The sequence below is a fragment of the Cajanus cajan genome, chromosome 1 (assembly GCF_000230855.2).
Source record: "Cajanus cajan strain Asha chromosome 1, NIPB_CcT2T_4, whole genome shotgun sequence".
NCBI classification, from domain to species: Eukaryota; Viridiplantae; Streptophyta; class Magnoliopsida; order Fabales; family Fabaceae; genus Cajanus; species Cajanus cajan.
Window position 1 is genome coordinate 14,315,784 of NC_138517.1, and position 65,724 is coordinate 14,381,507.

The window sequence follows — 65,724 nt, forward strand, 5'->3', positions numbered from 1 at the left end:
TTTGCTGCCTCAGTTGTAAACTCGCCCGTTTTTTTTATGCGACCATGCTTCCATAATTCATGGCGTGTGGGTGGAGAAGGAGGACCACTAACTGTAGTCTCATCTTGGCTAGCTTGACGCTTCATAGCCTTCTCTTTCATCAACTTTTTCTTAAGCCATGGATAACGTTAACCCCCACGAGACATCACAACAATGGTGTCATTGTTTGCTTGAATCTCTTGTGCCTTCTTTCTTTTCTCCTACAAAAGTACCATATAATGAGATTAAAGGTAAAAACATAATATTCTGAACAATACAAATAACAATGCATGTAATCCTAACTTACCAAAAACTCTTTAGTCATTCTAGACTCTACAAATGCGTTCCATGTCTCTTGATCTATGGTGGGGTTCTTATAACCAGGAAATTCACCTTTCTTTTTTCCAAAAATGTAATTGTTTGTGAGGCTGGTCTTATATGCCCTCCACCTCTCAGCCACAATAGAGAGGGTTTTTCTTCTCATGTCCTCTGTCCTAGGAATGTCCCAAGTTTCCTACATTTATGATAACAATGAGTTAGTACATGTTATATCCTAATGAAGTTTAATAATGAAAAATGTTGAGTAATGAAATTTTACCGTAATATCTGCCCAAATATGGTTCTTGACAACCTCCTCTACATGATCCCAACTAGGTAATAAAATAGAAACCTTGGTTCTAGCAAGAACCCCCATGGTACTCATAAATTGGGTAGCTGAGTCTCCTATAGGTCTCTTAGTTATCTCATCAATATCAACATGCAATCTCTCCTCGTGAAGGCGTTTGGATGTGACATTCTTCATTCTAGTGGGACCTCTAACTTTCTTCTTGGCTGTAGTCTGTGTAGAGTCTGAAGGAGAGTCTTGATGTTCATCCATATTTATCTGTTGACATAAACAAAATAAATTACAAGTCATTAGTATTATAATAAATAATACTTAAAGTTATAACAAAAATAAAAGTATAAATAGAAGTAACTAACAAAAAAAAACTATAATAACCTATTTTGGAAATATGATCAAGTTTGAATGTTCTCCCATATTCCTTCCTGATGATCATCACGAGTGGCATGTACATTATCAACATCATCTTCTTCATTAATAGTTGGCACCCGTTTGGACAAAGAAGGAGTATCCATAATATCAATTGAATCTCCAAATTCATCACCTATATTATTACTCTTACCTTGTAGAACAATTGACCACCTATTGTTAGATGGATCTGTGACATAAAATACTTGCTTTACTTGCATAGCCATGATAAAAGGCTCTTCCTTATGACCAACTTTATTGAGGTCAACCAAAGTAAATCCAAGTTCATCAATTTTGACACCATTGTTACTATCAACCCACTTGCATTTAAATACAGGTACTCGGAATGGACCATAATCAACCTCCCATATGTCTTCAATAACTCCAAAATAACACATGGATGCTGTGATGGGGTTCTTATCATTTCTGGTTGAAAAATGCATAGATTGAGCAACTAGCATAACACCACTATTTTGCATAGTACTTTTGTCATCTTGTGCCTTTGTATAAAATGAGTAATTGTTAATGTCATATCCACAGAAAGTAAACACATCAAAGTTAGGTCCTTGAGCTAGCCGTTGTAAAGTTTCAGAAACATTTAAATTTGTCCCAACATTCTTTTTGAACCACTCTATGAAAGTCTTATTATGCTCGTTCAACACCCATTTCTCAGGCATGCGAGGGTTGTTTCTCTTCACTAAGTCTTTGTGGGCATTTAAATAAGGAAGAACCTCATCAGTATTGTTTAATATATACAAATGCGCTTGAAGCACTTCTTCTCGCATCATGCTTTTTAGTTTTGTGCCTATTGTACCCTTCCCAGTACTTCTTCCCTCATGACGAGTCTTAGGAATGCCTATTGATTCAGCTTGATACATGTATTCACTACAAGAAAAATGCTAATTTCCGACGGAAATTTCCGACGGAAATATATATATTTATATTTTGAAAAGACCCATATAATAAGAAAATATTAAATAGTGTATTCAGAGTTTCTGACGGAATTTTCGACAGAAAAATCCGTCGGAAATTTCCGACGGAATAAATCCGTCAGAAATTTTTGACGGAATTATTCCGTCAGAAATTTCCGACAGAAAATCCGTCGGAAATTTCCGACGGATTTATATCTGTCGGAAATTTCTGACGGAATAATTCTGTCGGAAATTTTCCGTCGGAAATATAGATTTTCCGACGGATTTTAATCCGTCAGAAATTTTCCGTCGGAAAATGTTTTTTTTTCCGACGGATCCAAATCCGTCGGAAATTATCCGTCGAAAATTTGAGTTTTTCTTGTAGTGATTCAGTACAAAACTCAATTGCTTCCTCTGCAATGTACCTTTCTATGATGGATGCTTCTGGACGATATTGGCATGACGATATTTTGTACAAAACATCTATGACCTGATTTAGGCATGCATGTTTGAAGATATTGGCTGCACAAAATCTGTAAAAAATCTAGCCACTCACATTTTTTTCTTCTGATTTTCAATTTTATAATTTTATGCTCTTTTTTTTTTCTTTCATTTTTTGACATTTTATTTTATATTTTTTTACTTAATTTTTCACATATTTGCGAACGAAATATGTAACGACCCGCCATGGTCTCTACACTTAGTGGAATCGCACTACTACTAGTGAACTAAGGAAAATATTAAATTGGATAACTCATACATACAGGTATAGATAAGAATAAAAATAACCAAATTCTTTAAATACAAAATAAAATGCCATATATGTACAGTCATCCCAAAAATAATATTTCCTAGTGCTGGTCAAACAGACAAAAATCGCTACCCAAAATGGTAACCCTAACACGAGGATCAAACTCCCCGTCTCGCAGCGGTCACCTCGACTCCAAGCTAGCCCTGATCTGCTCCCATACCAAGTATGATCATCGCAGTTCCACCACATGGAAACATAAGGGTAAGCTAGAATTCACAAATGAATCATAATAATCTATACTACACAATCGTATTCATAGAGTCACACCATACACTCTATCCAATACTACTCATGCATAAAATATAATCCACCAGTCATGAAGTCAAACACCACACTTCATCATATTAATAATCATGCAATAAATGCATCTCATGACAGATATCAATGCATATCAATCATCTAATGCGTCGTCACGCATACACCTAGGAGATCTCCACAACAATAGAGCTGTATAAGTGACATTCCATCCTACCGAAACCACCCCAACCGTTTTCACGCCCAATGCGCCCGCTCGGTCACAGCTAAACAGGATATATAATCCTCCCTCGGGTTTACTCGGATGATGTCACTTACACAATTGGAAGTCCAGATCCACCGTCAGGTATAGCACAGCTGGGTACGGGCTTACCACGACCTTGGCATGCATTAACCAAGTCAATTGTGGAGTTCGCCCACCGACTATCCGCAAGGATCCACGCACCTTCCCGAGTACTTGGTTAAGGGAAAAACCCTCGACCTCATACCCCGCTCCAACACTAGCTAAGGACTTAGAGGAGACTCACCCAACCCAGTGGCCTATCTGAGCACCACTCTCCCAAATCCAGTGGCCTCCCAGAGCCCCACTCTCATATATCAGTGGCCTATCCAAGCACCACTCTCAAGAGACTCTATGTGAGCTCTTCCAGTTCGAAAACATTTTTCCTCTCCTCAAGTCCTAGGCTAGACTCATGCCATAAGGCATCACATGCAATAATGCATCATACATCATAATGGTCTGCCCACCATCATGATCAACAATCATACACATGTCATAAGACGTCACATGCAATAATGCATCATACATCATATATGGTCTATCCACCATTATGATCAACAGTCATACTCATATGAACATATACGCATGTCATATCATATTCAAACATTCATACGTATCATCACAAAGCATACATATGAATCACACCTCACCATACATCATATATCATACATACATGATCTAAAACTTCAACTTTAAACATGCATAAGCATCAATTCATTCATAAATATATTCAAGCACAGTGCTGTCAACTCGCGCCTGGCCTAACACCAACCCAAGAGCTCTAAGCTCTTCCACGCCTGACTCGCTCAACCTGCGCCCGGCCTAAAACTATTCAGAGAGTTCAAAACTCTCATCCAAACTAACAAATTCAGCCACATGCAAACAATCTAGCTTCCCTTACCTGAAGATTGGCTCAGATAGCCAAAGACTGAACAAAAGTAGAATTTCCCCTCGAGGCTCAACTCGGAACTTCAGTCCTCCCAAAACAAGCTTTCTGATCTGAATTTCAAGAAAAGTCAGAAGGAGTTAGTGATCTAGAGGAGAAAAGGAGTCAAACAGAGAAATTTGGGAGAGAAAGGAGCTCACTGACCCAGAGACCTTCTCTCTAAAACTTCTCTCTAAAAACTCCAAAACTCCTGAAGGCCCCCAACCCCCTATTTATAGACTTTCGGATTGGCCCAGAACGGCCCGTACCGAGTTCAGAACGGCCCGTTCCGAACTCCCAAAACACGCACAAAATTAACGCCCAGAACGGCCTGTTCTGAAATCAGAACGGCCCGTTCCGGGACTCATCCGGAACGGCCCGTTCTCCCTCCGGAACGGCCCGTTCTCCCTCCAGAACGGCCCGTTCTCCCTCCAGAACGGCCCGTTCTCAACTACAAAATATAGTTCAATTCAGTAGCTTGGAATGGCCCGTTCCAGTTTGGGAACGGCCCGTTCTGGGCTACTGAATCAGCCTTTTTTTTTTTTTTTTTTTTCACAATGTTACAATACTCCCCAACAAATACGAATTTTTGTCCCCGAAAATAGGTCTACCTGAAGAGAAGAATGGATACTGTTCCTTGAATTGACTCTCCACCTCCCAGGTAACCTCACCAGTAGCTGCATCCCAAACAATTCTCACCAAGCTGATGGATTTGCCACAAAACTTCTTCAACTTGTGATCAACCACAGCTATCGGTTTCTTCTCGTAAGTCAAGTTTTCTCTAACTTGCACCTCATCCATCTCTATCACGTGACTCGGGTCTCTGATGTACTTTCTCAACTGTGAAACGTGAAACACATCATGCAGGTGGGACAGACAAATCCGACCTTTGAATCTCAGAATCCCATCAGTACCAAGCTCAAAACCAGCTGCCCTCTCAATACCAAGTAATCCCAAAGTCCTTAACAACTCTGGGTCCTGTAACTGTTTAGTTCCCACCTGCTTCAAGAACTCATTAGTTATGGTGATCATACCACAGCTAATGTGATCCTGAACAACCTCCACCTCTAGTCTCAAATCTCGGAACTGCTCAATCAACTCCAACTCCTTAATCATCATAGCCGACATGTGAATGGATTTCCTACTCAATGCATCAGCTACCACATTTGCCTTTCCAGGATGATACATCAACTGGAAATCGAAGTCCTTTAGAAATTTCATCCACCTCCTCTGTCTCATATTCAACTCTTTCTGATCAAACAGATATTTCAAACTCTTGTGATCACTGTATACACTGAATCTCGCACCATACAGATAGTGCCTCCACGACTTCAAGGCAAATACCACAGCTGCAAGCTCCAAATCATGAGTAGGATAATTCCTCTCATGGGTCTTCAGTTGCCTCGAAGCATATGCCACTACTCTCCCTCCCTGCATCAACACACAACCTAACCCCTGGTGAGAAGCATCACAGAACACATCAAAATGCTCACCAGTGTTAGGTAACACCAAAACTGGAGAAGTGGTTAACCGTCTCTTTAGCTCCTGAAAACTCTGCTCACAAGCGTCCGTCCAAACAAAAGGTTGATCTTTTCGAGTCAGTTGAGTCAAAGGCATTACTATTCGAGAAAAACCCTCAATGAACCTCCGATAGTAACCCGCCAACCCAAGAAAACTCCTAATCTCTGTAGCAGTCATCGGACGCTCCCACTGAATCACAGCCTCCACCTTGGCTGGATCTACTGCAATCCCCTCTGTCGATATCACATGCCTCAAAAATCTCACCTCGGACAACCAAAACTCACACTTGGACAGTTTGGCATACAACTGTCTCTCTCTTAACACCTCCAAAACTGACCTCAAATGCTCAAGGTGATCCTCCAATGATCTAGAATACACCAAAATATCATCAATGAAGACCACCACAAATCTGTCCAAGAACGGTCTAAAGATCCTGTTCATGTAATCCATGAACACTGCTGGAGCATTAGTGACACCAAAAGGCATCACCACATACTCATAGTGACCATACCTAGTCCTAAAGGCAGTCTTCGGTATGTCACTCTCCTTCACCCTAATCTGGTGATATCCGGATCTCAAATCAATCTTTGAAAACACTGAAGCTCCCCTCAGCTGATCCATCAAATCATCAATCCTCGGAAGGGGATATTTATTCTTTATCGTTAATTTATTCAGCTGCCGATAATCAACACACAAACGGGCCCCACCATCTTTCTTCTTCACTAACAGTACCGGAGCACCCCAAGGAGAAACACTGGGCCTCACCATCTGTTTCTCCAACAAATCCTCAATCTGTGTCTTCAGCTCTACCAACTCAGCTGGAGCCATCCTATAAGGAGCCACTGATACCGATCCTGCACCTGGTACCAGATCAATGCTAAACTCAACATCACGCCTGGGTGGCAATCCTGGTACATCATCTGGAAACACCTCAAGAAATTCACTGACAATCTCGATCCCAGCGATAGCTCTCTCTGTCTCAATACTCAAAGATGCAAACAACATGAAGCACTCAGCTCCATCCCTCATCAACTGCTCAGCCTGACCCGCTGATACCAACACCTCATCCTCCAACTGAGGAAACATCAACTCTCTCCGAGCACAATCTATAAGGATGTGATGGGCAGATAACCAATCCATCCCTAAGATTATGTCGATATCCACCATGGGCAACACAATCAGGTTCACTCGGAACCTCCTACCAGACACCTCTATCGGGCATCTCACACACATCTCCGACGTCACCACAGAAACTGAAGCCGGAGTAGACACAAACAAATCAACATGCAAGGAAGATACTGACAAACCCAATCTCTTCACACAATCAACAGAAATAAAAGAATGCGTGGCTCCAGAATCAAATAAAAATAAAACATCCTCACCTGCTGCCTTCCCCTTTCCCTTCACTAAGTCTGATGAAGTAGAAGCCTCTGCACCTGACAATGCAAACACTCTCCCCGCAGCTGAAGGTCTGGGTGGCCTCGGGGCACTCCCAGATGAAGTCGGCGGTGTCTGACAATCTCTAGAGATGTGGCCTGGCCTACCACATCTGAAGCAAACATTCCCCGGAAGGGAACAATCTCTAACCATATGTGCTCCTCCACATCGGTAGCACCGCACTGACTGTGCTCCGCCCTGAGGAGTAGCAGGTCGAGGTCCCCTACTAACAGCTCCTCTCTGAGACTGTACAGTTCTGTCATAGGGTCCCCTCTGCTGGCCTCCCCTCCTGGACCCAGATGATCCCTCTTGAACTCTAGCAACCTTACCGCTACTACCACCACCCTCCAAACTCTCAACAGTCTTTGCCTTCTCAACCAAGGCAGGAAACTCCACTATGGACATGGGGACTATAACCCTCTTCAGCTCGTGCCTCAATCCCTCTGCAAACTTTCTACATCTCCAAGCCTCAGATATGGCCTGAGAGTAGAAACGAGCTAGATGCTCAAACCTCATAGCATACTCAGAAACAGACAAGCTCCCCTGATGTAATCTCATGAACTCTGCCTCCTTAGCGTATCTAACGCTATCCGGGAAATATTTCTCCAAAAAGACCCTCCTGAAGCAATCCCAGTCAACAGGCACACCCCTGCTCTCTAACATCTGCCTGGTGCCTCCCCACTAGTACTCAGCCTCGCCCCCCAGCATGTAAACTGCATAAGCCAACTTCCTCTCATCAGAAGATCCTAAAACACTAAAGATTTTCTCCATATCCCTCAACCACTGATCTGCCACATCAGGATCTGAATCCCCTCTGAACTGAGGAGGCTGACATCTCCTGAACTCTGCCTGAGAGACCACCGGTCTAGCTGCCTCAACCGCAGCTCTACCCACCTCCATCTAAGCAAAGTAAGCACTTTACTATTGCATCACTATGGCCATCATCTCCATAGTTCTAGCGATATGATCAAACTGAGACCTCACCATACTAAAAGAATTCAAACATCCTATTAGTAACATAATACCCCTCACAATTCACTAAAGGCTAACACATATCAGAGATATGACACAACAGAAACCTAGAAGAATCACTCCCCACAAAGTATCCCAAAAGACTCGACCGGCTCTGATACCATAAAAGTGTAACGACCCGCCATGGTCTCTACACTTAGTGGAATCGCACTACTACTAGTGAACTAAGGAAAATATTAAATTGGATAACTCATACATACAGGTATAGATAAGAATAAAAATAACCAAATTCTTTAAATACAAAATAAAATGCCATATATGTACAGTCATCCCAAAAATAATATTTCCTAGTGCCGGTCAAACAGACAAAAATCGCTACCCAAAATGGTAACCCTAACACGAGGATCAAACTCCCCGTCTCGCAGCGGTCACCTCGACTCCAAGCTAGCCCTGATCTGCTCCCATACCAAGTATGATCATCGCAGTTCCACCACATGGAAACATAAGGGTAAGCTAGAATTCACAAATGAATCATAATAATCTATACTACACAATCGTATTCATAGAGTCACACCATACACTCTATCCAATACTACTCATGCATAAAATATAATCCACCAGTCATGAAGTCAAACACCACACTTCATCATATTAATAATCATGCAATAAATGCATCTCATGACAGATATCAATGCATATCAATCATCTAATGCGTCGTCACGCATACACCTAGGAGATCTCCACAACAATAGAGCTGTATAAGTGACATTCCATCCTACCGAAACCACCCCAACCATTTTCACGCCCAATGCGCCCGCTCGGTCACAGCTAAACAGGATATATAATCCTCCCTCGGGTTTACTCGGATGATGTCACTTACACAATTGGAAGTCCAGATCCACCGTCAGGTATAGCACAGCTGGGTACGGGCTTACCACGACCTTGGCATGCATTAACCAAGTCAATTGTGGAGTTCGCCCACCGACTATCCGCAAGGATCCACGCACCTTCCCGAGTACTTGGTTAAGGGAAAAACCCTCGACCTCATACCCCGCTCCAACACTAGCTAAGGACTTAGAGGAGACTCACCCAACCCAGTGGCCTATCTGAGCACCACTCTCCCAAATCCAGTGGCCTCCCAGAGCCCCACTCTCATATATCAGTGGCCTATCCAAGCACCACTCTCAAGAGACTCTATGTGAGCTCTTCCAGTTTGGGAACGGCCCGTTCTGGGCTACTGAATCAGCCTTTTTTTTTTTTTTTTTCACAATGTTACAAAATACACTTAGCTTTCCTTTCAAATTCAAAAAATAAATGGCCTTGGCTTCTAAAATTTGTTAAGAAAACATTTTTAAATTAAAAACTTGAAACATATAAATTATTATTTGTACTATAAATAGAAAAATATCATACATAATAATTAGAGATGTCAATTTGGGTCAAATTAACCCGAAAATAAAGTTAGGATGGATCTTAAAAATGATGACCTAAATAAAATTAAACTATTTTGATCTCACCCGTTAAATTTGACCAAATGACCTTACGTCATGTTGGCCCTTAGGCTTACAAGGTAACCCATTAAATTAATAATTGAAAGAATTTAAATTAACATAAATCTATAATGTGTTATAAAATAATATAATTAAATATAATAATTCTACAATAGCAATAGTCTTTCATAATTTTTTTTTGTATTTGCTTGTGTTTATAAATTTAAAGTTAGGGTTAGCCATGTGAGAGTTTCGTCACTCCCATAATCTCGTTGCTCTCTTGATGGATTAACGTTATGACTTATCATCTTTATTTTGTTTGTCGAAGAGGATAAAGATGCAATAATGCTTGCCCTTGTACTTGTGAATAACAAATTTTAATTGAGAAAAAATTTAATTTTCTTTTTTTAAATAAAAATAGATTTTTAAATTTATGAAAGTAAGGGTAAATATTTGGTCTTCAAGCAATGGAGTAGTTACGGCTAACAAATAAAGTATAAAATAAATGAATAAAAAAAATAAATAAAAAAGATAAGAATGAAGGTGTATACCAGCCGAAAAGTTGAGATAGTGAATGATAAAAAATAGGAACTTATTAAATAATGGGAGGGAGTTACAAGTCACCTTCACTATAAAAAGGGAGGATTGGAGAGAAAAAGGGTACTATCTGATTCTCACCTTGGTTTTCTAGAAAGAAAAAAAAATTCCTATATTAAGTTGCATTGTATTCTCACTCTCATCTAGAGTTGACATTTCAGTTTCAACATCGTATGAGAGCCTCTCATCTCAACTTTATATTCAGATTGCTTTTCAATAATTCTACTTATCATTCCTAAGTTTTGCTTTTTTTAGATGTTAATTAATAAACATGTCGTTTATCTTTTTTCTGTTGTTATTTGATTTCGTTTCATATAATCTGAATATAGAAGTTTAAAAAGTATTAATATGCATTTTCACAAATATCAAGAATGAGATAGCAGCACCATAAATTGCATAAAGTAATCCTGGAGTAATATTTCCTTTTGTGAATTAATGGGAAACGATATTACAAGAGAACAATATAAATGGATTAGGTAGCTTCAAGGTTCTTTGTTTTTAAGTTGTTTCCTTTTATTTCTAGATTTCGGGTATGGAGAATAATTTGATAACGTATATTTACATTCTTAGTTTCCTTTTCATTTTTTCTTTTTCTCATCAAAATATTATAATTTTGAATATGGAATATAAAATCTGATTTTTTTTTTTTTACGAAAAGGTTTCCTTTAATATTTATGTTATATTATATTAATGAATAATATTTTAACTATTACGACAAATTTATTTTTGTGATAATTTTTTATCATTAACCATTATTTAAATCATAAGAGCCATAGAATAATCATTTATTATAATAAATTTTGTGCATGGAGTAAAATATAATTTAAAAAAAAAAGTTATTCTAATATTCAAACAATTAATAATGTCAGTTGAATAATATTTTTATCGTTGATATTATTTGGTTATGAGAGTGTAATGACTAGCCATAGCTTAAATCCTTATCTAGGAATAATATCAAAAATATGAAATCATTATCTTTTGGATAAGTAATACTAAAAGAATAAACACAACAACTAATAGCGTTACTTGAATGATATTTTCATCGTTAACATTGTCATGAGATTTTAATGATTAGTCATTTGCTAACTTAAATTATTATCCAAATTTTTCTTCTTTTAATAAAAAATAAAAGAGGCTATTTCACATGTAAATTATTTTATTTTATGCAATGGTTCGTGATGTTAATTGAGTAGCATTTTTACCTTTGATATCATGTGAACTACAAAATTTTATAGAATAGCCTTTTACTATCATAAAATTTTAAGCATAAAGTAAGATAAAAGTTGTCTTTTTTTAGGAATCAACCATGGTCATTATCGATAACATTAATTCTCTTTAATGTTATCAAATTTGAGAATTTAACGATTAGCCATTCGTTAGCTTAAATTCTTATCAAAATTGTTTCTTTTATAAAAAATACAAAAAGAGTTTTCTTCCATTCGTAAAAAATATAATAATAAAAATCTAGAGAAAAAAATTTATTTATAGGGGTAAAATAATATTTATAAAGTAATTTTTGCACACTTAATTAAGAGGTACTGTTTTTTTAACAAGCGTTGTAGGATGTTAATACCTTCCCTATGTGTATTTGACTTTCGAACCTAATTTTAACTTTAAAGATGATTTTCTAAAGGGTTTTCCAATTCTTTTTTCCTTAAAATAAGATATTGGTAGCGGCTCCTTTAAGATTATATCCACATCATTCCTGTCATGATATCAGTTACGGCAAGATTATATCCACGTCATTTATGTTGTGATATCGGTTACGACAGTGCTCATGGAGTGACGATAACAGCTCATTGTGACCACTCATGCCATAAAATTACAGGATACCACTTAATTTTGTAAAAAATCTTCTTTCTCTTTGTGATATAATTTTTTTCTGCTCAACTGTTCAAATATATTTACTATCTAATAATTTTTTATGACATTTTTCCCATCTCATTTCAGTTATCATTTGTTATTTTATTGTTTGTTGTTGGTGTTGCCCCTGGTTCCAACTCTAACCAAATACTAAGTGCATTATTTTATTTTTTATGACTTATGTTATGTGGACTCAGAATTATGATGGATTGAATTTTAACTTATTATTGCTTGTGAATTAAACTAAGAATTATGTTGACTTGTTGTTACTTTATAACTTATGGTGGGAACTATAAACTGAATGAGTAAACTTGTTTAACTTTGAATATTATAGTCATGAATATGTTGGTATGCAATCAAAGTCTCACATCGTTCAAATAAAAGAATGGATATGAGTTTATATACACATAATTGTCTCCATTTGTTGAGAGGCCTTTTGGTGGTAACCAAAAGTAAAATCATGAGGGTTACCAACAAGTGGTATCAAAGTCAATGGTTTGATCAGGTGACTGATTCGATGAGTATGGTGGAGTTGGTACGTGGATCCAAGTTTGGGATCTCTTGTGTCGAAAGTCTTCCCAACAGTAAGTCCATGTGGAAGAGGGTCTTCCTAGTAACATGAAGGAGTGTGACTAAGCTGTTGTGCTCAACAAAATATTGATGATATTTTTGATAGTATGAAGAATGATTTAGATACAATGGAAACTCCACATAATATAAAGAAAAGGGCCTATTGTTGTTACTTAACCTTCTAATCATGTTATAATTTTTGTTTTTCTTTTTCATTGTAAAAAATATATTTAATTTTTTTAAAATGTAATTTTTTTTTAATTAGGCCAATTTGGCTTGATCGCTTGACATGGGCCAAGTTGGGCCAAGAAATGATAATCTGAAAAAAAAAATATAGGTTAAGCTAGCCTAACCTAAAATATCATTTGGTTTGTGTAAGTCTGGTTGTGCTAGGCTAACTCAATTTGTTTGACCAGTGGTCATTATTTCACTAATTGTAATAACAATGCTCACCATTTTACCATAGGTCATCATAATTACAACTATAATTATTTTAATGATAATTATGATTTACGAAGTATTTTAATGTTGGTCAAAATAATATATATAAGTGAGGCACAATTATCACTTTACAAGTTAGTTTTGTTGGGTTGAATTAGACTCTAAATCACTTTCTTAAAATAAAATCAAAGCCCATCTTGGTGATTGTTAGTGGGCTTATCAAGCCACCCGCTATTAGGTCATTATCAAATTATTTGAATATCTCTAATCTTGTAAACTTCACAATCAAGATGTATAGTTCTCAGTGAGAGAGGACTGTGTTGGAGATTACACATCGACTAGTGAGATGGTCATATTAATACTTACAAATGAAAAACAATCATAACCTTATAAATCAATTTTATAAAATTGAGTTAAACTTTAATTCACTTTCTTAACATGATATAGCACATTAGAGCCTATAACCAAAAATTAATGTGCACTCATGATACATAATTTTTATGGTCAAACACGAAAATTATGACAAAAGCCTAGGTATTTTTTGGGGTTACATTTTCACATTTTCTTTTTGTTACAAAAGGGCTAAGCTTCACTATCAAATTCAAAAAATAATGGCCTAGGTTTCTAAAATTTGTTAATAAAACATTTTTAATTAAAAACTTAAATAAACATAAATTATTATTTGTACTATAAATAGCAAAATATAATACGTAATAATCGAAATAATATAAAGTGTATCAATTACAACAATAAAAAAGTGCTTGAAATGAAAATGATATTAACTTCACATTTAGTATTAAATTATCTATGCATATTAACCTTAAAATGACATTAACTGCACATTTATAAATTAAATATGATTTTACTAATTATAAAAAACTAAATAATAAAAAATAAATCTATCCTATACCTGATCAAATTATTTTAACTTGGTTATCCCGTCGAACTAAACACATTAACACCCCAACTAAACGATAGTGGGAAGATATAATGTCACTAATTTAGTAATTGTCATGTGCATCAATATCTCAACTTCATTGAGAAGAAAGGTTCAAGAGATATTCATCTTCATTGTGCCTTCATTTGATTTTTAAATCTTTTAGCATGCTTGGTTAATTAGTTCACTACAAATCGTGGAGTTACCAATTTTTCTAAAAATTAACCATAATAAGCTGAAGTATTTGCAAATTTGATCGAATAAACTGCCCTAACCAGCCACATTATCAATTTCTAATCCAACCTACTAGTCTTGAGTCATGTAGAAATTTTAATTCAATCCCCTTTCTTCATAATCTATAATCACTTTAATTTTTAATTTAGTTTTACAAAGGGTGTCATATAGTTTGGATAAAAACATACAATATAATGTTCAAGTGCAATTTTAGTTCAAATCACATTTTAGGTCAAATTAGTCAGTTCTTGAATCACCAGATGTCATGAACTTCGATCACTTAGGCCATTACCCTAACAATCCAACACTCCAAAGAATAAGAATGACCCAATTATCCAAACAAGAAGTTGGACTACTGATCCAACTTGGATCCAATTAAACAAGGTTTATCGGGTTTGAAAGAATATCGGGCTTCTGTGTGTCACTTGGATCCATATAACTCGTTGAACAATAAGTTAGGGTTTTGACAGGCCCAGATTTAGACTTTAGAAAGAGAAATGCTAGTGACATTATGTTGTTAATACTATCTCGTTGAAAAATATTAATTTTTAGTGGATCCTACCACTAAATTAGGAGTAAGACTCATAATTTGTGATTTTTAATAAACTAGTATTGTAATATACAAACATGTTTATTATACATAATTAAAATTATATATACAAATATTATATTTGAATATATAAATTATATTTAAAATTAATATATATATATATATATATATATATATATATTTTAAATATATAAATTATATTTCAAGCTATGATAAATAACTTATACTGTAATAATTTTTTTATTGATAAAATATTTGAAATTATTAATATTTAATTCACAACTATTATGATAAATAAAAATTGAATGAGAAAAAAAGTTACAAAAAATTTTACAAACACTTTCTCTGATGAAAAATCTCTTAAAAATAATTTCGCACAAGATAGATATATATTTAATATATAAGAGTGATTTTATATATTATTTTTGTTTGAGAAATTGATGATCTCATTAGATTCTGTATATGTTGAGGATTAGAAATATATATTTAATTTGTAAGAATGATGATCTGGGAGAGAGAACGAAATTGTAGAAAAGTGTCTGTGGGCTAGGTTTTGGAATAATTGGGAGTTTTACCGTTTATGTTAAAATTATATTAAATTTATAATTCTATTAATTATTTTATTAATTTATGAATGTTATTGTTATATTAATCGATAAAAATTGATGATCTAGATGTGAATTGCTTGAGGGGTGTGTAAACCCTTATTTTGTTCGACTTATCTATTGTGCATGTAATCTGGAATTGAGATATGAGATGAGATGTTGTGTGGATATGATTATGATTGTGATTGTGGTACCTCACACTAATGACCAGGGATGAGACAAACCTTGAGTAGTGATGCTTCAAGGACGAGCGTGCCCCTGGCATGGTGTGGGATGAGTGAGTCAATTAACACGCATCACTTATGTCACATATGGCAACCCTGGCATGGGGTTAATTGCAAGAGATTGTGTGGATTGTAATGTAATTGTGGTTCCTCACACTAATGACCAGGGATGAGACGAACCTTGAGTAAGTGATGCTACAAGGACGAGCGTACCCTTGGCATGGTGTGGGATGAGTGAGACAATTAACCTGTATCACTTATGTCAGATGTGGCGTGGCCTTGGTATAGTGTTAATTGTAAGATTTGTGTGGATTGGATAGGATTGATGTAATTGAGATGTGAAGATGATGAATGATTGTTAAATTATGATATATATAAATGCTTGTGAATATTTCATTCAGTAAGGAGTTATAATGGATCATGTTATGTTTTTCCTTGTGTGTTTTCCATATAGATGTTTTCTTTTCTCACCATATAATTTGTGAATGTTTTAGGTGAGGAAGATCTGGCTTCGAGTGACATCTAGAATGTCAACCATTGAGTTATGGGTGTGCTATGATATTGTGATATCGGGGCAGAGGATTCTAGGATAAATTTTTATATGTATTTAGAGTTATACCTTCTATTTTGAAAATAATTTGTAAACTCTCAAGTTTTACTTTCTAAATTTTATTTTTAATTATTTTGGTTATTTATGAAGGTTTTATGTGAACCCTTTTTACCATTGTTGAATATTTTATTCTTTAGTTAATTACAAGATTTATTTATATATGTTTGAGCTATACCGATATTTTTGGGCTTGTAGCTTTGGGATAAGTATAAATACTAATAAAAAAATAAAATATGAAAATAAAAATATATAATAAAATTAGACATATAAAAGAATACAATACTAACTTCTTCATGTAGTGGTTTTTAAAATGTTAAATTTTCTTTTTACCCCTTAAAATATTCATTAAATTTTCTTTTTACACTTAACATAGCCTTAATTTTTAGCCAAAACTAATAAATTTTTAAAAATACTCACGCTCAAAATAGAAGTTTATATTTAATATATAAGGATGATTTTAACTAATAATGAAGAGAGTATTAGAAATAGAATGATTAAGAGTGCAATAATATTTCCCTTGATTAAATGAATTGTAAGAATAGATAAAAGCAATATTAGGTCAATTAAGTTTTAAAAATAGGTTTGAATTTGGACTACATCATATTTTTGTGTTTGTAGCTTTGGGATAAGTATAAATACTTATAACAAAAACTAAATATGAAAATAAAAACATCTAATAAAATTAGACATATAATCAAAGAATAAAATACTAGCTTCTTCATGTAGTATTTTTTAAAATGTTAAATTTTCTTTTTACAATACATAGCCTTAAATTTTATCCAAAACTATTTTGGAATTAATGAAATTTTTTACTTTAGAGAAACTTTAAAATCTAAGCTAAAATAAAATAGCTTAAATTGTAAAAAAAGATGTGCATAATTTATTCAAATGAATAATAATAGCTTAAATTTAGGAAGAGAAAATTTAAAAGAAAAACGGAAAACAATTAAATTAAAATTTTAACTATTAATAGCTGAGATTTGAGGTCAAAAAGTAACTTTAAGGTCGACAGAAAAAACTAAATGTGGTAATTTTAAGAAATTAAAATTTGAAAAATAAAAAAACAAAAAAAGATAACAATATAAAGTATTTAAAAATATATCGAAATACTATTTAATGATAAAATCAGGTGTAAGAAAGAAATAAATTCAACGGAACGTATTCTTACTTTTGAACAACTTTGCTTTTATTATTGCATGAAGGGGGATTATGCATGTTAATTTCAACGAAGGACACCATCAAGTGGGAATGCAATTGGTCTATTAATTGTAAAGAAAAAGATATTTCCATTTTTGTACAAGTCAAATGGTGATGGTGGATTCCATCCAATGCTGAATATTAATTTATGAAAAATGATAGCACTAGGTCGTTAATCACGACAAGCAATTATTAATGTAATAAATTTTATTATTCTTATGAGATGCTTTTTGAATTTTCTTTGTTATACATGTCAAAAGAAGAAATAAAAAAATAATATATTAAAGAAACATTATTTTAGAGAAAATATCATTAAATGATATAAAAATAATTCAAATTTTTATATTTAAAAATAAAAAAATCGTGAAATTCTCGACCTATCGTTCATTTGTTATACTACACGGTTAATCATGTGTATAAATATATATTTCCGTCAGAAATTTTTTATTTTTAATTCTTATTTTTAATTTATTATTTTTAATTTTATTTTTAATTTTATTTTCATTTTTCAAAATTGGAATTTTTATTTTTATTTTTTATTTTTTATGTAATCATTTTTAATTATTTTTATTTTTTTAAAAAGATAAATAATTATCTTAGGTGTCACTTACAACAATTACGTATTATTATCGTATTGATATTTAATACCTCTAATTTGTTTTTAGTTTTTTTAAAATAAATATTATTTATCTACCTTAAAATAATCAAACTAGTGAATTTATATTTTAGAGGGATGAAAATCAAAGAAAAATATTTTACTCATTTTACAAGTAGGAAACAATCTTTATAAATCTTACAAGGATAAAAAATAAAGAAAAAAACTTACAAAGACCAAAATCAAAATCACTCATCTTATAGGGACTAAAATATATTTAAACCTTCTAAAATTAATATTTTCGATCTAACAATTATTTTAAATACATAATTTTATTTTTAAATATTTATAAACTAGTTAGAGATGTTAGTATATTATCTTTAAAATTATAGTAAGAAAATTCAAGGGTGAATATTTTCATATTTGTGTGTTTCATGAGTTTTCTATTAAATAATTAGTGCATATATTAGTTTATTTAACATAAAGAGTAGTTTTATATTTTAGAAGAAAAAAATAAATTTTTTATTTTCTAGAAGTAATAAGCTTAAAATTACATATATATATATATATAAATATAAATATAATATAATATAATATAGGAGGTTATAATTATACCGGTGTAACTTTTACTACGTATTACGTCGCTCAATAACTTTGTATTAAATGTGAATTTTGTAAATCTAACCGTTAAATTGAAAGTTCATATCACTTTATGCGTGTATATCAAATTTTGTTAAAATTGAACAACAACGAGAAGGTAATCAAAGTGTTCATATTTTAGTGTATTTTGAAATGAATATATTACATCAATTTTGTTTTTATAAAATGAAGTATCAAATCATCTTGGATTAATATAAAATTTTGTATATATAATTTTTTTTGTAGGAAAGACTATTTTATTGATGGAATACTTTCGACAAATTTATATTTGTCAAAAATGTAAGAACTGGTTTTAAATTTGATATGAAAATATTATGATATAATTAGATAAGATTTTAAGTTAGTATTTTATTAATGGTTGATACTTAGAAAATAAAATAAAGATAAATACATTTTTTGACTTTTATATGTTTGATTTAAGATAACTTACAAAATAACTCTTGATAAAGTTATTCCGCTCAATAACTCATAGTGTGTTGAATTTCATCGATCTAATTAATTGTTAAATTAAAAGTTATTAAATTTTACTAATAATTAATATATAAAAAATTAATTAGCTTTAGAATAAATTATTTGCTAATTAAAAATATAATTGAAACATTAATTATTTTCAATTACTTAACTAAAATCTTATTGACAATTTACTATAAGATCTTAATATTTTTGTATAACTAATATCTGGTTTTAAATTTGATATGAGAATATTATGATATAATTAGATAAGATTTTAAGTTAGTATTTTATTAATGGTTGATAATTAGAAAATAAAACAAGGATAAATACATTTTTTGAATTTTATATGTTTGATTTTTTAGGTTCGTTCCTAGAGTATCCACCACCGACAGCAGTGACTAATCTCCTCGCTACGTTGGAGGCACCTCAAAGGGTGGGATAGCTGACCCCAAGATTTAACGCGGCTGCATATACAAGGCAGGATTCGAACCCCTGACCTTGCTTAAGCGTGGATCAATCCCTACCGCTGAACCACACGCTTGGAGTTTTTATATGTTTGATTTAAGGTAAATAAATATATTAAATTAATTAATAATTTATTTAAAATGTTAAAATTTAATTTATAAGTATGTAATAAATAAATATTTATAATTTTATAAATTATATTATAATTATAAATTATAAAATTAAATAATTTAAATTATAATTTTAAATAGAAATAAGTAGATGTTAATTATAAAAGTAAGTACATGTAAATAAAGAATAATTGAATATATTATTATTATTATTATTAGTATTTGTATTATAAAATTATTATATATTATTATTCTAGTACAAGTATGAGATTGTATATTTGAGAATGACTTAAATGAATTAATTTGTACAAGTTATATTGACAACATACATATACATTTCGGTAGCCTACTCATCAGAACTTCACAGTTAAGCGTGCTTAGGGATGACAAAAATACCTGCACCCGCGGGTATCTGTGGATAAAACCCGCTACGGATAATAAATGGATAGACTAATTGGGTACCCGCGGATAATGAGGACGGATAATTTTTTACCCGTTTATAAATGGGGCGGGGGTGGGTATGATGATATCCATACCCGCGGATACCCGTTTAATATTATTTCTTAAATATCCTAATTATCCTTGTACCACATAACCCTAAAACTACACTCTCTCATCTTATTTTCTTACAAAAGTGAGGTTGATGAAGTTACCGACATGTGTTACGCATGTTATAGAATTATGTTGGATGTAATTTGATTAATTTTCTAGCTTTGATTGGACCAATAAGATTTATGTATTTTAAGTTATTCACTTTCATTTATAATTATGAGATTGAATTATTGTAGCTTTGTGATGAGATTTTAACTTACTTGTGAGATTGATGTATTTTAAGTTATTGATTATCTTGAATTTTTATTATTATTTCAACAAAATTAACGTTAAATAAAAGTTCAAAATTAACATTGAATTTTTATTTTAAATATTTCAATGACATTAAAATATAAACTTAAAATTATTTGTAATATAATTTTTTTAATTTCTTAAAAATTTTATAAATATCCATGGACATCTGTGGATATCCGTGGGTATTCAAGAAATTCATGGATACCCGCTTAATGGATACCCGCGCGGATATGGGGTGGGTATGGGGCCAATTTTCATTCAGCGGGGCGGGGGCGGGTTTACTATTACCCGCCCCCATGGAGCCCCATTGCCATCCCTAAGCGTGCTTGACTGGAGTAATATTGAGATAGGTGACCTTCTGGGAAGTTTCCGAGAAATTGCGCAAGTAAGGATAAAACACCCTAAAAAGTGAAATGTCGTGAAGTAAAACCCTTGAGAGGCCAAATATGAGGAATGTTGGTGACCTTCTGGGAAGTTTCCCATAAATTGCGCAAGTAAGGATAAAACACGCTAAAAAGTGAAATGTCGTGAAGTAAAACCCTTGAGAGACCAAATATGAAGAATGTTACATTAATAAATTTATTAAAAAAATTATAATTTTTGACGAAAAATTTCGTCGAAAATTTCTGACAGATTAAATTATTTTGGACGGATTTTATTTTCTGATGCCACTTTTTCTGACGTATTTAAATCCGTCGGAAATCCGTCGGTAAAAACAAAATCCGTCAAAAATTTATCCTTTTTCATCAGAAATTTCCGTCGAAAATTAATATTTTTCTTGTAGTGTTAGTACAATTACCTCTATCATTATTATTATTATTATTATTATTATTATTATTATTATTATTATTATTATTATCACCATCATCATTATTGTCACTATTTTTTTTTCTTTTTCACCATATTAATTAATTATTGTTTTTGTTGTTTCCTTTCTATTATTGTTAACACCCTCATAATTATCATTGTTATTATGATTATCGTTCATCATCATCTCTACAACCTCATATTGCAAGTTGTTGCCATCACAATTATTATTATTATCACTATCACCTATCATATTATCTAGTTTGTATCAAAGACTTGATATAACCCAATAATGTTATCTAGTGTGAACTAAACATTTGATATAATTAAAAATTATCCTACTTTTATCTTATTATATTCTAGTTGAACACTTATATCCTACCATATATTTATCATCAAATGAGTTATAAATATATTATCTTAATCGTAACACCCCAATTTCTTCAAAAGGCTATTTTATTAGTAATGGCATTTTTGTAATTATTGAGGACATTTTCGTAATTTTATAAAGGTATTAGGGGTATTTGAGTAACTCGGAACGGGCTGTTCTAAAAGTGGAATGGGCCGTTCTGAGCATTAAAAATAAGCTAAATTTTTAAGTTGGGAACGGGCCCAGAACGGGCCGTTCCGGAGGGAGTACGGGCCGTTCTGCTGAGATTGAGAACGGGCTGTTCTGGTTTTAGAACGGGCCGTTCTGCTTTTTAGGAACGGGCCGTTCCGATTTCAGAACGGGCCGTTCCAGTTCAAAAACTTGCGTAAATTTAAAGGATCCGGAACGGGCCGTTCCGAATTCAGTACGGTCATTTCGGGTGCATCAGATTTCCTATAAATAGGGACTAAGGGCTGAAGGAAAATCATAACTTGGAGAAGAGGTCCTAGAGAGAGAAAGAAGAGAGAGAAAGGGAGGAAGAGAGAGAGGAGGGGAAGGAAAAGAGGAGAGAGAAGAAGAGGAATCCAGTAGAGGAGGTTCTGCCTAAGGAGAGAAAAGAGGAGGAAGATAGAGGAGGTTCTACCCTAGTTCCGGTTACTGTTTAAGAAGAGAGGAGGAGGTTCTACCTAAGTTCCTATTTATCCAGGTACGAGGGAAAAGGGGATTATTTATATGTAGAGTACATGAGGGAATTGGGTAGAGGAAGAATTTCCTAGGATTATGATTAATTTTACAATTATTTAATTTGGAGAATTATTGGTTCTATTAAAATTATCTGTGTTGAGGTTTATAAATATGTCGAAGTGTAGGAATGATGATCTGGGAAGAAGAATGAATTGTAAAGAAAATGCGGTGAGCTAGATTTTGGAATAATTAGGGGTTTTACTGTTTATACTAATTATTCTATTGATTATTATATTAAGGAAAGTTATTTCTATATTACTTGTTAAGAATGAATGATATTGATGTGAATTGCTTGAGGGGTATGTAAACCCTATTTTGTTGAGCTTATCTGTTATGTACGTGATATGAGTTTGAGTTATGAGATGTGATGCTGTATGAATGTGATTTTGATTTTGATTGTGGTGCCTCACATCGATGACTAGGGATGGCACGGCCCCTGGGTAAGTGGTGCTACAGGGAGGGCGTGACCCTAGCATGGTGTGGGATGAGTAAGACAATTAACACCCACCACTTATGTTGTTTATGGCAGCCCTGGCATAGGGTTAATTGTAAGAGATTGTATTGATTGTAATGTGATTGTGTTTCCTCACATCAAAAGACTAGGGATGGCATGGCCCCTGGGTAAGTGATGCTACAGGGAGGGCATGACCCTGGTCTGGTGTGGGTTGAGTGAGGCAATTAACCTGTATCACTTGTGTCAGATGTGGCGAGGTCTTGGCATAGTGTTAATTGTGAAATTGGCATGAATTATAGATGTTGAAATAATTGTTATATTAATGTGAATGAGGAAAGGTAAAAATGATATTGTTAATTATAAAATCTAAATGGATTGTGATGGATTGATAAATTATGGTACATGCTCGTAAATATTTTTATTAAATAAAGAAATATGATGAGATTTTAATATGGTGTGTTTGGATGTACTTTGCATATATATATCTTCTTTTCTCACCGTACAAATTGTGGATATTTTAGGTGAAGAAGATCCAGCTGCAAGTGGCATATAGGATACCAACAGTTTTAGTTTGGGAAATGCTTTGATATTGTGACATCGGGGCAGAGGATTTTTAAGACGAAATATTTATGTGAATTTGGTACTGTGATATTGAATTGAAAACAATTTGTAAAAACTCTTGTGTTTTATGTTTGATATTTCTCTTAAAGTGGTTGTCGAAGTTTCTCATGTGAACCCTTTTACTGAAATTGAAAGATTTATTACAATATATGTGTTGGGGTAGTAAGGGTGTCACATTTAGTGGTATCAGAGCCAGGTTGATTCAATCGGTCGTGAGTTATGAGTTTGCTATGTTTGTTTGGTAGATGAGTAATGTGATAATTTGATTGTAACTTATTGATGTGCTAATGTGATGATTGATTTTGTTTATTTGTGTGCATTGTGTTCTTAGGATTTATCTGATAGACGTGATATAAATTGATGATGCTATTTTTGATTGCTCTTGTTATTCTCATGATTGCTTAATTATTTTGGTACTTCTTGCTTATGTAAGAAGTAGTGGTTGGGAGACATCACTCGTGTTGCGAGCACATGTGTCAGTAATAGTGAACGAAGTCTTGTGCTAGCCAACTAGATTATTAGAACCTTGGATGTGAGTGATACGTTGAGTGTACTAGGAGTTTATGATTGGTGGAGTTTCTAACATCTATAATTGTAGCGGTTGAATCTAAGGTGGTTGTCTCCTGGGTGAGAGATCGAAATGTCGATAATTCCCTTGAGCGTTAGTATTGGCATGTTAACTATTTAGGTAGCATGTGAGTTGTTTTGGTTGAGGATAGTAGTGAGAGACTCGAATGAGAAATTGAGGAGTAAGTTTGGAAATAGTTGAGGTATTTTGTGGTATTGGATATATTGATACACTATTGCTGTTTGGTGTAGAAGATATTTTCGCTGCAGTTTTGTTGTGACAGTATGAGTATCAAATTGACAGAATTAGATGGTGTGGTCTTCATGAAAGTTGTGGCTTGGGATATTATCTTTTCAATAGAACTGGAATAAGATGAAACGAAAATCTAGAACTTCAATTATGATTGCCTTGGTGATCAGAAATTTAGCTATAAGCGCTGAATTTATTTGTGGTAATTTTTGAGTCTTTAGCTAAGGAGATGATCTTTTTGGAAATCTTATGTCTTCATAAGAGTTGTAGCTTATTCACTTAGTTTTCGTTTGAGATAGGTTTGAAATCAGTTGGATGAATACAACTCTGTGTGTCATTTACTTTGACAGTTGATGAAGGTAGATATATGCTGTCATGATATTTTTGAGTTATTAGGCATAGCAAGGATAAAAATGGATTTGGTGATGTTTTGAGGTTTGGTCATTGAAAGGTTGATTAAAATGAAATGATTGGTTCATGGTGATCAATTCATACATGCTTAGGGATGATATATGTGAAGGAAGTATTCTAATATTATTTGATATGCATGTATGTGGATATGAGAATAAATGACCTTATGGATCAATTAGTGGATGTTTGTGTTAATAAGAGGTTTTGACCTTAGGATGTGAGATCATCATATTAGAATTAAGTGTGAAGATATATTCAATATAGGTTTAGACTAGATTGTCTAAGTATGAATTTGGATTGTATAAGGTGAGTATATTTTTAGGCCATGAAATTTCTTGCGGAGGTATTAATGTAAATCTATCTAAGGTAGAAGTTGTGCTTAAGTGAGAGATACCTGAGTCAATTAGTAAAATTAGGAGTTTTATTTGATAGTTTATAGGAAAATTTATTGAGAAAATTTTTAAGATAGTTGTTCACAGTTTAAACTGCTCCCATTTTTCTCGTCATTACTACAGAAATCATTTTGCTTTCTTTTCTCTAGTTACTAAGATGTAGGTTGTCTCTTGCCTACTCATAGATTCAGCAATAGTTTGAAAGGTTAAAAGGTTAATCTATATCAGGAATTCCTGGACCTAAGTTCATTTTTCAACTACCCAGAGCATTTCGTCACTTAGTATTGAATGAATTGTCTAGGAATGAGTTGCCTTACTATGGGATAACAAATAAGAAGAGTAGTTTTCAAATTCTTAAGGAAAGATTGACTAGTGTTAATACTACTAGATTTTAGTGAGACAATTGTGATATATAGTTATGCTTCTAAAGATAGGTTTGAGAATAGTGTTGTGGCAAGAAGAAAAGGTAAAAGGTTATGATTTTAGGCAATTGAAAATTCATGAGAGAAATTTTCTTATCCATAACCTTGAGTTAGCATCTTTAATATTTATACTAAGATTTGGAGACACTATTCAAAGCTTGAGGTATTTATTGATCGTTAGAACCTTAATTATCTGTTGACTGAAGGAGTTAGTTACGAGACTAAGGAGATAGTTTAATTTCTGGAGGATTAATATTTCAAACTTAGTTGTTAATTGAATAAAGCTATTGTGGTTACCGAAGTTTTGTGTAGAAAACCTTTATATTTATCTTCCCTCATGATTAGAAAGATGAATCCTTTTTACTCAAATTAGAGGATTATAAAGTTACCTTTAGTAGTGTGAGATTAAGTATGAATTGAGTAACAAGTGGATCGTTGAAAGAAATTGGAGAAATACCATTAGTTGATTCATTTTGGTGACAAGATAAGAGGCTATAGAATAAAGTGATGGATAGGAGTTTGAATTGGTTGTAGATGAAGTAGTAAAGTTAGTGATTTGATATGTGTATCTAGTTAAAATATGCTTAGGTGCTTGATCTTTATAAATGATCGTAGAAGTAATATCAATATTGAGACAGATGCCTTAATTGCGATGATCACTAATATATTATTTTTTGATTATTTAAGGATTGGATTTGATTGAAGAATTTAGAGAATTATGATTGATGTGTGAGATTACCCTTAGGAGCATTGAATTGAGTATGATTGAAAATAACTAGTGAATTAGTGGATGAGATGAGAGAAGCTCAGGGGTTAGAGCCTTTCCTAGTGAACCAAGTGGAAAGGATTAGTAGGAATATGAGTAACCTTTTCTAAATAGAAATTGAATTTGTTTTTGAGGTGCAAGAATAAATTTGGGTGTTTAGTAATCTTGAATTAAGAAGGATGATTTTAGAGGAAGGACATAAGAGTACTCTTTATTTAGAAGCTACTAAGATGTATCAGAGTAGCGCAGCGGAAGTGTAGTGACCTAAGGTGAAGAGAAAAGAAATCATATACTCGTGTTTAGTATGCAATTAGACGTCTCATTTTGGAAGTGAGATGGTGAATGGATAGACTTTAATTGTAGATTTGTTTGAGACGTCTAAGAGATTGATTTTATTTATGTTTTAGTGGATAGATTCGCCAAATTTACTTGTCTTACCCTTTGGTGAAATGATAGAGCTGTATATCAGAAAAATAGTGAGTGAGGTTGCATAAAGATTAGAAAGTAAGAAGCGAGGAGTCTACCATTACAAAAATTTTGGGGACGAAATTTCTTGAAGGAGGGGAGAATTGTAACACCCCAATTTCTTTAAAAGGATATTTTATTAGTAATGACATTTTTGTAATTACTGAGGATATTTTCGTAATTTTACAAAGGTATTAGGGGTATTTGAGTAACTCGGAACGGGCTATTCCGAAAGTGGAACGGGCCGTTCTAAGCATTAAAAATAAGCTAAATTTTTAAGTTCGGAACGGGCCCAGAACGGGCCGTTCCTGAGGGAGTACGGGTCGTTCTGCTGAGATTGAGAACGGGCTGTTCTGGTTTTAGAACGGGCCGTTCTGCTTTTTGGGAACGGGCCGTTCCGATTTTAGAACGGGCCGTTCTAGTTCAAAAACTTGCGTACATTTGAAGGATCCGGAACGGCCCGTTCTGAATTTAGTACGGCCGTTTCGGGTGCGTCAGATTTCCTATAAATAGGGACTAAGGGCTGAAGGAAAATCATAACTTGGAGAAGAGGTCCTAGAGAGAGAAAGAAGAGAGAGAAAGGGAGAAAGAGAGAGAGGAGGGGAAGGAAAAGAGGAGAGAGAAGAAGAGGAATCCAGTAGAGGAGGTTCTGCCTAAGGAGAGAAAAGAGGAGGAAGATAAAGGACGTTCTACCCTAGTTCCAGTTACTGTTTAAGAAGAGAGGAGGAGGTTCTGCCCAAGTTCCTATTTATCCAGGTACGGGGGAAAAGGGAATTATTTATATGTAGAGTACATGAGGGAATTGGGTAGAGGAAGAATTTCCTAGGATTATGATTAATTTTACAATTATTTAATTTGGAGAATTATTGGTTCTATTAAAATTATCTGTGTTGAGGTTTATAAATATGCCGAAGTGTAGAAATGATGATCTGGGAAGAAGAATGAATTGTAAAGAAAATGCGATGAGCTAGATTTTGGAATAATTAGGGGTTTTACTGTTTATACTAATTATTCTATTGATTATTATATTAAGGAAAGTTATTTATATATTACTTGTTAAGAATGAATGATATTGATGTGAATTGCTTGAGGGGTATGTAAACCCTATTTTGTTGAGCTTATCTGTTATGTACGTGATATGAGTTTGAGTTATGAGATGTGATGCTGTATGAATGTGATTTTGATTTTGATTGTGGTGCCTCACATCGATGACTAGGGATGGCACGACCCCTGGGTAAGTGGTGCTACAGGGAGGGCGTGACCCTAGCATGGTGTGGGATGAGTAAGACAATTAACACCCACCACTTATGTTGTTTATGGCAGCCCTGACATAGGGTTAATTGCAAGAGATTGTATTGATTGTAATGTGATTGTGTTTCCTCACATCAAATGACTAGGGATGGCATGACCCCTGGGTAAGTGATGCTACAGGGAGGGCATGACCCTGGTCTGGTGTGGGTTGAGTGAGGCAATTAACCTGTATCACTTGTGTCAGATGTGGCGAGGTCTTGGCATAGTGTTAATTGTGAAATTGGCATGAATTATAGATGTTGAAATAATTGTTATATTAATGTGAATGAGGAAAGGTAAAAATGATATTGTTAATTATAAAATCTAAATGGATTGTGATGGATTGATAAATTATGGTACATGCTCGTAAATATTTTTATTAAATAAAGAAATATGATGAGATTTTAATATGGTGTGTTTGGATGTACTTTGCATATAGATATCTTCTTTTCTCACTGTACAAATTGTGGATATTTTAGGTGAAGAAGATCCAGCTGCAAGTGGCATATAGGATGCGAACAGTTTTAGTTTGGGAAATGCTCTAATATTGTGACATCAGGGCAGAGGATTTTTAAGACGAAATATTTATGTGAATTTGGTACTGTAATATTGAATTGAAAACAATTTGTAAAAACTCTTGTGTTTTATGTTTGATATTTCTCTTAAAGTGGTTGTCGAAGTTTCTCATGTGAACCCTTTTACTGAAATTGAAAGATTTATTACAATTTATGTGTTGGGGTAGTAAGGGTATCACATTTAGTGGTATCAGAGCTAGGTTGATTCAATCGGCCGCGAGTTATGAGTTTGCTATGCTTGTTTGGTAGATGAGTAATGTGATAATTTGATTGTAACTTATTGATGTACTAATGTGATGATTGATTTTGTTTATTTGTGTGCATTGTGTTCTTAGGATTTATCTGATAGACGTGATATAAATTGATGATGCTATTTTTGATTGCTCTTGTTATTCTCATGATTGCTTAATTATTTCGGTACTTCTTGCTTATGTAAGAAGTAGTGGTTGGGAGGCATTGCTCGTGTTGCGAGCACATGTGCTTAATATAAGGATAAAAAAAATCATGTTGGATAAAATTACTAATAAAATGTTAAGGATATAAAAGTAACAACTTTAAAACTAAAATCATTTTTAAAAACTAATCATCATATTTAAGCCTAGTTCTAGGCAATTACTTGACATTTTTTTTCCCTTTTATGACAAATTTTTACTTATAAGTTGGTCTCTAATAAACCTTATACCATATTCTGAAGCAAAGTTTCTTAATTTTCTTTGATACATCATAACACTAAATTCCATGTATCTTAATATGAAATAAAGTATGGAATGATTCTCTCTTTTGAAATAAAGTACCCATCAATCGGTAATAAACCTTATACCATATTCTGAAGCAAAGTTTCTTAATTTTCTTTGATACACCATAACACTAAATTCCATGTATCTTAATATGAAATAAAGTATGGAATGATTCTCTCTTTTGAAATAAAGTACCCATCAATCGGAAATAAAGTACCTAAATCAGATTAAAAGAAAGTTTCTAATTAAAATGTTACTAATCAGTACTCTCCCTCTCTTCGCCCCTCACGTAATCAATAAATTAATTTTCTCTTTTGTAAAAATTTCTTGTATTCGAGTTGCAAAATTTTCAAATATTTTTAGAATATAGTTGCAACTTCAGGACTCTTAATATATAATTAGGAAGTTACAAAGTTGATTTTTTTTTTCTCCCTAACTTGGTTACTAATCATCTTTATACTTAAAAATTATCAAAATTAAACTTATTTTTATAAAAACAAATGAAAATTTTAGTATGACATTTTGTAAGAGCAGGAGATGAGTTTAATTCTTCAAAGACACTGTAGATGATACCCACTCCACAAGACTCAAAAGAAAAAAAAAACGACAAACAAAAACAACCACATATCAATATGGTTAATACTAACTAACTCTACTGTGCTTAGTCTATATATACCTTGATTATAACTAGGTCTATGATTTATTCGCACACAAAAGAGGAAATGCATGTTCATGGACTTACAATTCTTAATAATTTATCATTATATGTTTACACTTTTTCTTCTTTTGCATTTGTTGTTACGGTTAACTTGTTAGCTAGAAAATTGGAAACCCGTTTATTCCCTAATCGTTATAGTGTGTTTAGGCGAAAAATTTTATAAATTCAAGGAATTTTAAATTATCGATATTTAAATTATTTTTATTTCAATTTTTATCATTTTTAAAATATTTTATTTAGATAAATCAATTTAAAATTTTTAATTTTTAAATTGTTGGGTTAGATAATTTGATTCTATCATGGTAAAATTGATTTTAAAAATATATTTATATGTTGAGATTTTTAAATTAAATTTTATAAAAATAAATATTAGCTAATTTTTAAATATTTAATAATTTTAAAAATTAATATTAGATAATATTTAATAATTTTAAAAATATTTTTGAATATTCAATAATTAAAAACATGAAGAGAGAAGAGATAAAATAAAATATAGAAGTGAAATAAGAAAAAAAATATGAAGAATTTCAAATTCTTATTTTTTGGAAAAATTTGAAATTATACTATTTCAGGAAATTTCACAAATGCTTGAATTTCAAATTTCTTATAAATTCTTCATTCAAACAAGATATTTCACCTCAAAAAGCTCAAAATTCTTTAAATAAATAAATTACTCCATTTAAATTTCTCATACACATAATTTTTTTTCAAACTCTAGCTTCCAAGAAAACAGCACCTAAATTTGTGTGATCTTATTGTTCATTCAGCAACCGTAACCCAAGGAAATATCTAAAATAAAATGTGACGCAGGCATAGATATAATAATTAAATGGTTCTTTTCTTTGTCTTCCATCTTTGTAGTTTTTAGTTAATTTTGATGTAGTGTTAATAATTAAAATAAAATGTGACGCAAGCATAGTGTTAATAATTAAATTGAGAGAAGGTGCTGCCATTTGGGGGTTCAAAACCTAACAAATCATTTTAAACTTTTTATGCTGATTAAAAGAAATTGAAAACCAATTAAATTGAAAACGAGAAAACTAGAAACCAAAAAAATCGCATTTCTTACAGTGATTTGGTTTGGATTTCGGTTCCTAAAACCCAAACCAAACTAACACTAACTCAAAACAAACATTTATATAACATAGGTTAAAATACACATTCTATATCAATCGTAAAATCAATGTATATACTAGAAAAAAAAAATAAATTTAACCGTAGTAGACCTTCCCTCCAAGGCATCCATCCCCACCCATATTATGACGAACAACAATTACCCAGCAAAGCCCCCTAAGCACCAAACAGCCCCCTCCCAACCACAACAAATATTAATGTTATATTACAAGTTTTATTTATTTATTTATTTTATCAACAAAGAAGAATATTATCGAAAGAGAAGATAAAGGGTATAGGGATATACCCAACCCTTACAAGACATGAATCAAATACCACATTGTTTTTGTTGTAAATCCTCTCCCCAATATAATCTTCCATCAGAATATAAAACAAAATTACAATGTGGATAGAAGGATAACAATGATAGAAGCTATTAACAAGGATGATAATATCAGTACTAGCATAAAAACTGTTTTTCTTAACTAAAATCCAAATTCAATTATCATTTCAGGAGATTTGATTAAGTTCGAAGGCTTCCAAAATTTACAAAACCATTTAACCAATTTGATGCATTTAGTATATCATAGACAGAGCAAAGGAGTGCATTAGAAAAATCTACTCAATCATTTAGAAAGGGTTAAACAAATTTGACCTAAAGGAGCATGAAAATTTCATTTTAGAAGGGGTTCAATGAACTATAAAGGGCTTTGTAGATGAAACTTTCTTCACCATCATTTGAAAAAGGTTGAGAAAATTGGTCACTTCAGCATGCATGCTCTATTTTAATTTATTGGACATATATAAAGGATAAAGAGAAAGAAAGGAATCAACATAGAAACGAGAGATAGAGAGAGATATATATAGAGAGAGAGAGAGAAAGAGAGAGAGAACAGAGCTCTGAAGAAGGAGGAAAGCTTCAAGACCAAATGAGGATATCTTTTCTTCTATATTTTCTTTGTACATGAAGATTGCTCTCACCACCATGAGTAGCTAATCTTCTTCCTTGTTGAGATTGAATGTAATCTATCAAATTCTTATGTAATCCTTTTGATCTATACACACACACACACATACACACACACACACACACACACACACACACACACACATATATATATATATATATATATATATATATATATATATATATATATATATTACTCTATTATTTAGTGTTAGTGATTTAATTAATGCTTGAGGTGAATTAACCATTGACCTTTTGATTTGTGATTTAGACTTGTTGGCATTTTGCTACAAGCATACCAAGTCTGCTATAATATATTTTTGAAGTACGGGTTGTTAATATCCACAAAGATTTGAAAGATATTTTGTAATTTCTAATATTCTAATTCAAACTTGTAAAGAAACATGTACATCGAATATGATCATGTTGTTATGTATTTCAATATTCAATTTGTAAAGAAAATAAAAAATATAGCAAGCAAGTATAAAGTTGAAGAATAACAATAAGACAAGCTATTGGGATTGAATTTCATTTATCTCACTCCTATACTCTATAAAATTATCTATATATGATTTATATCACTTAGTGTCATTGAATTCTCAAAAAGTATTCTAAACCAAATCCTTTTCTTTAGAAATTATAAGGTTTATAATTTAATAAAAAATTCATTGATTTATCAAATCAAAGTCCTTGCATTATGTTCAATAATATTTTTAAATAATGACTCTAAATCTATTCCTAGTCTTTAGAATCATTAGGTGATTTGATTCAAAATGTATTTAGAAAATGTTTACTAACCAATATCTAAATCAAAAATCAAAAGATGATTAATCAATTCACTTTAAGCATTAGAAACAAAATCAAATCACTAATACCAAATAATAAACTATCATATATATAAATTAAAAATTTTATATAAGAATTTGATGAATTACATTTAATCCTGACAAAAGAGTGGATTAGCTACTCATAGTAATGAAAACAATTTTCATATACAAACAAAAGATAGAAGAAGAAGATGAACCTCGAATCTCTATGAAGATGACTCTTGAAGTTTTTCTCTCTTCAACTTTGTTTCTAGTTTTGTTATTCTCCAACTGATGGTGGCTTTCTCTCTCTTCCTCCCTTAAATATATCTAGCAATTAAAACAAAGTAGGCATGAAAAAGAGTAATTTTCTCAACCCTTTCCAAATGGATGAGTGAATATATGAATTCTTCCAAGTGAAGAACCCTCCATTAGTTAAGCTAATTCCAATCCGCTTATCCCTTAGGCTCCAAATTTAATTTTCACACCTCTCTAGACCAAATATGCTAAACCTTTTGCAAATGACTGAGCAGATTTGACTCTACAACCACTTTGCTCTCTATCTCTGATCCATTTAACCCTTTTCAAATGGTTGAGAGGGTTTTAGAAATCTAAGAGTCTTGGGACTTCATTAAATCTACATGAAAAATAAGGGTTCATAAGTAAAAATTCATGAACTTTCTATTAGCTAACTTATTTACACAACCTTTTGATTCTTATAGTATTTTAGGGATTAAAATATGTAACGACCCACCCTAGGCCGTCACATCAATAACCAACCACAATAAAATAATATAAAATAAAGAAAATAGAGCAAAAGCCAGCTACGCTAGAGTGTAATTATACAATAACATATAAAATGTTTCCAAAATATATAATATAATCTTCTATAGCAGAGTCATCATCCTTAGTAAAGTTATACAGTAATCCAAAAAGATAATATAATTACAATGTCATGAAAACATCAAAATAAGACACCCTAGGTGCTGGTCAAGCTCTAAACCTAGCCACTTCTCAAAGCAGCTATCCAAAAGACTCCTTGTTATCCCAAAGCCTCATACCTGATCTGCTCCCCCACATAGTGAGATCATCACAGTCCACATCAAGGAAATATAAGGGTTAGCACATATAAAACCAATCATAGTACATCATAATAAAATATCATTAAACAAATATTTATCCACAGTATTTATCCAGACCAACAAGTCATTTTCAAGCTAAATATAGACCAACCCAAAATATAATGTATACACGTCCATGCCAATGTATACATATTTTATGATAATAAAATAATCCATAACCAATGTATACAATCCATACCATATGTATACATATTCCATATCCAAAACAAAGTCACACCACTGTATAATCCATGATGTAACCAACACATCCAAACCAAATGTTGGCCTCAACACCATCCAAACCAAGTGTTGATACGGTGAAACATGTCAGCAACCCATGTCCCACGCCTAACCTCTCATGAAAAATATACAGTTGGATTACGTCGTCACGTAACCCTGGTGAGGCCACCTCAACCATCGGTATGACTCGGCCTAGACCCATACCGGTAGCAAATAGAATACTTAGAGGAGTACTTCAGAATCCACCTAACATCTGAAGTGGTTTATTATATAACCTTTGGAAAAGTTTCACATTGGAATCCTCACCATGGGATTCCCAAATTCCATATTTTTCCAAAGATTATATCCTGATCTCACCAAGAGATCTAATCCATACCATAACCTTACTCCTTTAAGTCCTATTTACTTTTCCAAACCACATACACATAGCATATTCCATAATAAAACATAACCATAACCATGCCAATTTGTCAATATAATAATAATATAAATAATTAAATATCCAAAACAACCATCAATTGATCCAAATTATACTGTATGAAATGAAAATCTCCACATAAAATAGCATATTAAAATTATACTACTCCTATCATGCTCATATATACTAGATTAATTTTATAAGCACTACCCTTACTTGGATAAACCTGAACTGAAACTCGGGCAGAACCTTCTCCTCTTTCTTGCTTAAACAAGAACCGAAACTCGGGCAGAATCTCCTCTTCTCCCTCCTCTTTTCTCTCCCCTGGCAGAACCTCCTCTACTAGATTCCTCTTTCTCTCTCCTCTTTTCTTTTCTCCTCCCCTCTTTTTCTTTCTCTCTCTCTCCTCTTTCTCTCTCTAGGATTCTCTTCTCTCCAGTTATATTTTTTTTTCACCCCCCTGCCTCCTATTTATAGGCAACCAGAGTCACCCGGAACGGCCCGTATTGAATTCGGAACGGCCCGTTCCGAATCTTTCAAATGTACGCAAATTTTTAAACTGGAACGGCCCGTTCCAAAATCAGAACGGCCCGTTCCCAAAAAGCAGAACGGCCCGTTCTAAAATTAGAACGGCCCGTTCCGAGACTCATCCAGAACGACCCGTTCTCCTTCCGGAACGGCCCGTTTTCCCAGTTGGAACGGCCCGTTCTGGACCCGTTCTCACTAAAAAAATTTAGTATAATTTTTAAGCTTGGAACGGCCCGTTTTGCTTTTGGAACGGCCCGTTCCAAGTTTCCAAAACACCCCTTAAATTTTTTTAAAATTGCGAAAATGCCATCAGTAATAAAATTACAAGAATACCCCTATACCTTTATAAAATTTACGAAAATGCCATTGATAATAAAAAAAATGGGTATTACAAAATACATATTTCTTTTAAACATAGTTAGATAAGTGTCAAAAATGTTATAATTTCCAAGTAAAATTGACACTTATCAAGACTTTAATTGGAAGATATTTTCTAAATCAATTTTGAATCAAATCACATGATGATTTTAAAGGTTAGGAATAGATTTAGAATCATTAGTTAAATAAATTCTTAAACTTAATGAAAGGACTTTGATTTGATAAATCAAGGAATCAATTATAAAATTAGGATCCTAAGAATTTTTAGAAACAAGGAATTGGTTTAAAATGACCTTAAGAATTTAATAACATTAAGTGATGGAAATCATACATAGATAATCTTTGGAGGCATTTATGCACAAAAAGGGTCAAAACCTTAACCCTAGGTCCAAAACGACCATTCCCAAAGGCATAATGGTTGTTCCCCCTTTGTAGAATGTGAGGCCTGGAATGCATGTTCCCAAATGCACAAATATGTGTAAATTTGAGGCACGAAATGGTTGTTCCAAATTGGGAATGATCATTCTCCTTCCTTAGATGCTTATAAAAGCATGCCAAGGGCTCATTCTCCCACACACTTCATTCTCTCTCCCCTCTAACTCTCTTCAGGACACTTTGAGCAAAAAAAAACTCACCGCACTACTTGATTAAGAGATCTTTAGACCATTTGACAAAGATTTTAGAGTTTTTCTAGTCTAAAATTTTGAGCGAGTGAGCTTCTTGTAGAACGAGGAGGCTGGCAAAAAGCACCCTTGTGTAATTTATACGAGAAAAGAAATATAAAAAGCTTGCTTTGGAGTTTGTAATCTCTTTTCGCTCTATTTATTGCTTTAGTTGTATGCTAGCTTAGATTAGGTATCATGTAATAGAATGATGTGTATGCAATAGAGTAGGAATATAGGCAAATAAATTGTTTTATGCTTAATAAATAAAAGGGGTAAAAGCTTAATTACGCTGTTATAATGCTAAAATTCTCTTAAGGTACCGAGTTCAGGCATTGGGTGCCTAACAAAGTCGACTTTTCAGAAACTATTTTCTTTTTCTGATGTTTTGTGCAAAATATCAACGACGACTCCTTCAAACCATTTTCAAAACCATCAAATGGAGAATTAGTCTGATCTTTAGGCAATACAAAGTTGATGAGATTTCCAACCGACGGTCCAAACCATCTGTTGGCTTGGTTAGAATTTTTTTTAGGTTCCAACAGGGAAAAGATCTCATGTTGAACTAAGACTTCATCCTGAGTACTCAACTCCAAAACTCCTTTCTTCTATGAAGAACTTCTAGCATGTTGCCTTCTAAAATCTAGGGATGCCATAGACTCAATGATGGTAATAGCCTCCTCAACAATTCTAAACATAACCTAACCTTCAAAAAAAACATCCAAATATGTCATCTTGGTTTGAGGTTGTGAACCATTACAAAAAGTCTGCACTTGCATCTCCATTCAAATCCATGGTTAGAGCACCTCCTTAATAGTGACTTATACCTCTCCCATGCTTCACTTAAGGGCTCATTCATACCTTGAGCAAAAGTAGCAATGATAGTTCTAGCTTCAGTGTTCTTGGATGGGGAAAAGGATCTAGCTAAGAACTTAGTCTACACATCCCTCCAAGTGAAAGAAGCCAAGCCTTGGCCTTCCCATTCAAAGAAAAGGGAAACAACCTCATCAACAATGCCTCATCATCAGCCCAAAAACTCTAACTAAACCACATAACTCATAGAAGGTGTAGAGATGAGTAAGTGGGTCTTCATGATCTAAGCCTATAAATTGATGAGAGCTAATAAGTTGTAGAATTGTTGGCTTCATTTTTGCAAGCCTCTCATTCATGGTGGGCCTAACAATGCTAGAGAATTCCCTCGGACTAGTATAAGTAAAGACATCCCCTTAGTTCACCTCCGGTTCGCATTGTTGTTATGAGCGCCATTTTCACCTCTTCTTCCATGATGGATTTAGGAATGGTAGAAATAGTAGCTTCAAAAATATGAGTGGTTGATTGGCTAGCTTGAATTTCTCTATTTCTCTACCTCCTCTTGTTGATATTATTCCTTCTTGTCATGCATTCAATTTGAAGATCACCCAACAACGACTCTGAGGAATGGGTCTTCCTACTCTAGATCGTACCTTGCATACAAGGAAAAACAAGAGACTAGGGTGCACAAGTCAGTTCAAAGAATTAAATGCAAAAGTAAAAATGACAGTAAAAATAAAGGGAGAAGTCATAAATATCTATAAATTCTAAATTACCTTAATTAGTCTTCGACAACGACGCCAAAAACTTGTTGGGATTCGCTTTGGGTTAGTTTCTCTCTTTGATAAATTTAAATGTGTTTCTAACCACGAACCTAAAACATGGCATGTACACCGGTCGTACAAGTAATATATCAAAGACCACATCCACAGGGACTAGATAAGGTAAAATAAGAATTTAATGATTATTATTACTAAATAATAACTCCATGTTGTAATTTGTGTTAAGTATGAAAACAAATACAATAAACAACTCTAAGAATAATTTTATCGAACAATTTGTGTGCGGAAAAGACATGAAATAATATTGTGGATTTGTGAAGGTTAAAATTCACCGAATCTCACTCTAATGCAATTAATTCTTCTCTTATTGCATACATTGTTTAGTCAATTCACAAGTCTATTCAAACCTAATCCCTTAGAGAAAGAGACTAGGAACATATGTTCAACATAAATCCCTTAAGTATCCAACATAGGAACTTGCATTAATGACTAGGGTTTGACACTACTAATGGGCCAAACTCCATTCCTATATACATTTCCCACTAGGTATTTTGTTTGAGGTAATTTTAAGGGTTATTTTCCAATACCCAATGAACCCTATATCAAGCAACGGGAGATCAATCCAAAGAAAGCATTAAAAATAGAAACATAATACAACAGTTAATGAAACAATCGTTTATCATTAATAGGATAAAGATTAAACAAGAGCTCAGTTGGTTACATCTAACCCCACAAAAATGGGTATAGCCACTCAACCTATAAGGGCAAAAACAAAATAAAGTTGGAAGAATCGAAGGAACAACCCACACACAACACGGTCCCAAGCACCAGAAATCCCTTTCACAACTCCTAGAAGTTGCCCTATGTGTGAATGAGGGAAAACCCTTTGAGAGTTTTTCCTAAAACGAGTAAGCAAGCCAGATTAGAGTACTCATGCCTGGTGTATTTTAGTTTCACGTCGGGTGCTAACATTTTCTAGAGAGTAATGCTCTCTGCCTCAAACCACGCCCAATGTAGGAAAGCAAGTTTGACGCAAGTTGTTTTTCTAGCTCCTTAGCTCTTCAATTTCAACTTTTGCAAGTTTCAATCTTAGGTGTCTTCAACACCAACTTCTTCTACTCAATACCTACACAAAATGGGGGTGTATCAGGGTATTGTTAGATGATTTTCAAGTTAACTATATATGCACAAAAATTGAATTAAAAGAGGACAAAGAATATGCAAAGTTGAATGAAAGAGTTAACATTGCTTAAGAATTTGTAACCAAAAGTAATTAAATATGAGCCTTATCACACTTACAAAATCAGTTTTTAAATGACCGATCTTAAAAGTAGTACCAAGAAAGACCTTTTAAAATTAGGTCTTTAAGAATTAGTTTTGTATACTACATAAAAGATTAGTTTTCTTAAATAACCAATCTTACAAGTAGTACTAAAGAGACCCTTTAACTGATTTTAATAGAACATTTAAAATTGGTTGAAATTTAATCGATTTTAAAAGTGGTGACATTATTTACAAAAATGTCAATGTATCACTTATAAAATTGATTCCTTCTTAACTAATCTTAAAACTCTTATTTTAGAAGTGATTTTTGCACTAGTGTGTACCTTTAACTCTTCATCAAAAAAATTTCTTTTGGAATAAAGAAGGAAATTTGGAGTTAGTTTATGTTGATCAAAAAAATTATGAAGTTGGAGTTTATTATGCAAATTATAGCAAAACACCATGTTTGCTCAAACTAAACCATTTGAGGTTGATGATCCATACATTTTTGAGGAGGAAGAAGGTATAGTGAAGTCTTTCAGTTGGAATATCAAAGAGGGTTTTTGATTAAGAGAGTCGATGTTGGTTTGGCTCGAAACAAGCATAAGATGGTAATGATTTTTATTCGAGCTTTCTAGCTCGAAAGTTGCCCAATATGGTTAAGAAAAGGAGAAAATGGTTTAATTGGCCAAGATGGCCAAAAAGGAAAGAAATGTTGTTGGAAAAGAGAAATTCAAAAAAATGGATCACTTGGCCGAGGTAGAAAAACAAGACAATTATCTACAACTTCTATGTTGTTCTCAAGAGTTGATTTTACTATCTACTATGCTTAAAAATTACAAAACCGCAACATTTTAGCCTAAATTTGACAGTTTGACCTTCGCTTATTAACTTCATCATAACTTAAGTTCTAGACATCCTTTTTGAATGATTCCAATATCATTGGAAAGCTAACATTATTAGATACAACTCTTATGAAGGTCACAAAAGCTAATTTTGACTTTATCATGCCTAGTGAGACATTTTTTGTGCCTAGTGTGAGAGATTAAAACCCTCTGACAAGAATTTTACGTTGAAACAATGTCAAACAACATTTGTTAAGGCCTATTTGTGCCCAACACAAATGAAACATAGATCACTACAAATTATCATGTCCAACATCATAAATTTGTACCCAACACAACACTAGTTTGCAAAAAAAACCTTTAGAATGTGTGAAAATTACACATTACGAAACCCAAACCCTAAAACTCCAAACCAAATGGAATAATTATTGATTAATAGCTAAAACTACTCTATTAGACCATCAATTCACATATTCATGCAATTAACATCAATCTTCACTATGTTCTATGAATCAAGGGTTTCCTACTATAACTATAGACACTCATAGATTCACAAATAATTCAATCAATTCGCAATTCATGACATACATAACACAGTTACCAATCACAAGAAATCATATGGAGCACAAATTCATAAGTTACATATCAAAGCAGAATTTCTCCTATAAAGCAAAAAGTGGGGACATAAATCACAAAACAAATTACTTGGAAACAAAATTCACTGGAAATCAAAAGTTTGGGCACAAAGTGCAATTAAACCTCCATCTAGCATGTCACATCATTAAGTTTATCCACATTAAACCTATCATGTGAGCACTTCATTAGTATTTTAACGCGTAATTGATGAAATGACACAAATCGCCAAAATCTAAGTGTTTGAGAGCATATTTCATGACAAAGAACACTTCATAACAAAATTCGTAAAATTAGGGGTGAACAAAATGAATTGTATTGGACTGTTAAAAACTACATTGAACCAAAAAATAATTCACTTGAACTAAACTAAATTAAAAATCAATTCAAACGAACTGAACTGAACTTTTTTAGTCCTACCGAACTACACTATACTACACTAAATTGATATGTCCATAAAAGCATATGCATTATGCTTCTAAATATACATGCAAAAGTACTTTTTTAAACAAAAAAAATACATCTTTTTAGTTTTCAACACTTTCAAAATCACTGTCAAGAATTGAAATTTCTACTTTACTAATTTTAATGATGCCATTAACAAATATTAGTACATGAATTTGGCCTAGAAGCATAAACGTTTTTAATAATCTTGGGACAAAATATGCTATAAACAAGTATTTCCAACTTCTCTAGAGGCTCCACTAATTAATTAATTATCACATAAGTGGGCATAGACTTAGTAGAATGGCCTACGGTTCAAGTCAAAGAAGATAGAGACCTAAACAATATGGAGTGTCCTAAGGTTTAAGATAAAAATATGGAAGACTTTGACATAGATATGATGGAGTAGCTTACGGTTTAAGTTAAAAAAAAAAAAAAAAAAAAAATAGAGCACGCGCGTTAATATGGATCTAGTGGAGCGGCCTTCGGTTTGCCTAGGAGACAATTTTGTTTTACAGTATTTTTATTTTTATTTTGGACCAAGATCGACTTTTTAAAAGGAAAATTATGGTCTATGGTAGACCATAGATGAAGAAATTAAGAATTTCACATTTATTTGTAGGACCCATTAATTAATATTATATATATATATATATATATATATATATATATATATGTATATATATATTCAGATTCAAATGAAATTCGAAATAGAAAACACAACAAATTGATGATAAGGAAAATAAAAAATCTATACAAGCTGTTTCGAATTGAAAAAATCAAGTTAAAATTAAAGTTAAAATATGTTTTTTTAAGTCTTTTAATAAGAAGATTTTGTTATGTTTTTTGTAAATATTTTTTTTTTTGTTTTCATCCATAAAAATATTATATCTTTAATTTTATCCCTACGTTCACGTCTCACTCATTAATATATTGTATGTATTTAATTTAAAATTAAGTGACTATCTCATCAGATACTTATTTGTATTCGTAGTATCATATCAACATATATGAAACTTCTAAATATTTTCTAAATTTCTAAAATGAATGTAATTTATTTAGGTTAAATTGAATGTTAGGATATCTAAAATAGTGATTTCAAATTTTGGAAGGATAAAAATATGAAAAAAAAAATATATTTATAACTAAAACAAAAATTTACTCATTTTTTAAGAATTAAAAATAGTAATTTAGAATTTTAACATGATGGATTTTTTTTAAAAAAATTAAAATTTAAATTCACTCATTTTATAACGACTAGAAAAATATTTAAATTTAAAATCAAATAAATTAAAAGAAAATAGTCTTCAAATTAGACAATTTTAGTATAGTTGATGAATATATTAATAATTTATATTTTATTTCTCGCTCGGTTTAACTTCCAGCGCTTATTATCAAAGGAACCTGACTTAAAGTTGGTGTAGTAACCTATGATAGTTAAGTTGAAGAAGTGGAGCACCACGAAAAATTGGTGGAGTGCCATCATTTTTATTTTGTCACTATATAGAAAAATTAAAATTAGAAAGGAAATGAATCCGTCATAAAATAGTATAAAATTCGTCATAAAATAAATTAGTGACGAAATTTGTAACGAAAATAATTTCATCACAAAAATTAACATCACAAAATATTTAGTGGTGGATAATTTCAGTCCGTCACAATTAGTGACGGAATTAAGCATTACAAATTTCGTCACTAATTTCTAATATTAAATGTTCATAAATTAAGAAAATTTCATTATGACAAACTTAGTGAGGGAAATTTCCTCAAAAATTTGTGACAGATTAAATTCGTTACAAATTTGTGAGGGATATGTGCCTCTTATTAATGCCAAAAGTTGATAGGGATTTTGGCCTCTCAAGTGTGTTCTATTTCACGACATTTCATTTTTTATCATGTTTTATCCTTAATTCCATAATTTCTAGGAGACTTCCCAGAAGGTCACTCATCCCTATATTACTCTAAGTCAAACACGCTTAACTATAAAATTCTTATTAGATAAGCTACCAAAATGTATATGTATGTTGTCAGTATAACTTGTACAAATTAATTCATTTAAGTCATTCTCAACTATACAATCTGATATTTGTACTATGATAATAATATATAATAATTTTATATTATGAATAATAATAATAATAATAATATGATTAATTAATATTTATTTATATATACTTACTTTTATAATTAGAAATCTACTTATTTCTATTTAAAATTATAATTTAAATTATTTATTTATATAATTTATAATGATAATATAATTTATAAAGTTATAAATATTTATTTATTACATACCTATAAATTAAATTTTCACATTTTAAAAAAAATTATTAAATAATTTAACATATTTATTTATCGTAAATCGATGATATAAATTCAAAAAATGTATTTATCCTTATTTTATTTTAACCATTAATAAAATACTAACTTAAAATCTTATTTAATTATATCATAATATTTTCACATCAAATTTAAAACCAGATATTAGTTATACAAAAATATTAAGATCATATAGTAAATTGTCAATAAGATTTTAGTTAAATAATTTAAAATAATTAATATTTCAATTATATTATTAATTTGCAAATAATATATTCCAAAGCTAACTAATTTTTTCTATATTAATTATTAGTAAAATTTTAAAACTTTTAATTTAACAATTGCATCCATGAAATTCAACACACACCATGGGTTATTGAGCGAAATTATTTTACCAAGAATTATTTCATAAATTATTTGATTCCTCCACTCTCTCTCTCTCTATCTCTCTCTCTCTCACAAAGGGAGAAATGATGAGTATACTAACACCGGTGTAACTTTTACTAAGAATTACACACCGCTTAATAACTTTATATTACATGTGAATTTTGTAAATTCAACCGATAGATTACTATAAAAAAAATATAATAATATATAATAATTATATTACAAATAATAATATATTTAATTAATCTTTATTTATATATACTTACTTTTATAATTAACAATCTACTTATTTTTATTTAAAATTATAATTTAAAATATTTATTTTTATAATTTAAAATGATAATATAATTTATAAAATTATAAGTATTTATTTAATACATACTTATAAATTAAATTTTAACATTTTAAATAAATTATTAAAAATTTAATATATTTATTTATCTTAAATCAAAGATATAAAATTCAAAAAATATATTTATCCTTATTTTATTTTTTAATTATCAACTATTAATAAAATACTAACTAAAATTTTATATAATTATATCATAATATTTTCACATCAAATTTAAAACCAGATATTAGTTATACAAAAATATTAAGATCGTATAGTAAATTGTCAATAAGATTTTAGTTAAATAATTTAAAATAATTAATATTTTAATTATATAGTTAATTAGCAAATGATTTATTTCAAAGCTAATTAATTTTTTCTATATTAATTATTAGTAAAATTTAATAATTGGATCGATGAAATTCAACACACACCATGAGTTATTGAGCGAAATTACTTTACCAAAAATTATTTTATAACAACCCAGTTGGTCACTACACACATCACAATATTACACAAAAAAGAGCAAGTATATTTATATAAACAACTAGAATATATACACAAGGTCCAATCTGTAACGACCCGCCATGGTCTCTACACTTAGTGGAATCGCACTACTACTAGTGAACTAAGGAAAATATTAAATTGGATAACTCATACATACAGGTATAGATAAGAATAAAAATAACCAAATTCTTTAAATACAAAATAAAATGCCATATATGTACAGTCATCCCAAAAATAATATTTCCTAGTGCCGGTCAAACAGACAAAAATCGCTACCCAAAATGGTAACCCTAACACGAGGATCAAACTCCCCGTCTCGCAGCGGTCACCTCGACTCCAAGCTAGCCCTGATCTGCTCCCATACCAAGTATGATCATCGCAGTTCCACCACATGGAAACATAAGGGTAAGCTAGAATTCATAAAATGAATCATAATAATCTATACTACACAATCGTATTCATAGAGTCACACCATACACTCTATCCAATACTACTCATGCATAAAATATAATCCACCAGTCATGAAGTCAAACACCACACTTCATCATATTAATAATCATGCAATAAATGCATCTCATGACATATATCAATGCATATCAATCATCTAATGCGTCGTCACGCATACACCTAGGAGATCTCCATAACAATAGAGCTGTATAAGTGACATTCCATCCTACCGAAACCACCCCAACCGTTTTCACGCCCAATGCGCCCGCTCGGTCACAGCTAAACAGGATATATAATCCTCACTCGGGTTTACTCGGATGATGTCACTTACACACTTGGAAGTCCAGATCCACCGTCAGGTATAGCACAGCTGGGTACGGGCTTACCACGACCTTGGCATGCATTAACCAAGTCAATTGTGGAGTTCGCCCACCGACTATCCGCAAGGATCCACGCACCTTCCCGAGTACTTGGTTAAGGGAATAACCCTCAACCTCATACCCCGCTCCAACACTAGCTAAGGACTTAGAGGAGACTCACCCAACCCAGTGGCCTATCTGAGCACCACTCTCCCAAATCCAGTGGCCTCCCAGAGCACCACTCTCATATATCAGTGGCCTATCCAAGCACCACTCTCAAGAGACTCTATGTGAGCTCTTCCAGTTCGAAAACATTTTTCCTCTCCTCAAGTCCTAGGCTAGACTCATGCCATAGGCATCACATGCAATCATGCATCATACATCATAATGGTCTGCCCACCATCATGATCAACAATCATACACATGTCATAAGACATCACATGCAATAATGCATCATACATCATAATGGTCTGCCCACCATTATGATCAACAGTCATACTCATATGAACATATACGCATGTCATATCATATTCAAACATTCATACGTATCATCACAAAGCATACATATGAATCACACCTCACCATACATCATATATCATACATACATAATCTAAAACTTTAACTTTAAACATGCATAAGCATCAATTCATTCATAAACTTATTCACGCTCGGCGTAGCCTGAGCTCGCCCAGCCTAATCCCAGCCTGAGAGTCCCAAGACTCATCCACGCCTAGCGCATTCAACCTGCGCCCGGCCTAAATTCCAATAACAGAGTTCACAAACTCTCATCCACACCAACAAATCCAGCCACATGCAAACATAAAATACAATGCATAGACTCCATACAACTTAAATAAACCTAGAATCAACATGCACCCATCTGATGCATCAAATTCACCAGAACTCCCATTTTTTTTTCCAAGACTTTGAACAATTAGCGAATTCTCCGATCCAGCCATGGATCCTCAACTTTCATGCATCAATTGAGTTTCTAAACTCACATGCAACTTAAATAACAAACATTCTAGCTTCCCTTACCTGAAGATTGGCTCAGATAGCCAAAGACTGAACAAAAGTAGAATTTCCCCTCGAGGCTCAACTCGGAACTTCAGTCCTCCCAAAACAAGCTTTCTAATCTGAATTTCAAGAAAAGTCAGAAGGAGTTAGTGATCTAGAGGAGAAAAGGAGTCAAACAGAGAAATTTGGGAGAGAAAGGAGCTCACTGACCCAGAGACCTTCTCTCTAAAACTTCTCTCTAAAAACTCCAAAACTCCTGAAGGCCCCCAACCCCCTATTTATAGACTTTCGGATTGGCCCAGAACGGCCCGTACCGAGTTCGGAACGGCCCGTTCCGAACTCCCAAATCATGCACAAAATTAACGCCCAGAACGGCCGGTTCTGAAATCAGAACGGCCCGTTCCGGGACTCATCCGGAACGACCCGTTCTCCCTCCGGAACGGCCCGTTCTCCCTCCAGAACGTCCCGTTCTCCCTCCAGAACGGCCCGTTCTCCCTCCAGAACGGCCCGTTCTCCTTCCCAGAACGGCCCGTTCTCAACCACCATATGTAGTTCAGTTCAGTAGCTTGGAACGGCCCGTTCCAATTTGGGAACGGCCCGTTCTGGGCTACTGAATCAGCCTCTTTTTTTTTTTAACAATGTTACACAATCTGGGGCTAAAAACAAAGTAAACAAATTACATCCAAAATAGCCAACTAGTGGCCTGTTAGAAAAGAATGACACAATCCAAAAGGGGGTGAATTGGATTCTATGACACTTTACAAATTTCAGAGTATTTAGGATCTTTATTTCAATTAAACTTTTCTAAAAACTGAATTTTCAATGAAGTTTCTTAAAGACTTGTTATTGAAGAATGAATCCTATATGCTTTCTTGATTAACCAATAATGAGGTTCAAGGATAATATCAATATGTAATGCTTTGATTCAGTTCAAACCAATGTTACTCATGCACACATGTTAATCAATAACAATCTTCTTTAATGCACATTCAAGATATTACACAAAGTAAAAGATAAGGGTAAGAGAAGATTGCATAAGTCTTTTATCCTAGTTCAACCACTCCACATGTAACCTACATCCAGTCCTCAATCATAACCTGATCAAGATTTGTTCCACTATCTCAATGAAGAAGGTTTACAAGCATACCACACATGCATACACTTCTTACATTCAAGATAACCACTTTCTTGACCTCAAGAAAGCACCCCTTGTAGAAACCCACTACAAGAATTCCTTATCACTTGAGAAACCCAATCAAGATTTACAAGTATTCACAAAGAATTAAGGAACGAATTCACCTGGAATTTAGAAGCAAATCTTAATCTTTTCCCTTTCAAGAATGTGATGATGATGATCTTTTCTCAAAGCTTTTCACAAACGTTTTTCTTCTTGGATTCACAAAGAAAACTCTCCAAGATTGTCACAAAGACTTCACAAAAATGTTTTTCTAATTTTGATTCTCAATTCTAACTCTGTTATGAAGTTTCAAAATGTTCAAACTATTTATAAAAGTTTCAGAACCAGATAATCGATTATTTTAAAGAATAATCGATTATTTTGTTCTTCAGATTTTCTGGAAATCCACCAAGAACAATTTAATCAATTATTTTGCTGGATAATCGATTATTCCAAAGAGTCTCTTATGGGATAATCGATTATTTCACAAATAATCGATTATTGCAGCGAGGCATCCCTTTTTGCCTGTTGCTAGTATAATTGATTATATTTAATGATAATCGATTATTTTGAGTTATTTTTCAAAAACTTTGTTTTAAGTCTCAAAATAACTTTTTAACCTTTAAACTCACCATCATACACTCCCTAATCAGTTTAGATATAGATTTAGCTTATGCACACAGCACACACACAAAAGATAAACTCAATCAAAGCAATTTTATAAACTACGACTCCTATTACATAGCATTTTCCTTTGACTTTGTTTTTGACTTCTTTGTTGTTGATGTCCTTGGTACACATTTGTTATCATCAAAACTCTTCAAACTTCAGAGGTGATCTATCAATCTCAGTCTCCCCCAATCTCAACAATCTCCCCCTTTTTGATGATGACAAACCATGCTAAGCTTGATGACAAACCATGCTAAGCTTAAGCAATTTTGTTCATTTTGCTTTTACCTTTTCTTTCATATTATTCAAAACTTGCAAAACAACCAAAACAAAACCTTTCTCCCCCTTTGGACATCATCAAAAACAAATCAAGCTATGTATGTCCACAACACACAGTAGGAGCCATATGCATACACCTTGTATGCTCAGAACAATACCAAAACTGGTTTAACACATCATAGGTATTGGTCAACAAACAAACTTTGCGAATTTGAACTATAATATCCAAGTCAGAATCAAATATCAATTTAGATCAGCAACTCAAGCATGAATTTGTCAGCCAAAATTACAAGTTATAATCCATAATTCAGAATTTTAAAATCCAAAAAAAAATTATCAATTTGGCTCACCAAATATCAAGATATCAATGCTAAAAAAAACAGAACATCACCATGCTCAAAAACAGAGCATCATAGCATTAACCAACCAAATCAGAAATGGCACACCATTCAAACCAACATATCAACAATTTAAACTTCAAATACCATTAGAAATTAAATTGTTCAATAGATTAAAGCAATAAAATTGTTCTGGAATTAAAAATATTACAACCAAACTGAAATTAAAATTCAAAAACAAAATTTAAACTTCCTAATTAAAACAGAACACAACAGAGCATCAATCTGAGTCTTCAGGCATCCCAAGGTGAGTCTTGAGTCAGTTAATTTCATGATCAAGGGTATCAAACCTATCAAGAATACCTGAATATATTGACTCATGCCTCCTAGACATCTCTATAACAACATCAAGCTTATTAATCATAATTTACTCGAATGGAGAGAATGGCTTAGGCTCTGCCTCTTGCTCTCGGTTAGGCTCAGCTTCAACCTGTGGTGGCTGGTCCTCATCATGTGATGGAACCCATCTTCATCTGTCGCCGGTTCAGGGGTTGGAGGTACATCTCCCTTAAACACCCATTTATCTTCCTATTTGAGCATCCACATGTGATGCAAGGAAGATTTCTCTATTTTATTAGAAGCATGGAGAATAATTTTCCTTTCCCCTGTCAGCTCTACCCCTGTATTCTTAAAAATTTTAGACAACAACAAGGCATAAGGAATTAGTCCATCCTCTTTCCTTATAGCCTTCCACATACAATCATTCACCACTGATACCCATTCAATCTTGATTTTCTTCTTAATCACATGCATTAATAAAATGTCATCCCTTGACATTTGGGCATGGTTATGCAAACGCGGTTTAAGCATCCAAGCAATAATAAAGGAAATTAAACGGGAATTTTTCTTCATACCTCCCGCTAGCAACTTGTTGTAGTTGGTGTTCTCAGGATTCCTCTGACAATCTCTGAAGGTCGTCAGTTCCTCGAAATCACCAAAGTTGAAGGCTTGGAGTTTTTCACTTCTAGTGCCGCTCAGCCCGGCAGCCGCCTTCAAAGTTGGTTCGTGAAGCTTTATCAGCTTCCCCTTCACCACTGATTGCATAATGCCTTCAATGTTTGTTGCAAAGCAAAGAAACAACCTGATCAGTTCAGGGTAGTAGGGTCCCTCCATTTCCAAAGACTTCCCAAGTTCTTGGTGCTCCAGCAGGGTTGGAAAGCTAAACCCTTCATTTTTGAACCATTCCAACTTCAGGGTCTTGGGAGGGATGATTCTCCGACCTGCATACCACTCGAAGTAATATTCTTGGGTTTTCTCATCTGGGAACCATTTGGAGAATAGTTTCCCTGAGGGTAGAGGGCGCTTGCTCCCCCTCACTTCCAGCTTCTTGGGTCTCTTGGAGGAAGAAGCCATGAATGGGTCTTGGTGGAGAAGAAGAGAATGAGAGAGATGAGGAGGTTAGGGTTTGAGGGTTTGAGAGAATGTAAGAATGTGAAGAAATGAGAGGTTTTGAGGGTTTTTATGCCCTAGCACGTTTCAGAGCGGGGAGGGTTTGATAACTAAAGAGTAATGGGAAGTTAAGGGTTTGGCGCGCATATAAACCATTCAAAACGCTTCAGAATTTCCTAAGGTCGCGTAGATAATCGATTATTTACACAAATAATCGACTATTTGTATCATTAAAACCCTTTAAAAACTCTGTCTGCTATAGATAATCGATTATTTTTAGAATAATTGATTATTCTAGAGGGTGGTTTTTCATAACTTTTCCCAGATAATCGATTATTTTCAAGATAATCAATTATTCCAGTGGGCTTTCAAATTCTTCTTCCCAGATAATGATTATTTCCCTAGATAATCGATTATTCCAGAGACTCTTGAAATTCTTCACACCAGATAATCGATTATTGCCCAAATAATTGATTATTAAAGAGGATCTTGGAATTCTTCATCTCCCAGATAATCAATTATTACCAAAATAATCGATTATTATTATGGCCTTACTTGAAATAATCGATTATATTTTAAGATAATCGATTATTCCAGAGAAGTTTTGTTTCTAAGGAATTTAATCTTTTCAAACTTCTCCAAGTCTAATTCACTCTCTTTTATGCATTTATATTTCATACTCATTCCACACAATCATACACTACAAGAAAAATGATAAATTGCGACGAACAAATTGCGACGGTTATCTAGAAATCGTCGTCGCTTTGATATTGCGACCCTTCATACGACAATTTTTTAAAACCGTCGCAAAATTGTTTAACATTGCGACGGTTTATCGTAAACTGTCGCAAAATTTGTTTAACATTGCGACGATTTATCATAAACTGTCGCAAAATTTGTTTAACATTGCGACGGTTTATGATAAACCGTCGCAAGTTTAACATTGCGACAGTTAATCATAAACCGTCGCAAATTTAACATTGCGACAGTTAGTCATAAACCGTCGCAAAATTTTTAGCATTTCTTTTTTATTAGAATTTAAAAGTTTTTTTTTTTGAAGTATTATGTATATTATCTTAATGAACTTATATTTTATTAACAATTTTATATATACTTTCTTTATCACATCACATATTATTGAATAATTTACAATGTTAAATTTTATAAATTTTGTTTTAAATGTCCATCTTTTTAACACTATTGAAAATATAAAAATAAATATGTTAAATTTTATAAAAATCCAGTTTAATTTATTTATGATATAAATATATTTTTAATATCTAATATATATTTTTAGATGATAATTTATTTTAGAATATATCTTATAATAACAATTTTAAATGGAACATAAATCTTCTGATTTTTCTTATTTTGATTTTTTTAATCAATATATACAATTTTACTATTTTGATTTTTTCAATCAACGTATACAATAAATAAAAAACACAAAAGATAAACATGCATGGTAAAAATTTTATTTTATCAAAAAACTTTTTATTTTAATATATTACATTATATATGTGAATATTAAGACATATATATATACATATATATATTATAATTAAACTTTTTTAAAAAGTTAATTCATTATTAAGAAATTTTTTTTATTACATGAGAATTAATTTCTTTCAAAAATTTGACAGATATAAAATAAATAAACATTTTTTCTGAATCTATATTTTTATTTTATTAGAATATAATTTTTATTTTTTAAAATATATTATTTTTTTAGATAAAAAATTATGTATATGTCAAATAGTAGTGGGGCAAGTGCCCACTATTCCAAACGTACATCCGTCCCTGTATATATATATATATATATATATATATATATATATATATATATATATATATATATAATATAGGGGGTTATAATTATACCAATGTAACTTTTATTAAGTATTATATTCTTCAATTACTTTATATTAAATGTGTATTTTGTAAATCCAACCGTTAAATTGAAAGTTCATATCACTTTATAAGTGTATATCAAATTTTGTTAAAATTGAACAACAACTGGAAGGTAATCAAATTGTTTATATTTTAGTGTATTTTGAAATGAATATATTACATCAATTTTGTTTTATAAAAATGATGTATCAAATCATCTTGGGTTAATATAAAATTTTGTATATATAATCTATGAGAGATATGAACTTTCAATCTAACAGTTGGATTTACCAAATTCACATTTAATATAAAGTTATTGAGCGGTGTAATACTTAGTAAAAGTCACATTTAATATATATATATATATATATATATATATATATATATATATATATATATGAGGGGGTTTATAATTACATCAGTGTAAATTTTACTAAGTGTTACACCACTCAATAATTTTATATTAAATGTGAATTTTGTAAATTTAACCGTTAAATTGAAAATCTTTTACTGTTATATCATATATACTAAATGTTATATTAATTGAAGATGATTTCTTATAAAAACAAAATTAAATCTGTCAGAAAATTTATATTTTCGAAGAGAAAATTTTTGTAGGAAAAGCTATATTATTGATGGAATATTTCAGAAAAATTTATATTTGTCAAAAATGTAAGAACTGGTTTTAAATTTGATATGAAAATATTATGATATAATTATATAAGATTTTAAGTTAGTATTTTATTAATGGTTGATAATTAAAAAATAAAACAAGGATAAATACATTTTTTGAATTTTATATGTTTGATTTAAGATAACTTACAAAATAACTCTTGGTAAAGTTATTCCGCTCAATAACTCATCGTGTGTGTTGAATTTCATCGATCCAATTAATTGTTATTTTTAAAATTATTAAATTTTACTAATAATTAATATAAAAAAAATTAATTAGTTTTGGAATACATTATTTTCTAATTAACAATATAATTGAAACATTAATTATTTTAAATTATTTAACTAAAATCTTATTGACAATTTACTATATGATCTTAATATTTTTGTATAACTAATATTTGGTTTTAAATTTGATATGAGAATATTATATATAATTAGATAAGATTTTAAGTTAGTATTTTATTAATAGTTGATAATTAGAAAATAAAACAAGGATAAATACATTTTGTTTTAATTTTATATGTTTGATTTAAGGTAAATAAATATATTAAATTAATTAATAATATATTTAAAATATTAAAATTTAATTTATAAGTATGTAATAAATAAATATTTATAATTTTATAAATTATATTGTCATTATAAATTAAAAAGTTTAAATAATTTAAATTATAATTTTAAATCGAAATAAGTAGATGTTAATTATAAAAGTAAGTACATATAAATAAAGAATAACTAAATATATTATTATTATTATTATTATTATTATTATTTGTAATATAAAATTATTATATATTATTATTATAATACAAATATGAGATTGTATATTTGAGGATGAATTAGATGAATTAATTTGTACAAGTTATACTGACAATATACATATACATTTCGGTAGCTTACTCATCAGAACTTCACAGTTAAGCGTGCTTGACTTGGAGTAGTACAGGGATGGGTGACCTTCTGGGAAGTTTCTCAGAAATTGCAAAGTAAGGATAAAACATGCTAAACAGTGAAATATCGTGAAATGAAATCCTTGAAAGGCCAAATATGAGGATTGTTACATTAATAAATTTATTAAAATAAAAAAAATTATAATTTTCGACGGGTAAAAAAAGGGTTGTAATATTAATTTAGAGGCAGTTGGTGCGACAGTTGATGAAAGGGTCACAATGTTAATATAGAGGCATTTGGTGCGACAGTTGATGAAACGGTCGCAATTCCAATTTTGCGACGGTTTGTGCAACGGTTCTGATAACCGTCACAAAATTGCCTGGTGACGGAAAATTCTGCGACGGTTCCCAAACCGTCGCAATGTTTTCTTTGCGCCAGTTCTAACCGTCGCAATGTATGCCATATAACCGTCGCAAAATCGTCATTTTCTTGTAGTGATATAATCACTCTCAAATCATAATCAATTCAAACATGATTCATTGATTATCCCTAGTTCAATTCTTAATTGGTTAAATCTTTCCCTTGGTAGAGGTTTTGTAAATATGTCAGCTAATTGCTTACTAGTCTCAACAAACTCTACAACATAATCATTCCTTTGGACATGATCTCTCAAAAAGTGGTGTCTTATCTCTATATGTTTTGTCCTAGAGTGTAAAATTGGATTTTTGGTCAAATTTATTGCACTTGTATTATCACATCTCAGAGGTATTTTATTTAGCTCAGTTCCATAATCTCTTAGTTGTTGCTTCATCCAAAAAATTTGAGCACAACAACTCCTAGCTGCTATATACTCAGCCTCAGCTGTACTTAAAGCAACACAAGCTTGCTTTTTGCTATGCCATGTGACAAGTGCACTACCTAGTAGGTGACAAGTTCCACTTCTGCTTTTTCTATCTAGTCTACACCCAACATAGTCTGAATCTGAGTAGCCTATCAGACTTAATGAGACTCCCTTTGGATACCACAAACCTACATTAGTTGTACCTTTCAGATATTTAAGAATTCTTAATTAAAAATTTGCTCAACCTGTCATACCATGATCTTGGAGCTTGCTTCAACCCATAGAGTTCCTTTTTAAGTTTGTACACATGATTAGGATTTTTAAAATCCACAAAGCCTGGTGGTTGCTCCACATACACTTCCTCTTGTATCAACCCATTGAGGAAAGCACTTTTCACATCCATTTGATAAAGCTTGAAATTCATTATAGAGGAATAAGTAAGAAGAAATCTAATGGCTTCTATCCTTGCTACAAGGGCAAAAGTCTCATCATAGTCAATTCCCTCTTCTTGATTATACCCCTTAGCCACTAGCCTTGCCTTATTTCTTATAATAATTCCTGATTCATCAAGCTTATTTCTAAAAACCCACTTGGTTCCTATAATTAGATAATTAGTTGGTAATGGCACTAAATCTCATACTTCATTTCTTTCAAACTGATTTAGTTCCTCTTGCATGGCCATTAACCAATGTTCATCTTTTAGTGCTTCATCAATGCTCTTAGGTTGTGGAAATTTGATTTTTACTTTTAAAGCTAGCCTTCACTTGCTTACCCATTTGACAAGCATCACATAGTTTGTCCTTACTAAACTTGAGTTTAGGTAATCCTACCACTAATTCTTTCCTACTCAATTTATTTAAATGATCCCTATGAATATGTGCAGCTCTCCTATGCCAAAGCCAAATATTATCTTCTTGGGTTATTAAGCACTTAGTGTTGGAAATTGCTATTGAGTGTTCTAAGTCAAGCATATATATGTTATCAATTCTTTTTCAAATGAATCTGATTTCCTTTGTCTTTTTATCACATATCAAGCAACATGTATTATCAAATTCTATTTTAAAACCTCTATCACTAAGTTGACTTATGCTCAACAAATTATGTTTCAGTCCATTAACAAGCAATATATTTTCAATCAATGTTTGAGAGGAGGAGTTACCAATATTATCATGACCAAGAATTCTCCCTTTGTTGTTGTCACCATAGGTAACATACCCTTCATTTTTCAATTTCAGTCTTGAGAATTTTGAAGGATCTCTAGTCATATGCCTTGAGCAGCCACTATCAAGATACCATAGTAAGTTCTTGGCCCTCAAGCATTCAATTGTGTCTTGGTCAGCTCCAGTCATCAAACACAAGTTGTTCTCTTCAAATTCAGATTCATCACTTGTTGTGCTTGATTCATTATCTTCCCAAGCAATGTAGGCTCTCTTCCCTTTGCCATTTTTCTTCATTTTCTTTTCCTCTTGTTGCTTCTTCAAGAGGTTTGGACACTCAACTTTCATATGTCCCGGTTTTCCACACTCAAAGTAATTGAAGGAGGATGTGCTTGCTTCCTCTTTCTTAATAGTCTTTCTATTGAACTTGTAGGAGGAATTTCTCTTTTTCCTTATGAATTTTCTGAACTTCTTCACCAGCAAGTTGAAGGTCTCAGTTTCGAAATCATCAGAGCTTGATTCTTCACACACCTCTTTGCCTTTGGCAGATTTCAAGGCCTTTAATGATACTTCTTTGCCCTTCTTGTCCTGCTGTTCATTTTCTTCAAATATGTGCAGCTTTTACTCATGTTCTCTTAGCTTCCCAAAGAGAGTAGTAAGGGTCAAGGAGGTCAAATCCTTTGATTCTTTTATGGCTGTCACCTTTGCTTGCCATGTTCTGTCCAAGCATTACAACACTTTCAAATTCAGCTCTTCTTTCTCAAATTTCCTGCCAAGGTCAACAAGGTGATTTATCATGTGTGTAAATATCTTTTGAAAATCTGAAATAGATTCACCATTGTTCATTCTAAACAACTCATATTCTCTTATGAGAGTATGCTTTCTAGATCTCTTTACATCACTTGTTTCTTCATGAGTGACTTGCAAAGTATCCCACATTTCTTTAGCAGATTTGCATTATGATATTCTAAAAAACTCATCAATAGACAATGCAAATGTAATAATATTTTTGGCTCTATAGTCATATTGGGCTCTTTTCTTTTCATCATCACTCCACTCACTCAAATGTTTTTCTCTCTTCTCAACATCATCTTTTGTCATAGGGATATAGGGTCCATTTTCTATTGCATCCCATACAGCAATATCAATTGCTTCAATGAAAATTCTCATCCTAATTTTCCAGTAGAGATAGTTTTCACCATTGAAAACAGGAGGTCTATGAATAGACACACCCTCACCATAGGGTAGGTTGCTATTGGCCATTTTTGAAATCTTGAATAACTCTCAAGAACCTTGCTCTAGATACCAATTGTTAGAAAAGAATGGCACAATCCAAGAGGGAGGTGAATTGGATTCTATGACACTTTAAAAATTTCAGAGTATTTAGGATCTTTATTTCAATTAAACTTTTCTAAAAACTGAATTTTCAATGAAGTTTCTTAAAGACTTGTTATTGAAGAATGAATCATATATGCTTTCTTGATTAACCAATAATGAGGTTCAAGGACAATATCAATATGTAATGTTTTGATTCAGTTCAAACCAATGTTACTCATGAACACATGTTAATCAAGAACAATCTTCTTTAATGCACATTCAAGATATTACACAAAGTAAAAGATAAGGGTAAGAGAAGATTGCACAAGTCTTTTATCCTGGTTCAGCCACTCCACATGTGACCTACATCCAGTTCTCAATCATAACCTGATCAAGATTTGTTCCACTATCTCAATGAAGAAGGTTTACAAGCATACCACACATGCATACACTTCTTACATTCAAGATAACCACTTTCTTGACCTCAAGAAAGCACCCCTTGTAGAAACCTACTATAAGAATTCCTTATCACTTGAGAAACCCTCTCAAGATTTTCAAGTATTCACAAAGAATTAAGGAACGAATTCACCTGGAATTCAGAATAGCAAACTTAATCTTTTCCCTTTCAAGAATGTGATGATGATGATCTACAGAGGTCTTTTGTGCCCGGCTCAATTATGCTATGCCCAGCGCAATATCAGTAATAAAAACATAAGATTCACGTCTGATAGTGCGCCCGACGTTGTTCTCCCCATGCCCGACGTGATTCACCCAGGGATTCCCCATTTCAAATCACGCTCGGCGCGAAGAACTTCGCCTGGCGCAATTTCAAACAGTAACCCTCATCACTTCGAAAATTTCACCCAAAACCTGCAAAAATCAACATCCCAGGCACATGCAATTGGCCTAAAACATCACATTTTCATCAAACAACCCGAAAATACAAGATTTTTCAACATGCAACCATAAACAAGGAAAATCCCCAAATTTTTCATCAAACCCCAGAAAAACCTGAAAACGAAATTTCATCAAGCACCACCATCAATCTACAATAATCAGCCATCAAGTGAGTCTCTAGCTCACTTCCAAGCAACCAACACAAAAAATAACTAACTTCCAGTAGCTCGGTGAAAAGAAATTCGAGCTCCGCGAAGAAGAATGGAAGGAGGAAAAGGGAATGCTCTGCTTTCAACTAGCTCCACAAGAGAAAGAATCGTCGTAGCTCACCGCCTCAGCCTAGGAGAAGAAATCAGCAAATAAGGATTTGAGAGTGAAAGAGTGAGAGTTGAAAGGGAGAGAAGAGAAGGACGGGTCTCACATATTTCGTAAATTATTTTATTCCTCCACTCTCTCTCTTGCTCTCTGTCTTAAAGGGAGAGAGGAGGATTATACTAACACCGGTGTAACTTTTAATAAGTATTACACACCGCTTAATAACTTTATATTAAATGTTAATTTTATAAATTCAACTGTTAGATTACTATAATAATATAATAATATATATAATTATATTACGAATAATAATAATATATTTAATTAATCTTTATTTATATATACTTACTTTTATAATTAACAATCTACTTATTTAAAATTATAATTTAAATTATTTATTTTTATAATTTAAAATGATAATATAATTTATAAAATTATAAAAATTTATTTATTACATAGTTATAAATATAATTTTAACATTTTAAATAAATTATTACAAAATTGAATATATTTATTTATCTTAAAATAAAGATATAAAATTCATAAAATGTATTTATCCTTATTTTATTTTTTAATTAACAACCATTAATAAAATACTAACTTAAAATCTTATATAATTATATCATAATATGTTCACATCAAATTTAAAACTAAATATTAGTATACAAAAATATTAAGATCATATAGTAAATTGTCAATAACATTTTAGTTAAATAATTTAAAATAATTAATGTTTCAATTATATTACTAATTAGCAACTAATTTATTCCAAAGCTAATTAATTTTTATATTAATTATTAGTAAAATTTAATAACTTTTAATTTAACAATTAGATCGATGAAAATCAACACACACCATGAGTTATTGAGCAGAATAACTTTACCAAGAGTTATTTATTAAATTATTTGATTCCTCCACTCTCTCTCTTTCTCTCTCTTTCTCTCTCTATCTCTCTTTCTCTTAGAGAGAGAGAGGAAGATTATACTAACACCGATGTAACTTTTACTAAGTATTACACACTACTCAATAACTTTATATAAAATGTGAATTTTGTAAATCCAACCGTTAGATTACTATAAAAATATAATAATACATAATACTTGTATTACGAATAATATTAATAATATATTTAATTAATCTTTATTTATATATACTTACTTTTATAAATAAGAATCTACTTATTTCTATGTAAAATTATAATTTAAATTATTTATTTTTATAATTTATTATGATAATATAATTTAAAAAATTATAAATATTTATTTATTTCATACTTATAAATTAAATTTTAAAATTTTAAATAAATTATTAAATAATTTAATATATTTATTTATCTTAAATCAAAGATTTAAAATTTTAAAAATATATTTATCCTTATTTTATTTTCTAATTATCAACCATTAATAAAATAATAAATTAAAAACTTATCTAATTATATCATAATATTTTCACATCAAATTTAAAACTATATATTAGTTATAGAAAAATATTAAGATCATATAGTAAATTGTCAATAAGAATTTAGTTTAATAATTTAAAATAATTATTGTTTCAATTATTTTGTTAATGAGCAAATAATTTCTTCCAAAGTTAATCAAATTTTTCTATATTAATTATTAGTAAAATTTAATAACTTTTAATTTAACAATTGGATCAATGAAATTCAACACACACCATGAATTATTGAGTAGAAGAACTTTATCAATAGTTATTTTGTAAGTTATTTGATTCTTATATATATAGAGAGAGAGAGGAGGGTTATAAGAACACCGGTGCAACTTTGTATTACACCGTTCAATAACTTTATATTAAATGTGAATTTTTTAAATCTAACCATTAGATTCAAAGTTCATATCACTTTATATGTTTATATCAAATTTTGTTAAAATTGAACCACAACGTGAAAGTAATCAAAATATTCATATTTTAGTATATTTTGAAATGTATATATTACGTTAATTTTAGTTTATAAGAATGAAGAATCAAATCATATTGGATTAATATAAAATTTTGTATATATGATTTAAGAGTAAAGAATTTTCAATTTAACAATTGGATTTAAAAAATTCTCATTTAATATAAAGTTATTGAGTAGTGTAATACTTCGTAAAAGTTATACCAGTGTTATTATAACTGTCCTCATATATATATATATATATATATATATATATATATATATATATATACATTTATGGACCTTTTATAATATATGATTGTCAATTTTCGTAAAAGATTCTTAAATTTTTGACAAATATAAATTTGTCGGACATATTCCATCAGTAATATAACTTTTCCTACGAATTTTTTTCCATTAAAGAATATAAATTTTCCAATGGATAAATTTTTCATAATTTAAAAAAATAACATATTTTTTAATTCTGCATAATTCTTACATATAAAAATTTCATAAATTAAATTTAATATTTTGAGAGGAATCAATAATTCCTCACAAATTTCGTAGCTATTTGTGACAGAATTTGTGACAAAATACAAATATTGACAAAAATTCAGTCACAATATCCGTTACTGACTTATATATTATAGTATTATGATACATTTTTGTGAGAGAATATTTATAGAGGAACTTAATCTGTCACAAAATCCATCACTAATTTTATTTTTTTTATTTAGTGATAGATTTTTTGACGGATTAAATTTTGTCTCTAAAAAATCCGTCACTAATTTTATTTTTTTTATTCAGTAATGAAAATTGTGATGGATTTTTTAGAAACAAAATATAATCCGTCACAAAATCCGTCACTAATTTTATTTTTTTATTCAGTGGCAAAATTTGTGACAAATATTTTAGAGAAAAAATTTAATCCGTCACTAATTTTATTTTTTATTCAGTGACGAAATTTGTGACGGATTTTTTAAAGACAAAATTTAATCTGTCACAAAATTCGTCACTAATTTCAATAAATGGTAGTCCATCACAAAAAAATAAAATTCCCTCACGAAATTCATCACTATTAGTGACGATATTTTTTTTGTCACAAATATTACTTTTTCTAGTAGTGTGTGTACTTAGAGACCAATGCAAAATGCTACCAAAATATTGTCAAATTTAATGTATAAGACTTTACCTTCAAGTAGTAATCAAGTGTAAAAAATTATCTTTCTAAATGGGTAGGGTCACACCTTGTATTAAAAGGTGAGGTTGACACAGTTTATGTCAAATAAACCAGTGATGGATTAGAACTGAATAAGTTGTTTACGCATCAGTGTTGAATATTAGAATGGAGTGGGAGAATTTCTTCAATTTGCACAAAGGAATTCTTCATGCATGTCCTATCAATTGCATTTTGTACAGAAAAGAGTTTGATAACTTAGATGAGTGTCCATAGTATGGGGTATCACGATACAAACTGAAGGAAGGCGACTTTGAAAGTGGGGTAAGCAAAGGTCCTCCTACAAAAGTGGTGTGGTATCATCCTATTGTTCCATGATTGAAGTGTTTATTCATTGAAGCCCATGATGCCAAAAACATTAGGTGGAACACAAATGAATGGAAGCAAGATGGAAAACTGAGGCATCTAGTTGATTCTTTGCAATGGAAAAAAATGGATTCTATGTTTTTAGATATTGACAATGATCCAATAAACCTTAGGCTTGGAGTTTCTATAGATGGAATGAATCCATATGGTTACCTAAGTAATAAACATAGTTCATCCAATGGTTCTTAATTTAATAAATGTAATTACACATTTCTTACATTATATTTCTTTTCACAATTATAAGTATCTCCATCGTGTGGCTATGGGCATGCAAATGCCTTTTATTATGTTTTCGTCGACCTAATTGTCATCCAATGTGTTGATAACAAAGACACTAAGATGAGTTGATATTTGATAGACTAGTTGAAGGACTGAGGAAATGAGGTGTGTTTAACACCTTATTCAAATAGGTAAATATTTGTATTATATTTTATTTTATGTTTATAATAACTTAGTAGTTTCTAACAATATTAAAAAATGCAATGCACATTGGTAGCTTTTCATGATAATTCTGAGGTAGTTTCTTGTAGTTCTGTTGTGTTCATTATACAAGAAAACTAATGAGATGTTTATTAGACACATCATTGACTTGTAAGTATCTACTTTTAATCTTTGTCAATTCTTTTTTTATAATTTCTTGAAACAAATAAAAATTGTATCATTTCACTATTTTCAATTTATCATTTGTTTTTATAGGTTTTTGTAAGCAAGCTTGAGGTTGTGGGGGCTTCCTCTAATAGTTGGGAAGAAGCCTCAATACATTGCCCTCAAAGTAAGTTAATTGTCAACCAAATAGTAGTTAGAGTTCAATTAAATCAAATTAATTACTTTAAATGATTTTACAATAGTTTAATGATCAACTTATTTTAAATTATCTCTATTTTAAACTTATTTTAAATTATCTCTATTTTGAATTAATTGTGTATGTACTCAAAAATCCACGTCCATTTTTCCATGAAGACATGGAAGCTATTTGCAAAAGACGGACATGTTTTCTTGAGGCGTTTTGTTCATTCAATAGCAAAGAAAAGAAGTCTTAAATTAATTTTGCAAATCGTTCAAATTTAGGAGAATAAGGGTTCATCATCGTAGAGGAGAAATCTTCAATTACGCAATGCATGATTAACGAAATGCTAAGAAAATAAAGTATGTTGGTTAAAATCCATATGAGAACGAAATCACTAAATCAATTTAAAAAAAAAAATAGTCGGACAAAGTTGCATGCTTAGTGAAGAAACGTAGTGGGATGTATATATTGTTTTAAAAACTTATAATTCCTTAAATCAATTATCAAAAAAAGGCAACAATTGTAACATGTATCTCTATTTCTCTAATACCAATTGATAAAATTTATACCTTGAAATCAAGTAGATATAAATCACAACATATTGTCAATGAGTATAGAAAATAAGGAATTGTGCACCTAATTTAAGTTTTATATAAAATATGAGGGGAACTAAAATGAGAGAAGATTTCCTTCAATCACGATTAATAGATCAATTCATATTAACTTGGCATATGAATGAAGTAGTGACGTGCGATTTAAGTGGAGAAGAAGTGGAGCAGGCTGAAATGGACTTAGTGGAGTAACCTATGGTTGGAGTTGAAGAAGTAGAGAGAAGGACCTTGAGATGGACTTTGTGGAGTGTCCTATATATACTTCAAGTTCAACAAGTGAGAGACCTTGATATGCAGTGGAGCAGGTTGATATGGACTTGGTGGAGTAACCTATGGTTGGAGTTGAAGAAGTAGAGAGAAGGACTTGAGATGGAATTGGTGGAGTGTCCTATACTTCAAGTTCAATTAAAAAGTGAGAGACCTAACATGATTCGACTTTGCAGAGTGTTTTGAGGTTCAAGATGAAAATTAAAATGAAGGACCTTGTGAATGACCTACTGTTCAGTAGACAGTTTTGTTCTAAATTATTTTTATGTTGAATAATGAAATTTTAATCATTTAAATTATTATGGGCTGAGATTGCATTAAATAGAAAACCTGAATTTAATATTGCAGGACTTTTAATTTGTTGCTTACTTAAATTTAACGAAACGACTAATTTGAATAATAGTTAAAAAAAATTTGGTATATAACTAATAGTTAAAATTTGAATACTATTTTAGCTGAAGTTGATTACATTTCTTTGTAAATTATGCAAAGTTTTAAAATTTTTAACAATAATTTCTTAAAATGAAATATTATAGCATTTCTATACAATAAAATAAAATATTGTATAAAAAATACAATAAATTAAAATAATGTATCTTATAAGAAACATTTTCACCGTAGAGTGTTTTCTCCCTTACATTATGCACTTTTTGCGATATAACTGTGTCTTTTGTTTGGTATGTGGAATTCTTGTATAGCATGGAGACTTTTGATTTTCAAACTTTGGAATAATTTGTAGACTGCATTATTTTCTGCAAACGTAATAATTAAGAGGTGTTGCTGTCTCTCCATTTTGACAAGTCTTCACATGAGTCAAGATTTTGACAAGTTATCATATAAAAATTAAATGTGAGCATTTTATGTTTGTTTAAATTTTGTACTTAAATTATCACTTGAAATCATGTTACTCCTATTATATAAGTTGATGATTTGTAATAAAGAAAATATAAAATTTGTGGTACTCTAAGAATTCTGGTGAGTTGGATTTTAAAGTCAGTAAGCTATGGACTTAGTGAAGTAAGCTATGGTTGGAGTTGAAGAAGTAGAGAGAAGGACCTTGAGATGGACTTGGTGGAGTGTCCTATACTTCAAGTTCAACAAGTGAGAGACCTTTATATGCTCTTCTTCGATATCTAGCTCTGTCTTTTGTTTGGTATGTGGAATTCTTGTAGCATTGGGATCCACATTTGATATTAAAACTTTGGAATGATTTGTAGACTTTGCATGCTGGCCTTACATTATTTTCTGCAAATTTTGGAATGATTTCTTGTGTCTCCATTTTGACAATAACTTCTCATATATAAGTCAAGATTTGTGGTCCTTTAGTGATAAGATAGACTGATGCATAGGTAGATTTAGAAACATCTCAAAATTTATAGCAATTTCTTGCACTTTATTATTTTAGTTATTTCGTTATATATTAATTACAGACAAATTATATATTTTATTACATGAGGCAAATAATTAACTTTGATAAATTATAAAATTCATGGTATGAATCTAGTTGCATTTTTTTTAATTATTATATAATGTCAATACAATTTGAATATATTTTTTCCATCAATAATGAGCTATATTTATAGTCTAATACAAAGATTAGACTATTCATGTGTGTTTGGGGCGACTTTTTTCTGGTTCAGCATAAACAATGAATAAAGATCAATTAGAAAGCTCTCATGCTTTATAATGCTCTTTAATTCTAGCTACGAATTTTTTTTAATCATAGTTAAAATTAATTACATATAATATGAATTACACACTACGAAAAACTTATTTTGTAGTGACACATTTTATATGGTGGTACAATATTTATCACAAAACAATATTAAATATATTGGTATATTGTTAAAAATTGTATTTATGAACTATAATGACGCACAATATATGTTATTAAATTTTATTCAAAATCAATACCAAATTTGTATGTGATTATATGTCAAATAGATTTATATATACTTACATATATTATGTATATAGCAATGTTTTTAAAATCATACCGATCATCAAACTAATTAAGACACTAATTTAATGATTAATTTAACCATGGTTGAACTAATATTGAGAAAATAATAATAATATTTAAATAATATATAA

At 31.6% G+C, this 65,724-nt stretch overlaps 1 protein-coding gene and 1 long non-coding RNA gene across 3 annotated transcripts; both read right to left on the reverse strand.

Moving 5' to 3' along the window:
- Positions 1 to 836: 836 nt before the first annotated feature.
- Positions 837 to 1,927, reverse strand: LOC145953888 (uncharacterized). Its single transcript, XM_083067671.1, has 2 exons — positions 1,019 to 1,927; positions 837 to 901 (listed from the first exon to the last, which is right to left on the reverse strand). The coding sequence occupies exon 1, from the start codon at positions 1,924 to 1,926 to the stop codon at positions 1,036 to 1,038; it is 891 nt and encodes a 296-aa protein (XP_082923797.1). The 5' UTR covers position 1,927; the 3' UTR covers positions 837 to 901; positions 1,019 to 1,035.
- A 42,827-nt stretch (positions 1,928 to 44,754) lies between these two features.
- On the reverse strand, positions 44,755 to 47,306 carry LOC145953889 (uncharacterized). Of its 2 annotated transcripts, XR_014431116.1 has the most exons (3): positions 46,784 to 46,813; positions 46,595 to 46,692; positions 44,755 to 45,102 (listed from the first exon to the last, which is right to left on the reverse strand). It is a non-coding gene; the product is annotated as an uncharacterized LOC145953889 (long non-coding RNA). The 2 variants fall into 2 exon arrangements; XR_014431115.1 differs by having other exon boundaries at positions 46,595 to 47,306.
- Positions 47,307 to 65,724: the final 18,418 nt, after the last annotated feature.

Bases quoted from the DNA above. Each gene is read 5' to 3' on its own strand.
- LOC145953888 (XM_083067671.1), bottom strand. From the start codon at position 1,926: ATGTATCAAGCTGAATCAATAGGCATTCCTAAGACTCGTCATGAGGGA.